Source organism: Athene noctua, unplaced genomic scaffold (assembly GCF_965140245.1).
Source record: "Athene noctua unplaced genomic scaffold, bAthNoc1.hap1.1 HAP1_HAP1_scaffold_31, whole genome shotgun sequence".
In the NCBI taxonomy this organism is placed as follows: domain Eukaryota; kingdom Metazoa; phylum Chordata; class Aves; order Strigiformes; family Strigidae; genus Athene; species Athene noctua.
The window spans coordinates 3,355,063-3,424,069 of record NW_027437536.1 but is presented as its reverse complement, the minus strand read 5'-3'; the positions used below and the strand labels follow the sequence as shown (position 1 = coordinate 3,424,069).

The 69,007-nt window shown below is 52.1% G+C and overlaps 3 protein-coding genes across 17 annotated transcripts; 2 read left to right on the top strand and 1 right to left on the bottom strand.

The window, feature by feature from the left end:
- Positions 1–18,986: 18,986 nt before the first annotated feature.
- On the top strand, positions 18,987–25,375 carry LOC141974089 (uncharacterized protein C19orf47-like). 7 transcript variants are annotated; one of them, XM_074933349.1, is made up of 7 exons: positions 18,987–19,049; positions 19,920–20,034; positions 20,443–20,564; positions 22,223–22,368; positions 22,635–22,802; positions 23,393–23,764; positions 23,924–24,669. In XM_074933349.1, exons 2-7 carry the CDS (start codon positions 19,964–19,966, stop codon positions 24,068–24,070), a joined length of 1,026 nt encoding a protein of 341 aa, XP_074789450.1. In that variant the 5' UTR covers positions 18,987–19,049; positions 19,920–19,963; the 3' UTR covers positions 24,071–24,669. The 7 variants fall into 7 exon arrangements, with proteins under 7 accessions (XP_074789450.1, XP_074789447.1, XP_074789445.1 ...); XM_074933344.1 differs by having other exon boundaries at positions 19,007–19,049; positions 20,303–20,568; XM_074933350.1 differs by having other exon boundaries at positions 19,009–19,049; positions 20,443–20,568; positions 22,732–22,802.
- A 177-nt stretch (positions 25,376–25,552) lies between these two features.
- Positions 25,553–29,093, top strand: LOC141974092 (protein Smaug homolog 2-like). 2 transcript variants are annotated; one of them, XM_074933352.1, is made up of 9 exons: positions 25,553–25,724; positions 26,127–26,348; positions 26,429–26,538; positions 26,646–26,732; positions 27,206–27,419; positions 27,529–27,614; positions 27,715–27,839; positions 28,111–28,191; positions 28,471–29,093. In XM_074933352.1, exons 1-8 carry the CDS (start codon positions 25,559–25,561, stop codon positions 28,154–28,156), a joined length of 1,056 nt encoding a protein of 351 aa, XP_074789453.1. In that variant the 5' UTR covers positions 25,553–25,558; the 3' UTR covers positions 28,157–28,191; positions 28,471–29,093. The 2 variants fall into 2 exon arrangements, with proteins under 2 accessions (XP_074789453.1, XP_074789454.1); XM_074933353.1 differs by having other exon boundaries at positions 26,429–26,548; positions 27,297–27,419.
- A 1,983-nt stretch (positions 29,094–31,076) lies between these two features.
- On the bottom strand, positions 31,077–61,695 carry LOC141974095 (transcription elongation factor SPT5-like). 8 transcript variants are annotated; one of them, XM_074933362.1, is made up of 7 exons: positions 61,576–61,695; positions 49,163–49,206; positions 41,781–41,929; positions 33,927–34,104; positions 33,114–33,317; positions 32,917–33,012; positions 31,077–32,734 (listed from the first exon to the last, which is right to left on the bottom strand). In XM_074933362.1, the coding sequence occupies exons 3-7, from the start codon at positions 41,912–41,914 to the stop codon at positions 32,591–32,593; spliced, it is 756 nt and encodes a 251-aa protein (XP_074789463.1). In that variant the 5' UTR covers positions 41,915–41,929; positions 49,163–49,206; positions 61,576–61,695; the 3' UTR covers positions 31,077–32,590. The 8 variants fall into 8 exon arrangements, with proteins under 8 accessions (XP_074789463.1, XP_074789468.1, XP_074789462.1 ...); XM_074933367.1 differs by having other exon boundaries at positions 33,927–34,093; XM_074933361.1 differs by lacking the exons at positions 49,163–49,206; positions 61,576–61,695 and adding exons at positions 42,158–42,525; positions 48,321–48,350.
- Between the last annotated feature and the right edge of the window lie 7,312 nt (positions 61,696–69,007).

Genomic DNA, 69,007 nt, shown 5'->3' with positions numbered 1-69,007 from the left:
TGTCCTTGAGATGACTCGGATAAAGGGTTAGGAGGACCAGGGCAAGGATCTGAAGGAACTGCTACAGAAAGCTGGAATGAGGGATGAGAAGGATCTTCCGCAAGGCATGCCAGTGGAGCCAGGTGCACATCTGCTCGCCTGGGAGGCGGCCGAACTCTCTCCGCATCTCTGGCAGCTCAGTCGGGGACAGAGATGGGGTGATCACCTCGGGCCCTCCCTCCTGTTCCCGTGCCGGGCCCGTCCCCATCCCCCCCTTTGCGAGCTGACTTTCTGGTGTATTTGGCTTTCTGTATCGGGGCGACTGATCCCGGCCCTGGCTGTCTCTCTGGCTCAGCTGCTGTGCTGGTGGAGGCGACCGAGCCTGGCTCTGCCTGTGCCCCCGGCCCAGCTGCTGTCCCAGTAAGTTCACTCTCAGACCCTGCAGCCCTTCCTCCCCCTTGAGGGCAGTCAGTGGCGTTCAAAAGGACACGGCAGGCATGGGCAAGTCCCCAGCGCGTCGCAGCGAGCTGTGTCTCCCAGGTTTTGCCAGGTTGCCGACACACCTTTTCTAAGCACTCCGCCAGTTTATCAGGGCTCTGCATTTGTTCGGGGGTGCAATTCCAAAGCCTTGGGGGTGCCCACTGACTCAGGTGCTTGCCCATCTCTTCCCACAGCCCTTGCCACTCACTGTTACCTGACCTCGGGGCAGGTTTCCGGGCACTGCTATTGTTGGAGAAATACCACCTGGCCAAAACCCAAATCAGGCAGCCACTCAGAGAGCATTGTGCCGCAACCACACTGGCCTGGATGCTCCCAGGACAGTTAAAGCTCTCCCCAGCCGAGAGGATCTCTTCCCCTGGCTCACCCACAGAGGGGGTGAGACCCCTCACAAAAGCCCAGGCAGCAAACAGGTACCGCCCCCCCCAGCGATACCAGCACATTATAAGCTGTCAGGAGCCAGTAGAGCAAAAAAAGACCCTTGACACATTTTCCACCACCAACAACCACCAGCACTGGGAACACACAGTGGATACAAGGATTAATCCAGCCCCACCACGCAAGGAAGTGGGCCAGCACTGCAAATATTTTCTTAGCAAACAATACAAAGAAACCCAGAAAGATTGCACCTAACAGATTGCTCCAACACACCCTGGTCAGGGTCTTGGTGCATGGACCTGACCTCAGCAGGGTCTGAATAACCCGGCTAGTGCCCTCTCCCCACTGCTGGGAAACCACCCTAGCCTAGCCGAGCCAGGACAAGGTACAAATCCTTCACACCCCAACGTCGGGCAGTGATCCCTTGGGCCAGCTGAACAGCCAAAACCAGCTGCTCCACGTTGTCTCATTAGATCTGCCACCCTACACTTTGCAGTGGCCAAAGACAAAACAGGCCATTGCTTGGCAGCAGCCTGGGGCTGCTTGGCACCGCAGCAGAAGCATGCTCCTAGCTCGGGCCATGGCCAGCCCCAGGCACAGAGAGAAGGAGGAAGAGGAGGAGGAGGACCACAGGCAGCGCCAAGCTTCATTATTGCAGCAAGATGCACAGGCTGTAGGTTAGCTTTCTAAGCCGGTAACAAAGCCTGCAGAGATGGAGAGGGACACACACCTTATCTGAGTCTCTCAGGAGCACGGTGAGGTCTGGAGAGCCATCAGTGAAGGGAATCATGTCGTTTTCACACCACTGCTGAGGCTGGCAGTGGGCTCCCATCTCCGGGTGCTTCTGAAAACAGAGGGCTGGCGAGGCGGCCTTCCAGTGCTTGGCAGAATAGCAAAGGACTCTGAGTGCCATTAGTGAAAGATCAGCTACAGGCACCCCAACTCCAGCTCAGACACCTACCGTGATTAAGTTCCAGGGTGATGACACATTTCCCTTTATTGCGACTCTTTCAAACTGCCTTTCTGACAGCCAACCCTTGTCAAGGATGGAGGCACTTTCAGGGGAAGGCCCTATTACTGTATGGGTTGTCTTTCTCTCCCAGCGTGTATTACAAGTGCAGAACCACAGTAAACACGGCTGGCTACCAACCTTCCCCTTTAAGATGATAAGGCACCAGTAGCTGATAGAGCATAGCTTTAGTAGTGTCCTGTTTAGCTGTGTTGGAGGAGACAATATTCATCCCTTCAGAATAATGTCTCATAACTTCCATTGCAGGTCCCTGTGGTCCCTCACATGGAAGCCACAAAAACGCACACCCTGCTAAATAATTGATTTCTTCCTTTAAAGAAAGTGGAGTGCCAGGTTTTTCTTCCCTGCCTTGGCATTGTCTCTACTTTCCTGAGGCCGTTGTTAATGATCATGAGGCCGCTCCCAACTTCGGGACGTTCTGGACAGCACCCACTTGCACTAGAACAAAGAGCGCAAACATTTGGATTCCTCAAATTTATCTTCTTCCCCTGAGACTTTTACCTGGCTATTGGGCCCCATTGTGGCAAATGCCGCAGCATCTCTGACACGGGAGAGCAGACTGCTCTGTGCGGTAGAGCTGGCACAGTCAGGGTGGTGAGGCTGGATGCCAGCCAGTTCCACCAGGAACACTGTGCTTGGTTCCGTGCCCTTGCCTAGACAGGGAAGACTTAAATTCTCAAATCCACCCATTGCTTGCCCAGTTAGTTCCCTTCTTCCAGTGAAGGTGCTGTAAGTAAGTGTGGTGTACTCAACTTCACTGCCTGCTCAGCCTTCCTCAGCCACCCCCGGACACAAGAGATCTTGGTTCGCTGTGCCCATCTAAGGCTTCACTTCAGACCTGAAGGCTGAAGCACTTGCCAAGGCCTTCCTTCTGCAGGCTTCAGGAGCAGCACTTTGACTGAACCGAGCTGAACAAAATATGCACGGAAGCCTTTAACTCTCAGCCGTGCTTTGGGAAACATCTCTTGAAAAATGTGTACCAGAACTGGCTGGGCCAAACTGCAGAATGCCCACACTGCAGCCGGAAACTCCTGAGAAGATAACACCAGCCTCCTAGTCCTTTGCCAAATCACCGGCGGCTGTGCTTGTGGAGGACATGTTTGTACGAGAAATTATGAAAAGTGCACAATGTGGTCTGAAAGAAATAAGCCCTCAAGGGTGCAGCTCTTGTTTTGGGAGAGAAGCTAAAAAAGAGTGGTAGTCTGTAGCATGTATCCTTACTTTTACGGTGTACCTTGGAATATGTGGAGGTTTTGGAAGCTGCTCATTCTTATATGAAGATAGATTCAAAACTTACCCTTCTTAAGTTGTTTATTATTCTTTCCAGTGCTGGGCGGAAAAAAAACAAAGGGAAAGAACATGAAATACCGTCATGTCTAAGCTGGAATCCTCACAGCCAAGGCACACTGGGGACACTCCAAACAGTGTCAAGTATTAAGAAGCAAAGAGGGGTTTCCCCCTTACTGTTTTAAGGTCTTTTTTTCCCCTCACAATACAGAACTAATTCCTACACCTAACCTCAGAGGATTTGAGGCTGAAACAGCACAGTCCAAGCACCTCAGCAGCACTGAATGAAAACGTGCATAGCCCTTACAGGTACGGAGAGTAACAGCACTCCTTCAGAGAGCCCCTCAGCCGTGCATTATGAACCCATATCCAAACGCACGCGTTCTGTGTGGAGAGGAGGGACCTACAGGGAGTAAACGCACTCTCAGGGTAGAGTAATACAACCCTCTTCTCTGCCGCTCCCTGCTCCTGGCATCAGGGTGAATGTCATCCTGCTCACCCATGATTGAGAGGCGGGGAGACAAAACCCCCCCACAAAACAATGGAGGAAAAAAAGGTAGCAGCTGAAGGGTTTCAGAGGGAACACCCTGATATAAAAAGCTATATAAAAGGGGAGAGGGGAGAGGAAAGAGAATCTGAAGATGGCAATTGAGTATCAGCCAGGAGCAGCCCATTTCAAGGAGGGGCAGAGGCACCCCTTCCCTGCTTTCCCAGCCCAGTGGAACATGCAGAGAGAACAGAAACACACGGTCTTACCAGGGCGATGCACACCCAGATGATTAGCCTGGTAACTTCCTAATCCTCGCTGTCTGCTGTTCACAGTAAGAAGCAAAGGGTTGCTCTGGACTCTAGAGTCATATTTGCCCTGCTTGCAGAGTCTCTTTGCATGTGGTAATGCCCACTGGAGCAACAGCGCCCTGGAACGGGAGAGTTACAGCATCTCCATTCCACACAACCCTCAGTCATACACTTAGATTCAAGTATATACTTAACAGCACGAATTAAAAGTCATCTCAGCACTTGCCATGAGTGGCAGCAGCACGGAGAGATTCAGCAGTAAAGAGCACAAACCAAACTGGGAAAGAAAAATGTCTTCAGTAGTGAAGGAAAACAAGTAATGCCACTAATGTGAAAATGGGGAAGGAGGGTAGGTCACACCAAGGGTCCGTGACGGTCCGGCAGGAACGCTAAGGCAGATGCTGCACGGAGCTGAAGGGCTGTGCCAATCCTGCTCACAGTGCCAGGACTGCCAGAGCAGAGGGTTACATCACTGACCATAAACCTGGAAGCAAGGGAATTGTTCCCCTGGAGCTTTTTCCCCGAGCCCTCTCTCTCCAGCCTTTGCTTAAGATTCCATCAGTAGCCGTCATTAGCTTGTCAGTGTATGACCTGCCACCCTCTTTGCCAGGATGCTGAGGTCATCAGGGCTCCATTCTTAGCTGCTCGCAGCTCTCTTTCCTACCCCAGGCCTCCCACTGATAGCATTGCTGGTTGTCCCACTGGTTCTCTCCCCTCGCCCTGGGATTTCTGTCCCTTTCTTGCCATCGTGAGAGGGATTCTGTCAGTCCTTATAATTAACAACCCCAACTCTCTCGACCATAACAGACTCTTGCTTTCACCATCCTAACTGTTCCCCTCCAGCACGTTCAGTGCACTCCAAAAGCCAGCTTTTGCCTCCACAGAACAGTGCCCTGTTTAGACGGCCCAGCTGATTCCTACTGGCTGCCTTAATTTTCCTGTTTTATCTGAAGCACACACTCTCCTTGTAAACTTTCTCTGATCAGAACCCTGTTGAGTTTCACAGGCTTCCAAACGTTACCTCAGTGTTCACAAAACGCTCTACGGTTCAATTACAAATGTGCTCCAGGAGCTGTATCATTCTATAGCACATTGATACAGGCACAGGCTACCAAGAAACCCAGCACTAAATCATTTAGCATGAGTCCAAAGACAACCTGAAAATTGCTATAAGTGGTTAGTCAAAATAGATCCTGAAACAGGAGGAAGGGAAAGAATGTTACAGTGGTCCCTTGCTGAACTCTCAAGCAAAGGAGAGAACTGAAGTTTAACTGTGAAGACAGTATGTGACATTCCTGTTTGTTGATTTTCTTTTAGGACAGTCAGGAGAGAAAGCTGAGGTTTCTTACCCTCTAATTGCGAATCATGACATCTCACTGCCTGAAGAGGAAAGCAAAGCCATCATTCTTTTTCTGACCGTGCCTAACAAAATCCTCAGAAAACGGTGCAGCAGCCCATAAAGGTTTCTCCCAGGGTCTGTCATGCTTAATACCTTCCATTAACTGAAGAAAGCAGTTTTTAACTTTCAAATTGAAAATTTCAGTTTAACTTCCAAGAAGTTAACTGTAGCTTTGTTCACAGAAAAGACATCTCCCTTCTCTTCAGAAGTCTACTGACTTTATGATCCATTTTCCCCCAGAAAGCTTTCAGAGGAAGTCATTCCAGAAAAAAACAAATACAATAGTGAGGTTTTTTTAAAAGATAGGAAAATAAAAGAAACAAAAGCAGGGTTTTGGTCCAAGTTGAGCTAAGTGTGATTTTATCTTTTTACATGGTACATATCCTGCACAAAAGCCATGAGACATGAAAAACCAGAGGGTGGGACAAATTTTAGCTTAAACCGTAACCCCATTATAATCAATCTGCGCTAGATAATTTTCCAACAGGGCAGCATAACACTTGCAATAGCTTCCATACAACCAGCAGCTAGATTTCTTGCTTTTTATTACTTTCCTTCATGCCTCTAGTATGAGAGTGGCTATCCTGACTGATGGGCTGAATCTCTCACCCAGTATCTCCCTTAGAAGCAGGTATTCCAGGCTGCAGTCAGGATGAAGTCATGCAGGATTTCTGATGTCACGAATGGAGATGAAACAATCCCACGTGATCTCTCTGAGGAAATAATTGATGCCCTTTGCAAGCACTGTACTCCTTGGCCACAACACCGGTGAGACACACTCTTGAACTTCTGCCTTTATCAGTGAATCACCTTGTGTCAAAGTGAACTTTCCAAATACCACTTTTTGAAAGCCTCGAGGGCAACTATGACATGATCTTAGAAATTTTAGTCCAATCTCCCCACGTTGACCTTTCTACCTGCTTCATGTTTTACCTTCTTCAGCCACAGCAGAGGTGATGTAGGAGCCCAGAGCTGGACCACTGGCCACACACGTTGCTGCCTGCAGCTCTGTGGGCACGAGGGTACAGTCCCTCTGTGGCACCAATGCACCCGGAGAATTGTCTGAGGTGGTTACTGCATTCCCCTCCTGACGGGCTCATGCTGAGTTTGGTTTCTTCAGCCACCTTTCTCTCTGCTCTGTTTAAATAGAGCCTTCTCCAGGCTGCGCGTTAATGGAACATAACATCTCAGTGCAGTATTTCATCCTCCAAAGGAAAGAGAGGCCGCTTCCACAGAGATCTGAAATCTTATTTTTAGCAAATTAGGAAAGTGTCCACTGTTTTCAGGGGCATTACTCACGACTGTAACAATATATTACTCAGCGCTGGTGCCTACTTGATCTAGAAATAAAAATGAAGAATACTGGACCATTAGAGGTCCTTATACTATTTGATTATCAAATACTAAGGCAGTTAATTTTTCAAAAGTACTATCGATGGCAATACCCATCTACCTCAGCCAGCTCCGGCCTCATCTCTGCAGTTTACCAGCCCAGCCGGCCTCAGCTGGGGGCAGGTGGAGATGGTTTCACTTGTGGGAATCATTAAAAACTTACAGCAGCTCCCCAAACCTAACGCTGTTCCATCAACCTGGGATTACTAGAGTGAAATATATTAATTTAATTGATTGAAACCTCCTGGACAAATGCTTTCCTTTTATATATGACACGTTCTCAGCTGAAAGAAAGGCCTCTTTCTCCCAGGTTAAGGAAACAGAAAATGGTGTTGTGGCCCTTCCTGACTAATAAAGCAGAGAGCGCTTGCCTTCAGCATTCCCGTATTTGTCAGTGAAGCTGCAGTGACACAGTCTAAACGGTGGGAGGGAGGATTTGGGGACGAGCCCGTTGGCAGGTGATTTGTTTCGTGATCTGGTCTGTGCCCCAACTCTCCATCTTTTGGAAGCGAGCAAGCAATTGGGGCATTGGGAGTGAAGCAGACGGCTTTCCTCTGACTTAGCTTATTTTGCAGCTGTTTGCCTTCTTTTGTGCCTTATTCTCTTTTCAGTTTATTCAGTGAGAGAAGTTAGAAATATTAATGCTGGAGGAGTCACGGCCCTGTAGATGTGGCTGTGTCGGTGGCTGACTAATTTCCTTTTGGCATCTTTATCTAAGCACTCAACTGCTGTGTACAACAAATTAAAACTGAAGGATCAGACTTCCTTGGCCGAGATTTTAACGCTGACATTTCAAAAGCAGGCTGCTTGTCCGAAAGCCTGGCAGAGCTCTTCCACGAGAGAAGCTCTGGGCTAACTTTCTGCCGTGTCAGGGGCAGACTAGAAGTATGTTGTTGTCTGGAGAAAATGCCTGACCCAAGGGAGTAAACCTGTTTGTTCTGAACATAGTTATAGGGAGTGTGAGTGACAGTAAATGGTTTGCATGTTAGAATTGTTTTTCTTATTCCTAGCTGACCTCTTGGGACTTCTGAACTGGCGATGGAACACAAACCTGTTGCAGCAGAATTTGAAGCAGCTGATGAAAGTTGATGGTGCTGAAGGGGTTAAGTAACAAGTTCATTTCTTTTAAAATAAATTTGGTATCATAATTTTGCTGAATCCCGTATTTTGTGTTATTCATACCTTTTCTGTTCCCCACGCATCTGCCTCAGCCTCACTGCACGCACGTGCAGATTAAATTGTAGGCAGAGATCTCAGCCTTCGGGATGCTAATGCCTTTCTCCCTGCCCGCAAAGAACGTTTCGCCTGAGTAGTGGTAAAACACATGGAAACGGCCCATTTCTGGAGACTAGGGTGTTTGGGGTTTTTGCCCTTCAGTGAATTTTTATATACAAATACATGAAGGCAAAGCTCTTTTTCTTTGAAGATTAGAACATTGTTACGTGGTGATTTTAAAGGTATTTTTAATACATGGATGTGGATGCAATCCTGCTCTGTGCTACTGATACTTTTTAAAGAAAATTACTTCTGAAAATTCTTAGCTGAGTCAAGTTATTTGCACTTCTCCTCCAACAAACTGTAGAAAAAGTTCCTCTCAGAATAAAGTGACTGTTTTGCTGACAGTGTTTTCTAAATTGCTGTCCTAGAATAAATTTTTAGTCACAGAAACTCCTTGAACCTTTAGATCTGAGGAGTGTGCTGGTTTTTTCTCTCGGCAGATCCCTTTTCTTACCCATTCCTGTCTTAGGAAACCTGTCTGGAAATGAACCACCAGCAACGAGCCCTGGGCGTGTGGGCACTGCAGTGGAGCCCTCACTGATGTTCAGAGGAACCCCCGTTAGAAATGACACCTCTGTGGCACTTGGTCTTACTTATTCTGGCCTTCTCGCCGTGTCTGAAGGGGTTTTTCCCCCCCACTGATCTTTTGATACAGGCCATCGCTGCATTTGTTTCTGCAGCATGAACCCCCTGTGAGCTGTGAAGTCGTTCTAAGCACACCGATGAATTTATCGTAAAGGTTGCAAGGGCTGACTGCTCTAGAGAGAGGGTGGTTGGGATGGGTTAAGGAATAAGTTGCAATTATTCTGTGGAACCTAGGAATTCCGTCCTCTGTGTTAGGTGTGCAGAGAACTGTGACCATCGATTACTGCTTATTTTATTTAAGGCAAAGCTTTGACTTTTCTGGACCTTATTATTCTCACTGGGTGAGTTTATTTCGTGTCACACTTAACTGCCTGTTGGTATCCTTGACTCACTGCGCACTGACTTAGCAGTTCACTGGCTCGTACTGGCAGCTGGTTCAGCTAACAAGTGCCAGTAGAAGGTTCTTTTCATACGCCTGTCCTTTGCCTGTGGTATAATGCCTTTGTACATAGACAGGATGTTCACAAAGGGGGAACAAACACCCGTTTGTGTCCGTGCACAGCTGTGAGGATGGGTGTGTGTGGTGGGGACAGGGAGAAGCGGGGGGTGAGATGCTCAGCATTGAAGAGTGCTTTGAGTCAGCTCGCAGGCTGACATGTGCTTGCCGAAGTCACCCCGGCCCTTGACTGCGCGTGAATGACGTCCCAGGAAAAAACCTCCAGCAATCCCGTGACAGTCGGTGTAACGTGAGTGTACAAGAAGTTTAACTCGGCAACGGGGAAAAAGCCATCCCCTTTTTCCTGTGATGCACCGTCTTGGTTCTGCTCTCGTTCCCCGTCGTTCTTCCCCGTCGCTGGTTTCTTTGTGCGCTTTGCAGTGCTTCAGAGGAATGAGCTCTGCCTCGGTGAGGGCGGTAATCCCGTGTCATTTGCTTTCCCCAGGGAGAGCAGCCCCTCGGGCAGTGAGCTGGCTTCAGCGAGCGCTTGGCGGCCGCCAGCTGCCCCAAACGCGGCAGGACCTGGGTGACAGCGGGGACACCCATCAGAGCGGGTTCACCCGAGGCCGGGACGAAGCTCCTGAGCCCCCGTAAGCACCCACCCGGGCCGTGCTGCCGCAGCACTCGCTCTCCAGCCCCTTCCCTTTCCGAGGCCGGGCGCAGCCGCGCGCCCGGGCCAGGCCCCGCAGAGCCGCGGAGTGTTCGCCCTCCCGCGGCTGGATGCGCCCCGGGCTGAAGTACCGCGGTACCGATCCTCGTGGAGCCGACCCTGCCCGCAAACGGAGCCGCCGTCGCGGCCGGGTTTGCCCCACACCCCCCTCGCCGCCCGCCCTCACCGCGAGAGGAAAATGCTTTTTTTGAGGCAGCGCTCGCATTTAGCCGGGTCCTCCAAGCGAGCGCAGCCCCAACCCAAGGCGAGGCACAAGCGGCTCCTCAGCTCCGTTCTGTGCCGCCGTGCCACGCTTCCTGCGGCTCCGAAAACCCGCCGGGAGCTGCCGACGTTCCCCCGGGGCAGGGGGGGACCGAGGTGCCCCCGCCCCGGTGCGGCCTCACCTTCCGCTTTTTCCTCCGCGGTGGCCGAAGGGTGCGAACAGCCCCTTGGGCTTGGCGCAGCGCTCCAGCGGCCGCCCCCTCCTGCGGCGAGCGGCTGGCGGCGATGAACGTGCCCGCCCGGCCGAGGGCAGCCCCGGCTCCTCGCCCCGTGTCAGCCCGGAGGGACCGCGCCGGCTCCAGTGCCCCCAGCGCTCCCAGTACTCCCCAGTGGCCCCCGGTGCTCCCAGTGCCCCCCTTATGCTCAGGCTGGTGTCCCCCAGTGGCCCCCCCAAGTTCTTCCAGTGGCCCCCGTCCCAGCCCTGCCACCACACGGCCCAGTGCTCCCAGTACCCCCGGTCTGACGGCCCGGTTCAGCTTCGCTGACGCTCCCAGTGCCCCCAGTGTGCTTCAACAGCTCCCGCCGTCCCCCACCCCGTGCCTCCCAGTACTCCCAGTAACACCCCCACAGACACACCCTGCAGCCTGCTCTGCCCGGTTTCACCAGCATTCCTCTAAATCCCCCCAGCATCCCCCATAAACCCAGCACAGTGCCCCCAGTATCCCCAGTAACCCCCAGCATCCCCCTGTACCCCCGCATGGCCTCAGCTCAATGCCCCCAGTTTCCCCAGTAACCCCAGCCCAGTGGCCCCAGCTTCCCCAGTAGCCTCAGCCCAGGGCACCCAGTTACCCCCAGTCCGTCGCTAATTACCACAGACCAAGGAAGCGCTAATTAGCGCGGGCGGGGAGCACCCCAGAAGCGAGGGAAGAGCCCCATGTCACCTAACGCCCGCACCCCCACCCCTCCCGAGAGCCGTTTTTGGAGGGTTTCTCCCCATCTCGGCTCCTGGGGGGGGCAGGATCGGGCCCGCACCCCCCAAGTCCGGGGGGGGTCCCCTAAGTCGGAGGAGGGCTCGATGCCCACCCCTCCCCGTCTAATGCGTTACAAATTATTAATAAAATTGCTAACGAGGTGGGAGGGCAGTCCTGCCAATCACGCAAAACCCTCCAGTTTTGGTTAAAAAAAAGAAAAACCTCCAATTTTGGTAAAATCCCCCCAAAACCCCCTCCAGTTTTGTTAGGAAAAAACTCGCAAACCTTGCCATATTTGGTAAAAGACCCCCACAACCTTCCAATTCTGGTAAAAAAATAAAACCCTCTAACAACGTCCAATTTTGGTTAAACACACACACACAGACAAACAACTCTCCAATTTTGGTGAAAAAACCACCAAACCCTCCAATTTTGGTAACACACACCCCTCGCCCCAAACCCCTTCAAATTCTGGTAGAAAATCCTGTCCCAACAACCCTCCAGTTTTGCTAAAAAAACCCTCCCAAAACATCCACAACCCTCCAATTTTGGAAAAAAAACCCCAACCAAATCCCTCAAATTTTCGTAAAACATCCCCACAACCAAACCTTCCCATTTTGGTTAAAAAACCCCAACAAGATCCTTCAATTTTGGTAAAAACCCAACTAAACCCTCCAGTTTTGGTAAAAACCCCAACAACTCCTCCAGTTTTGGTAAAAAACTCCAGGGAAAGAGGCGGCTGCCGCCCGGGCCCAGTTCGGCGCCGACTTCGTTAGCAGCGCCGCGTTTTTAATTGGGGGGCGGTGCGGGGGGTGAGGGCGGTTCCCATGGGGGAGCCCCCCGCCGGGATCTCACCATTTCCCAACCTTCATAAAACCCCCCAAATAATTGGAAAATTCCCATTTTTTATTCTACTAGTAAAGCAGCCGGAGGCCCCGCTGTACAGAACGCTCCCCGCAGCCCCCACCCCCCAAACCCCCGCACCCTGTCACCGCCGCGGAACGATCAGACGCTGTCGATGTCCCACAGGCAGGTTTAACTCAATTTTTATTTTTTTTTTCCCTCTGTGTGTGTGTGTTCGTTTCGTTGGGGATTTTTGCCATTTTCCAAGCGCTTTTCTGGCCAAATCGTGGCAGTGGCGGCTGCGGGGAGGGGCTGGGGATGTTGTATTTCCTCCCCCCCGCCGCCCACAGCCTTTAGTTTTGGATTTGAAATATAAAACGCGGCGGGTTGGTGTTTTTAATTAATATGAATATAACAGGAGGTGTGACCGTCAGAGCTTCACAGCTTTGCTGACAAAGGCATCACGAGAGTCAGTTGCTGAAGCTGCAGTTGTACAAAACCAGTCGTGACACAGGGGTTGATTTTCAGTTTGTGAAGATGATGGAATATTTGACAGTGACTGGCCACGGAGCAGCTCTCGGTGTCTTGCCCCACAGCGGGGTGAGCAGCTCCAAGTGTTCAGAGATGAAGAGAGAGAGGAGGGCACCCCGGAGTGAAACTTCCAGCAATCCTGGGACAGAAGTTCTGACCCAACAGATGAAAAGAAACACTTGCCATGAAGTTCTGACATTCAGTGACTCGAGACAATCACTGTAAGAATAAGAAAAAATGGAATTTCGCCCTTTTGTCGCTCACCCTGCAGGCAATACAACGCTCTGCTTTCCCAGGCGCATCTCCCAGATTTCTGGAGACTTTGGCCATTTAGCCCAGAGGAACTCTTTTGTGTTTTCTGTGCAACAGACCCCGTTGTATAGAACGAGCCCAGCAAGTACCAGATTACAGATCACTGGGTGATGTTGCCCACAGAAAATGTTGAGACCTCCCCGGGAAGGGTTAATCCACCAACAGCAGGCTGCAGCGTGGTTTTCTCGTTTTACCCCTTTATCTCAAAATTTTGGCATTCTTAATAAGACCTGTGGCCAGCTCAGGTTTTTCCAGTGATTTTTGTTTGGCCTTTCGTGAGGGACAAGGAGGGATTTGCTGTCACTGGATTCCAGCTGCCCTTCTGAGCCGAAGCCTCGCAGGCAGCGCAGGACCCGACGCTAAAACAGTTTGCTTGGAGTTCGTGGCCTAAATCTGCTAAATCCGTGCCTTGGCCAAATTCTGCAGGGTGCCGGGATAAAGTTGCTGCTGGGGGAACCGAGCTGCTGACGCGCAGCCTCAGTTTATCGCGTTGTGACTGAGGCTGTTTCGCTGCTGGACAAAACAAACCTGCCTGCACGGCCGTGGCGTGCCGGCCCGCTGGAATCTCCGCTTTAAGCGTCAAACTGCCTCGGGCTCCTGAACACACCGGGGCTGAGCCAGCGTTGCACTCGCCAAAACTGTCACGGACAGCCACGATTATGGCAAGGAAGCTGCTGTATTTTTAAGGACGCTAAAGCGAGGTTTGTTTTTCTGCTTCCAGATCATCACGCACGTGTTCTGCACTTACCTGGACTCCAGCTGCCGCCTCACCCCGAATATCCCGAGGGCAAAGCCTTTGCTTCCCAACACTTCGTTCAGAGCCCGGATAAACCAGGGACCGGCGCTCACGTTGAGCTGCCCTTGGCCTCCGGGCTCTCGTCAGCACCCTTGAAATCCCCGACGCCTTTGAACCTTTTCATTCCTGTAGAGAGTTTTGTGCAAGACTGGCTAGAAAAGAAGGGCCATAGCCGAACTAACTTGATAAGATTAGAAGAGATAACCTCAGGGACAGGGTGCCTGTGAGAACAAAGAAGCCTTGCAAGAATGTGCAGAACAGGATGTAGATAAGGATTTGAAGCTGATGTTTAACCACAGGAATGAAGTGCATAGCAACCACCGATAAGACTAAATAGCTAACTGACCAATGATGAGCTATAATTTTGTAATATGTATGAGCTTATTAACCACTGTATTTAACCACGATGATAGCTGACAATAAACGAGACTTGCTGATGGCCACCTGGTGTCTGCGTCTCCCTCCTCCGACAAATGGTGACCCCGACGTGATCCTGTCGCTGCAAAAGAAAACAGGGAAGCACGCACCACGGTCGGTGGAGTAGGGTTGGGGCCCGATGCAACCGGGTCGGTGTCAAACGACGGAGGGAAGGCACCCTCAGGAGCTACAAAGGTAGTCCTGGGCCATACGTGCTGCCGGAGCCGGAGAGTTGCAACAGCGCTGACGACATAATGGACAGGCAAGCAGCATATGATTTATTTATATCCCACTTAGAAAAGAGGGGAGTGAAGGAAATAGATTTAAAAAAGGAGCTTCCAGGGTTGTTAGCTTGGGGATATGCGAAAGGCTGTTTTTTGAACCCACATACCGTGCATGAACTTACAGAATGGCGCAAATTAGGAGATATATTATGGGAAGCAGTTTTGGAGGATGATAAGACAGCGAAAAAATTGGGAAAGGTATGGAGAGTAGTGCATAATACGTTGTTGAAACAGGAATCAGAGAAAAGAGCAGCTAAGGAAGCGGTTGAGGCATATAAGAAAAATGCGCAGTATGGGTCGGATGACGAGCCTCGAGCACCTGGCATTTCGCAAGTAGTGATACCTCTCCCTGGGGGGTCTGAGAGCCGCCCAGACATGAGTGGCTTGCCGCCCTCCGCACTTACTCTTGAGGAGATCTCGAAAAGATCTACCTTAACAAAGCCCGCTAATGCCGACGGAAATATCTCGGAGAGAAAGGCTCCCGCGACTCCATCAGAGCCAGAACCTGTCCCTGGGGCGCTTAGCGACCTGTGGGAGGAGATGGTAAAGCAAAGGAGAGAAGCGTGGAGTGCCCTGGCAAAGCATGGGCTAGAAAATGGAGAGGAGGCGGAGGTAGAGGCAGCGAAAGATTGGGCATTTCCCGTGATGTACACTCAGGGGGTGGATCAACAAGGACAGCCGGTGCAATTAGGAACGTATGCGCCACTAGATTGGAAACTGTTAGCACAATTACGGCAGACAGTGAGTCAATTTGGATTTAAGAGTGAGCCGTTAAGCAGATGTTAGATTATTTGTTTGATACACAACTGTTGCTTCCAAATGATTTGCGAAGTATTATAAAGCTGATACTCACACAGCATCAGCAGTTACTATTTAATGCGCACTGGCACGGACGTGTAAATGAGTCCCTAGCCGCTCAGAGGGGGCCAGGAGATCCACTGCATGGGGTTACGATGGAGGAATTGATGGGGGTAGGAAATTACCGGAGAACAGAGGCTCAAATGGTAATGGGCCCAGATAAGGTTCGGGAAGCGATGCGGTTAGTAAGGACTGCTATAGACCAAGTAAAGGATAGTTCAGGCATACCTATGTATATGGGAACTAAGCAAGGACGAGAGGAATCATTTGGGAACTTTATAGATAAAGCTGCTGCAGCAATAGAGAAAGCAGGAGTGCCGGATTATATGCGTGGGGCACTCCTTAAACAGTGTGCTTTGCAAAATAGTAATGAGACCACCAAAAAGGTATTAGCAACACTGGGTGCTAATTGGACCATAGAGGAAGCTCTAGAGAGGATGGCTTTGCAACCAACGGGTTCGCAAGTCTTTTTGGTTAATGCCCTTAAAGAGCTAGGGCTAGTACTACAAAAACAGGCAGAATCGACACAATCTCAAGTGCTTGCAGCTCTTGCTCCTCTCCGTGCTTCCACTGTGGCCCCAGCAACGTCCAGCGACCGCCGGGAAACTCCCAACGGAGCGCGAATGGCAGCCGCGCCCAGACACAAGTCGCTGCCGTGACATCAGCGCCACCTCCTGCCTTCAACCCGCCACAACAGGGAGTTTGGGGCTCGACTTGGCAGCAGTAGTAAAAGTTACCTTGATGACAACGCGACCCACGAAAATTCCTACTGGAATATATGGCCCGATAAAAATTAAAGAACAAGCTTATGGAGGACTGTTATTAGGACGATCTTCAGTTTCTATCTTGGGACTGTTTGTGTTACCTGGCGTGATTGATGCGGATTATAAAGGAGAACTACAAATTATGGCCTATACTCCTTTTCCACCCTTAACGATTGAAGCAGGACAGCGTATTGCGCAATTTATACCGCTTCCACAAATTAGCCGAGGAATACAACCGTTAGAACAGACCCCTCGTGGTGACCGAGGTTTTGGGTCCTCTGGCTTAACAATGCTCACAATGGACTTACATAGCAGACCCAAAAAGAAGATAAAGATAACTTATGCCGGACATACCATTAAACTTTGGGGCCTACTAGATACAGGAGCAGACACCAGCATTATTTCTCCAGAAAGATGGCCAAAGGACTGGCCTGCTAAAGATACATCGGATACAGTCACGGGAGTAGGAGGATTTACCTTAGCTCATGGCCATGGGTGTGAAGATTTTGAAGGGATGTGTTGTATGGATTTAGAGGATAACTCTCGCTCCATACACAAAGAAATCAAACAGCTAATGGAACACTCTCAAAAAATTCAAAAAGACATAGGGGTTTTTGGTTTAGAAGGACTAACAAGTTGGCTTGGCATAGAAGGATGGCTAAAAGGGATAATCCAGAGTTTGTTGTTACTTGTGATAATGGTTGTAATAGGACTGTTAATTTTTAGCTGTGCCTTTTCTTGTATAAAAGGGTTATTTATGAAGGTTGCAAACCAGGCCTGGCTTATGCAAAATAAAAACGGGGGAAATGTAGAGAGTTTTGTGCAAGACTGGCTAGAAAAGAAGGGCCATAGCCGAACTAACTTGATAAGATTAGAAGAGATAACCTCAGGGACAGGGTGCCTGTGAGAACAAAGAAGCCTTGCAAGAATGTGCAGAACAGGATGTAGATAAGGATTTGAAGCTGATGTTTAACCACAGGAATGAAGTGCATAGCAACCACCGATAAGACTAAATAGCTAACTGACCAATGATGAGCTATAATTTTGTAATATGTATGAGCTTATTAACCACTGTATTTAACCACGATGATAGCTGACAATAAACGAGACTTGCTGATGGCCACCTGGTGTCTGCGTCTCCCTCCTCCGACACATTCCCAGACGCTTCGGATGAAAACGTCTTTTGCACCGACCAGAGCAGCATCAACCCGCCCCACTACGAGCTGACCTACGAGCTGATCAGTCCCTGCTCCTCCTTACATCGGGACTCTAAACCATCACATCATACAAAGTCCACCGCAGTTCCCTTGACGTTTCAATGCTCTATTCTGTCAGTGATCAAAAATGCCCAGAAATCCCCACCAGGCAGCGAGTCCTTTCTTGTCTGTGGCTCTGCCCCTGATCACACGGTCTGTTGGGCCGTTTCAGGGCCATCAAGTCACCCGGCTTCAAACAACCCTCTTTTCTTGGCCTGTCTCCCGCAACCGTTCCTCGATGTTCCGTTTAACATTTCCCATTTCTGAGAAGTTAATCTTAGAACCTTTAAAAGCATTAAAGCCAGACGCTTGGATTGTCACCCATTTCTTGTGCCTGTCTCAGTTAAAATATTATAATCAGCTTAAGCATGCCTAAAGGAAAGGTGTCCACCCGTCCGTCCTCACCCAGGATTACCTGGGCGGGGTTTTTGGCCAGCCGTGCTCGGGCTGTGCAGGGGACGAACGAGCAGCACAGCATGGCTCTGTGACTTCAGACTAGCGGAGCACCTGCAGCCTCACAGCAGTTTACTGATTCCGAGTCTCTTCTGCGGAATCACGATGGCCATTGATTGCTTATTTCTAGGATCTCGTTCATGTATAAGAAATCATTAAAAAAGAGAGATTTTCATCTGTTTCCTACCAGTAACAGCCCCGCGGGACGCAGCTCCGAGGAGCGATGCCGAGAGGAACCGAGCAGCGTCGCTGCGTCGTTGGCTGACCCGGGCTGGCTGCGAAAAGGGGTAATTTCAGTTTCATTGCGGGGGGGGAGCGTTTGGCATTCCCGGCGGGGTTTGGGGTGAGATTATTTCAAACGTTTTGCTGCCGAAACGCCGCCGCGTCCAAGCCCCCGGCGGGTTTTCTCTTCCCGGCTCCTCGCCCCCGCGGATCCTGTTCAAAAGCCTTTTGCTGTTTCTGTTCCGCTCTCTGTGGGCGCGGAGCTGAGCTTAACTGACCTGGGGACTAAACCCCCGGCCCCGGGGGCTGGGCCGGCCCTGCCGAGGGCGTGCGGAGCCGCGAGGAAGGGGGCAGCGATCGGGGCGAGGGCAGGAGCCGCGCGGGGCCGGGAGGCCCCAGAGACCCAGCGGGAAAACTCCGGCCTCGGTTTGGGGTCTCGGGGTGTCGCCAGCCCCGGAGCTGCTTGGAGGTGCCGCTGGGCTTCATCCCGGCGTGACGCTGGCACAGAACAAACCCATTTCTCCTGACGTTCCCGGACAGGCGAATCCCCCCCGGGGGCAGCACAGCTGGGACTTTTGGGCTACGGAGAAGGGAACAGAGCCCAAACCCGGCCGGGGCAGAGACGTTCCCGGCCGGCTGACGGGATCGGGGTGTTCCCGTGCCCCAGCCTGTTTGGGGCAGGGAGGGGAAGGGTCTGCTCCTCCCTCCTCCGCCACTGGGGCCGGTACCCCCGGCAGTAGGGCGGGACACCCCAATTCTGGGGCGCAGAGCCCGCCACCCCTCGGGGACCCCACCCTCGCGCCTCAGGGCCCCCCCAGAAAGCGGGTGCTCAGCCCCAAGGTTCCGCTCCCCCCACACCCTGCCCTCTCTGGGGGAGGGCGTTAGCGCTGGGGCCGTTGGGTCTGGAGGGGCATTAAGCTCGCTCTGGCGTCACCCCCCCGGCCCGGCCGGATCGGGGGCTCAGGGCTGATGTTTAGCGCCGGGTTTAGCGCCAGGGGCAGGGGCAGCGGGATCTTCAGGGCTTGTTCAGGGCCAGGGCCATCTTTAGGCCCGGGTTCAGCGCCAGGGACATGTCTCGGGCCAGGTCTGGGCCCCGCGCAAGGCTGCGGCTGCCGGGGGTGCCCGCTGCGCCCCGTCCCCCCCCGTCCCGAGGGCCCCGGCGTCCGCGGCGGCGGCTGCCAACAGCCCGCGGGGGCCCCCCCGGTCCTCCGGCGCTCGAGGGGGCGCCCCTGCCCGTTCCCCTGCCCGCCCTCAGCTGGCGGCGCCGGGTGAGTCCTGGCGGGGCCGTCCCTTGCGGCGCTCCCCGAGGGGGGATTCCGGTGGGGCCGGGCCCGGCGGCGGGAGCGGAGAGGTGAGGGGCAGGGAGGGGGTGTGGGCCGAGGGGCAGGAGGGAGAGGAGAGGCCGTGGGGCGGGAGGAGCGGGCAGGGCTGCGGGCAGGGGGGCGGCAGCAGCCCCGGGCCTGCCTGCCGGCCCTCAGAGGGGCCGCCCCGCCGCTCTCTCCCCGCAGGCTGCTCCCGGCCCCGCCGCCCGGCCCCGCGGCCGCTGGCTCCTGCGCCACGGGCTCCGGCACGGTGGGGAAGGGACGTTTCCCTCTCTGCCCTGCCGCCCTCCTCCCCCTCCGCCGCCCAAAATGGCCCCGAGTTGCTCTCAGCCCCCCAGCTTGGGTATTTTCCTCCGGGAGACCGTCCCCTCCCCGCCCCCGCCAGCCCGGGAGCCGTTTTCCTCCCCATCCCGCTAACGGCACGGCGACAGCTGCGGAGGCCCGGAATGAGCCTCTCGGCCGGTGCCCGCCCAAAGCCAGGCGGCCGCCCACCCCCTCTTCCGTGGCCACCTCGTTTTCCCTTTTCTGGGGCTTTTTTTCAGCGACATCCGAACGGATGCAGTTTTTCCCGGAAGCCGGGGTGCCCCCAGGCCGGCCGTCGCGTTTGTGGATAACAGGCGAGGGGGCACCTTTACACCGCGTCACGGTGGGGAAAACGGCACCGAAAGATCCCCCTCCCGAGGGGGAAGGAAGGACTTAACTCGTTATCCCGCTCCTTAATTAGTGACATGAGTTGCTCGCCTGCGCTGAGCTTCCCCATCATTATCAGAGTTGTTTCTAGGAGGGTGGTGGTGTCCCAACCTGTGCTGTGGCTATCGTGGTGCCCCTCACTCTGGGCCTAATTAACAGAGCTCGTAACGAGGGTAGACCTCGTTAAGCCAGGTCTTTCCTCGCTGCAGGATCCAAAAGAACATGTTGGTGGATCTGAACAAGGAGATGATGAATGAAGTGGGCATCAGAGAGGTGGGAGACATCGTCACCATCCTCAGACATGCCAAAGTCGTGTGCAGGCAGGTACGGGGAAGTCTTGCCGGCTCGTTCAGCAGCAGAGTTTTGCCTCGAGCCTTCTTGTTCGCCTCCCCACAGCCTGAGGGGGGAGAACCCTTCCCCGTGGTTTTTTCCTCCGGGAAATGCGCAAGGCGGCCACCGAAGGGCTCTGCCCCAGCTCCCCCGACGTTCAAGCCGAGCTGCGCCGCAGCGCCGGTAGCGCTGAGTGCGGGGGGGAGGTTTCTGGGAGGTGAAATCCCCTTGCACGATTAACGTAATTCCCTTCCAAAGGAAGGGCTCAGAGGATGGCTGCCCTCCGCGCGCTCCCGGGGGAAGGACCCCTCCTGAATTCAGCTGACGAGATGGACGCTTGTCCCGCTCGCCCAAGCCCCCGCGGTCCCAGAGCTCGCCCTCACTGCGCTGCCCCCCTTGCAGCCGCCAGCCGGACGATCGCCGCCAGCCTGAGCAGAGACTCGCCTCCCGCCGCCCCGCTCCCGCAGCGGCCCCACGCCTCCTCGATCTCCGTCCCCGTCTCCAACGCACCGGCCGCCGCGAAGGCAGGTAGGGAGGGGCGACGGATCCCGGCGGGAGAAACGGCACAAGCTGCTTTTTGCTTTGTGTTTCCTGCTCAGGGGCCCCCCAGTCAAATTTTAACAGCCCCTTTGGGTCCGGCGGTGGGTTTGTGAGCCAAGCACGCAGCACCCTTGTCTCTGAAATGGAGAGACAGGGATTTGAGGGGTGGTCCCCTCAGCGGGCGAGGCCTCGGCTGCCTGGCTGCGCTCCAGCAAGGTGTCTGGGGGCAGAGTCCCTCAGTGGTCCCTACTGGGACCGGTAGGATTTAACAGCTTTGCTGCCCAAACAAAGAAATAGACTGGAACAGCAAATCTTTGTACTGTTAAGCAGGTATTCCTGGTTAGTGGCACTGGGATCGCCCCGGGGATTGTCCACCATGAGGCCTCCCAGAAATTAGTAAGGGGCATCGGTTTATATGCACACAGATCATGCATATTCATTAGCTTTCCTGGAAGGGATGTTTTATGATAATGAGTGCCCAGAATTCATTCACATAGTCCGAACATGTGTAGGGAAAACAGGGTGGGGGTCTTTGGTAGTCGAGGGAAGAAGTAAGTAGTCTTCTTCACGGTGTTTGAAGTCAAGTCCAGGTGTGTCCTTCCTAAATCAGCAGAATCACCCTCCCTAGAACAGGGTCTCTGTGTCTCTTTGTTCGAGCCCCCTTATCTTAGTTTGCCCATTCTAGGAGTTGCGCAGGTGTCCACTGAAGGCCTTGAGTCTGCTCTCAGGGATTTCCGTAGGGAGCCTAACGAGCGTCTCAACCTTACCTCAACAGACCTAAACCTAAACCTTACCTAAAGGGACCTCGGGAAGCAGCTGAGGAGAAACTTGACTTGAGAACCAAACGAAGCAAAGCACAAGCCAAGCTTTCATATATCACATCCCAGTTTAGTCTTAATAACTGTCAGAAATTCATTTGTTTGAGCCCTGTCAGTGGGGACACGGAGAGTGGGATCAAGTGCACCCGCAGCCAGTTTGGGGGTGACCTCAAGCTGAGCGGGGCAGGTTGATGCTCCAGAGAGAAGGGATCCCAGGCGAGCGGGGCCAGGGGAGGCTGTGAGGGGGACTGGGGGGGCTGGAGCACCTCCCGTACCAGCACAGGCTGAGAGAGCCGGGGTGGTTCAGCCTGGAGAGGAGGCGGCTCGGGCCAGAGCTTAAAGCAGCCTTTGCATGTTTGCAGGGGGCTGCAGGACAGGGCGGGGGGGCTTTTTATCAGAGGGTGCAGAGACAGGCCGAGGGAGAGCGGTGTGAAAGTGGAAGAGGGGAGTTTTCCATCAGAAACTCTTGCCGGGGAGGTTGGTGGGACACAGAACGGGCTGCCCGGAGCAGCTGTGGGTGCCCCCGCCCAGGCTGGACAGCAGAGGGAGCAGCCTGGTCGAGTGGGAGCCGTCCCTGCCCACGGTAGGGGGTGGGTGGTCTTTAAGGTCCCTTCCACCCAAAGGATTCTGTGATTTTGCGGCTGGGGGCAGCTAGAGGCGGGGGGAGGGTGTTTACAGAGCCCGGTGCTGGGGGAGCTCTGTTGGTGCCAGGCTCAGAGCTCACTCCAGCCCAGGATGGTGCCCAAGCGCTCGTAAAACCCTCCCACATCCCTGAGGCTCCTTGCGACGAGAGCTCTCGATTCGCTTTTCCTTCGTCCCCCCAGGATTATGCGACACGGCAGGAGAACGTCCAACGGTCCCGGTAAAACGCCGGCGGGTGACGGCGGAAATGGAAGGGAAATACATCATCAACGTGCCCGGGGCACCACGCCGAGGACGAAGAAAATCCCGCAACAGCAAGCGGCTAAAGGTACCAGCCTTTGGGGGGGTTGATGTTCATTTTCCCTTCCAGAAGCCCAGCTGAGCCCCAAATTAGCCTGTCGTTACGAATCCCGTGAGGATTTTCGCATCCAGAGAGCGACTGGGCAGCAGTTGTGTTATGCCAAGGAGATATTAACTGACCACAAGCTGTAAAGGCTCCACTCGCGCCCGTTTAAGCCTTAGGAAGGAGGGGACGGGTGGCCATCTGCACGCTTTTGACAAGTGAATTTTATTTTGCCGGTGCCCCAATGGTAGGACGGGGCTGAAAAGCCGCGAGCCCTCGGCGCTGACCCGGCACAGCTTCATTTTCCAGGGAAACCTCCAAAACCCCACGTTCTCCTGAAAACTGCAGGTCTGCAGAGGACATCTGTCTTCGACCGGCTGGGAGCCGAGGCGAAAGCGGACACGGCCACAGGAGGGAAGGTGAGAGGACGTGGGTTTTCAGCTGCGGCTCCGTGTAGCCGTCGCTCTCGGCAGCTGGGCCAAACCCCACCGGGATCCCGGCATCAGGGTCCTCTCCCCCAGGATTATATCGGGATTTGCAGCCTCCCGCTCGCCGCGGAAGGGCTGAAGGAGCCTTGAAATAACGGGGCAATGGTGGGGAACCCCTGGGAAGAGCAGGAGGGAGCCACCAAAGGCAAGTGGATCCCCAATCCCTGGGTGATCCTCATCTGCACTGCTATTTTGACCCCTTTAATGTGGGGGCGATACAGGAGGTTTTTTCTCTCCTCTGGAGGCAAAAAGCTCAGCACGGAAGTCTTGGGGGTGTAAAACAAGTTGCAGACTCAGCCCCTCGAGACAAATCCGAGGGAATATGATGTTATGGGTGATGCAGAGACCTGCTTTATAGCCTAGTCATTAATTGCCGCAGGCAGCATTTTGCATCGTTACATCCCAGGAGGGCTGGTATCCATCTGGTCTCCATCCCAGGGGCAGAATTCGGGGGGCAGAGGGGCAGGGGAGGGTAAATGGGGGTGCAGGTGCTGACGGGCTCCTCTCACCTTGTCTCCCAGCCCGCGGGGGTCTTCAGCAGACTGGGCGATGCCTTGGGGACCGATGGGGACAAAGCCACCGAGAGCGATGACGACTGCTCCGTGCTCCAGTACGCTGGCGTCCTAAAAAAACTCGCCAAACCTCCCCCTGAGGAAAGCTCTGAGCCGGGAGGGACCGTCAAGGCGAAAGCCACCAGTTCGGAAACCAAACCGGTCCCCGTCACCGTAGCCACCCATCGACCGGGTCGCAGGAACGCCGCCGGTAGCCGTACGGCAACAAAACCGTCACTGGCGGCGTCTAAAATCGGCGGCGGCAGCGTTGTGGCAGTGCCGGTCGAAGCGCGGGGTGGTGACGGCACCAGCACGAAGGATAAAAGCGAACCCGAATTTTGGGTGAGAGTCAGAAGGACTTGGGGTCCCTGGTGCCCCAGATCATGGGTGCTGGGGGGTCCCTGGTGCCCCAGGTAACAGGTACTTGGGGGGTGGACTCTTGGGTTCCCCCCAGCCAGAGGGGGCTCGGGGGGGCTGACGGAGCCGCCGGGGCCCTGGCAGGCAGCCGCACGCCGCACTACGGCTCGCAGACGCCGCTGCCCGACGGCAGCCGCACGCCCGCCCAGAGCGGCGCCTGGGACCCCAACAGCCCCAACACCCCCTCCGGGTAGGTCCGGGGGTCCCCCCGTTTACCGGTGTTGCCTTTAGGGTAAGAGCTCACTTGGTAAGAGAGAAATCCCCTTGCGTTCTGGCCGGTCCTCAGAGATCAGAGGGGCGAGGGGCGGCTGGACTTGTCCCTTAATAGGTGTGACATGAAATTGGTATTAATATACCAGTCGGGACTGGGACCCTGATCCGAGCCAGCCCCAGCGGGCACTCAGGAGAAACAGTCAGATTCACGGATAGCACGGTTTGTTTTCATGCAGCGTTGACAGGTTCCCTGAGGCTGCCTACGATAAACGCACAAGCTGCAGGTTGGCTCTAGAGCACTACAGCAACCGAGAAAACCCAACCCGGAACGATTGCAGTCCCACACACACAGTTCCCGCGGATGCACTGGGCGTAGCCCCCTCTGGGGGGGCGAGAGCACGAACCCGTGGGTCTGTCCCTCCGCTTTGGTGTCGGGTGGTCGTCCCTCCAAGTTGGGTGCAGGCTTGGGGGGCTATTTGTGGTGGTAGGTCGGGGTGAGCGGGTGGGGCTGGAGTCCAATCAACATTCTGTCAATACTGACCCAGTTTCGTGGTGCCAAGGGGCACGGCGGGCTTCTGTGGGAAAAGGAGGGAGGACGGGAAGCAAGATGGACTTGGTACAGTGGGTGCAGGAGAGAAGGGAGGGTGAGCACAGAGTTGGCAGGTTGCCACAAAAAAATCATGTTTCGAAGGAACCCAGCAGAACAGGAGATAAAAAAACTGAGTAAAAGCCTGGCTGGCTGGCCGGGCCCAAAGAGCTGTGGGGAAGGGAGTTAACTCCAGTTTACCACCAGTGGCGTCCCCCAGGGCTGGGTGTTGGGGCCGCTCCTGTTTAACACCTTCACTGATGAGCTGGACGAGGGGCTCGAGTGCCCCCGCGGTCAGTTTGCAGGTGACACCCAGCCGGGTGGGGGTGTTGGTCTCTCGAGGGTGGGGAGGCTCTGCAGAGAGACCTGGCCAGGCTGGAGCCATGGGCTGAGCCCAGCTGGGGGAGTTTCACCGAGGGCAAATGCCGGGGGCTGCCCTTGGGCCACAACAGCCCCAGCAGGGCTACAGCCTGGGGGAGGAGTGGCTGGAGAGCTGCCGGTCAGAGAGGGACTGGGGGGGTTGAGAATCAGTCGATCAATCCATCGGGGTTTAGCCCCGCGTTCCCCCCACCTCCCCACACGATTGCACAGGGACGCAGCCTCAGTCTCCTCCCTGTCCCCTTTCTTTTGCTGCAGGTGGCATCAGCCCGTGGCCGCAGGAGCCGGCCGAGGCAGGAGTAGCTCTCTCTGGCCCCCCGCCCCCTCCTGCGCCCTGGCAGCACCAACGTCAAGGCCAGCGACATGAAACAGTCACTTTTATCTTGGCGTCCGGGATCAAGAACAAGCTCTGCCTGTAGGAGAGCCAGCCCCTCTGCGAGGCTCTCAGACATACCCTGCCACCCCCCGGGACGGCCGCAGAGCCTTGGCTCTCCGGCTGCGCCAGTAAGGAGCGTTTGCCCGGTGCCAGCGGCGACCCCCCGATGGAGCCTTCGTGCCCCGATGCTGCTCGAGGGCCACCACCTCCTCTCGAGGGGCCCGAAGATGCAGCCACCGAGTCGGGGCCGTCCCGGTCCGCGGCGGCTCCTGAGGAGAACAGGCACCCGCCCTTGTGCCCCCCCACCAGCAGCAGCGGGCCGGGGGGAGCAGGTGAGTGGGGCCGGCGGGGGGGCGGGAAGGGCTCTGGGAGGAAATTGAGAGGACAGAGGGGGCGGGAAGGGGTCTGGGGGGGAATTGAGAGGACAGAGGGGGCGGGAAGGGGTCTGGGGGGGAATTGAGAGGACAGAGGGGGCGGGAAGGGGTCTGGGGGGGGGCACATTAAGGGCTGAGAAGGGACATTGAGGGTGAGGAGGGGTGGGAGGGGGGACAGGGAGGGGCCTGGGGGGGATGGGGGTTGAGGATGGGCAGGACGGGTTGTGGGGGAAATGGAGGGGACAGGCAGAACTTGGGGAGACATTAAGGGGACCCAGGTTGCCAGGAGGACTTGTCAGGGGGGTGTCCTGCAGAGGGGACCCTTGCCCACCACCTGACCCCCCCCTCCTCTCCCCCCAGCTCTGCCCTCCCAGCTGCACCCCAGCCCGCTGGAGCCCTCCCTCTCGCTGGTGCCCGGCAGTGCCCAGGGAGGGGGACCCGAATGGGTGCCCCCCCCACCACCTTTTGGGGACCACACCCCCCCGTCCTCCCAAAGCAGCATGGCTTCTTCAGGCAGTGAACAGACCAAGAAGCTGGCCGGCGGCCGCAACACCTGCAAGGAGGAGGGCAGCGGCATGAAAGGTGGGGTTTGGGGGGTCGTTTGGGGGTGGGGGGGCTCATAGGGACCTGTCACCCCATGTCACACTCCTGTCCCCCCCAAGATGTCCCCTCCTGGCTGGAGAGCCTGGGGCTGCAGGAATACACGGCGCTTTTCTCCCAAATGACATATGAGGAGATGATGTCGCTGACGGAGCATCACCTCGAGTCGCAGGTGACACAGGGTGTGTCCCCCCCCCTCCATGTCCCCCAATGAAAGGGGAGACACGGTCCCCCCCTCTCCGGTCACTGACCCTGCTTGTCCCCTCCTTGTCCCCGCAGAATGTCCCCAGGGGCGCGCGGCAGAGGATCCTCCTCAGCATCCAGAAGCTGCGGGAGCGGCCGAGCATCTTCAAGGCGCTGGAGAAAGTAGGACGGTGACAGGGTGGCCCTCGGGTCCCTTGGGGTGGCCCCAGGATGGCCCTCATGTCCCTTGGGGTGGCCTCGTGGAGGCCCTCAGGTCCTCAGAGGTGACCCCAGGGTGGCCCATGTCCCCTTCTGCAGCCCAAGGGATGGCACAGGGTGTCCCTGCTCTCCCTCATGTCCCCAGAGGTGGCACAGGGTGTCCCCAGTGTCCCAAAGCCCCACAGGTGGCAACGGGTGTCCCCGAGGGTGGCATAGAGTGTCTCCCATGTCCGTCATGTCCCCAGAGATGGGACAGGGTGTCCCCCACATCCCTGACACCCCTCCCCGTGTCCCCAGCAGTGGCACAAGATGTCCCTGGTCACCCCTCCCTGTGTCCCCAAGACTGGGGGTGGGGGGGTTGGGGTGTGTGTCCTTGATCTCCCCCTCAGTCCCCACGTTCCCCCCCTCTCCTTGACACTTCCCCCCACTGTCCACAGCGCATCCTATGGGGGGGCAGCCTGTGGCCGGTGCTTCAGGAGCTCCGACAGATCATAGTGACCCCCATTAAAGCCTTTCGCCCCCCCCCAGCCGCTCCCCACCCAGACGACACCTCCGACAGGGCCCCCCCGGGGGCCACCAACGCCAAAGACCCCACAGCCCCTGTCCCTGACGGGGACATCCCGGGGCAGTTCACCCGTGTCATGGGCAAAGGTGAGATACACCCCCCACACCACAATTCCTTTTTTTGGGGGGTCCCATGGCTCTGGGGAGGGGGGAATCAGGGTGTCTGGGTCCCTCCCTGACCCCCGACCCCCCCCAGTCTGCGCCCAGCTCCTGGAGTCACGGCCATACAAGAAGTACATCACCAGTTACCTCCAGCTCCTGGAGCAGTGCCTGAGCCACGAGGTATGGGAAGGGCTGTGGGGACTTTGGGGGGCCTGTAGGGCTTGGGGGGGGGGGCTATAGGGCTGTGTGACCCCCCCCATGTGCCCCCTTCCCCCCCCAGGCGTTCACAGAGACACAGAAGAAGAGGCTCCGCTGCTGCGGGGGAAAGGTCCAGTGGCTGCTCCGCACCTTCCCACTCGGTGCCGATCAACAGCTCGCCCCAGGCCCTGCTCGCCCTCCCCCAGGGTACGTCTTGGGGGGGGACACGGGCCCCCCCAAACCTTGGCGGGGGGGAAGACAAAACCTTGGTGTACCCCCTGAGTGGGGGGAGGAACCTGTGCTCCCCCCCTCCCCTCCGCACCCCCCATCCCACTAGGGCGGGGGAAGATGTTCTGGTCGTGGTGTGGGAGGTTTGGGGGGTTCAGAGTGCCTGGTCCCCTCCCTAGGAGGGTTGGGGGGGTCGGGTACAAATCTTGGGGCCCCCCCTTACCCCAGTTTCTGTTCCGCCCCCCCTCAGAGCGTCCCCTCCCCGGCACGGACCTGGAGATCAGCCCCACGCCTGAGTCGCTGTTCAGCATGGTGGAGCAAGTGCTGGGCGGTGAGGGGGGTTCGGGGGGGCAAAGGGACGTGAGAGGGGTCCGGGGACGTGGGGGGGGTCCAGGGACAGGGTGGGGGCACGGGGGGAGACAGAGCCATGGCAGGAGGGAGTATGGGGGGGACATACATGGGGACAGGGTGAATTTGGGGACACGGGGGAGGATGGGGAGCACGGGGGGGGGGGCGCTGGGGGGGGCAGGAAGGGATTTGGGGGAGGGGAGGGGTGTAAGGGGATGTGGCCCCCCCCAAGTACCCTCTGACACCCCCCATCCCCCCGCAGATGGCTCAGACAAGACCTCACCATCTGATGGCGCCGCCCCCCCTCCCCAAATAGGGGGGTCCCCCATGACCCCTCCCCCCATGACCCCTCCCCCACTCCACGGGGGGGTGTCACCCCCTCCATGACCAGTCTCGCTCGGTTCCTCCACCCCCCCCACCCCCAAAATAAGCGGCGGGGAGGGGCGGTGGGGATTAACACAGACACCCCCTGCCCCCCCTTTACCCCCTCTCCCCCATTTTTGTCGGTTTTCACCATTTTTAACAATCCCAAATCTTTGCGGTTTTGATGGGTTTTTCAGTTTTTATTCCTTTTCTCTTCATTACTGTATCAGTACCCCAAATGATATTAACGTATATTAATACGCATTAATAATATCATTATTATTTACAGCCCAAACTGAGGGACACGGCGATGCCCCCCCTTCCCTCCCCTCCCCCAGGGTGGGGATGCCCCAGGACCCCTCCCCCGTCGGTACAGCCCCCCGCCCCCCCTTTGTACCCGCAGCGCCGCGGCCCTTTGCGATAGAAAACGTTATTTTAGACACAAGTTGTTAGGAATAACTTTAGTTCCGGCTGTGGCTACTAACCCTGACTACGTTATTAAAGAGAAAACCAGAAACACCCCCCAAAGTGCCTGGTTTTTCCCCAAAACGGGGAGGGGGGACACGCCGCTCTGTCGCTGGAGGAGTCGGAGGCGTCGCTGGGGCTCTCGTCGTCCTCCGAGGCCTCGCTGGGGTCAGGCGGGGGCTGTGCGGGGTCCCCCCCTCGCTGCCCCCCCCCGGACTCTTCCTCCTCTTCCTCCCCCTCCTCCTCGTCGCTGTTGCTGCCCAAAATCTCCCCCTGGTCACGAGCGGCCCGGGCGGTGTCACTGCCCCCCCCGGAGGTCCCCCCAGCCACCTTCCTCCTCATCTTCGGCCTCATCCTCTTCCTCGCTGAGGGCCGAGCCCCCCCACCCCGCTCGCTGCTGCTCCCGGAGCCTTCGGCCCCCTCCTCCTCCTCCTCGCTGCCCTCTCCCCCTTCGCTCTCGCTGCCTTCCTCACGCTCTTCGGCTGGAGGAGGAGGAAGAGGAGGAGGGGAAGAGATTATGGGGGAGGGCGTTGGGGGGGCCCCACACATTCTGCCCCCCCGGGTCCCCCTGTTTGGCTGATTAGGGATATCGATTAACCTCCGACAGCAGAGTGGAAAGAGCCGGCGTCTTCTGCTGCAAATAACTCCAGAGTGTGGGGAATAATACAGAGCCCACGGAGTGAGACAAGGGAGAGCAGTGCAACCAGGAGAGCACAGGGCAACGCCTCAGAGCATCCCTGCCCGAGAGAGAGCACAGGGGTTAAGGCAGATCCCTCAGCCCTTGCCCCCGCTGCCAGCCCCCAGCCCCGCGGGCAGCCCCGGTTCCAGCGAGGGTTTGCAGAGCCTGGCCCGGGCAGGGGGAAATCCTACGCGGTGCCTCCGCCCGGAGCTGAGGCCTCCAGAGGCGCTGGGAGCGGGCCCGGCCTTCTAGCCCCAAAATCAGCCCGGCAGGAGAGCCGGCGCCTTTGTTTGGAGCGGGAATATCTGGTTTGGCTCTCACAGGAGATTGCCCCCGAGCCTGGCCAGGGCTCAGGGGAGAAGCTCAGGGGTTTCCCTGCTCATCTCTTGGATCACGCGCAGGGTCTCACGGGTACGGCAGCGGCACGAGCCCGCGGGACGTCTGCCCAGCCCCCGTCCCCACCCGCCACGGCACCGGGCGCTCCCAGCATCAGCGCCAGCCCAGGGCAACGCGCGCGGCCGGTAACTCCACGGTGCCGGGGGCCCCCGGCAGCCGGGAACAGCGTGGCCGCCCCGACGGCAGCGTGGTCGCCGGGAGCGGCGTGGAGCAGAACCTGCCTGGCTGAGCGAACACCTCGTCCCACGCCGAGGTACAGCCGTGGGGGGGCTCCTGGGCGTGGGTGCTCGGGGACACCGGGTGCTTGGGGCCTTTGCATCCCCCCGGTGCTTCGGGGCCCTGGATGCTCGGGGTCCCTGGTGCCCCCATACCATGAGTACCCAGAATCCCGGGGTGCTCCAGGTCCCTGGGTTGCCCATAAACCCCAGAAAGTCGATCTGCTCTCCTCTCACAGACATCCACACCTGTGATTCACCGAGAGATAGTTAATGGTGTTAATAATTTTTTATTGTTGGTGGTTGGTTGTTTATCTGGGAGCCTCTGTAACGGTGCCGCTCACCCCCCCCATCCTTCTCCCCGCAGGACGCTCCGGTGACGCGGCGCGACCCCAAGCGGCCAAGCGCCATCCCTGTCCCCAAGGATGGGCCCCAGGGGACAGACGGGGACTCCCCCACTGTGCCTGGCACACTCCTCCCGGCACAGAGCCAGGAACACCCACATCCCTGCTGAGCCACCGCGGCAACCCTGGCAAACCCCCCGGCAGAGAAGAGCTGCCCAGAGACCCTCCTCTTCCTCACCTTCAGCCACCCCGACCAGCAACACCCGGCTCCACGCCGGGAGAGAAGAGCGGAGCCAGGGATGCCCCAGGATGTGCTGTGCCACACGCTCTCGGCACCGGTTTTCGCAGTGATGCCCCAGTAAATGGTTTGCCGACAGCCAAGCGTTTCCTCTGACTCTTTGCCGGGGTGGGTTTGGCACCGCCGGGACTCGAGGGGCGCCCGGCTTCCCTCCCGCTGCCGGCACGGCATTCAGCAAAGGCCCGGCGCTCTCCATCGCCGCGGCGCAGAGGGCCCCCTGCCTCGAGAACAGCCCCGCAAACTCCACAAAAACTCGGGCTGCCGCGGTTGGAGGGGGCTGTGCTCTTCCTCCTCATCCTCCTCCAGGCCCGCGGGGTGTCCCAGGGGTCCCTCTGTCACCTGTGTAGCGAGGTGACACGGGGGGGGGGGGGGCACACACCGGGAGGAGGGGCTTGGGGACACCCAGAGGGGCTTGGGGACAGTTGGGGAGGGTCGAGGATAGCAAGGGGCATCCGCGGAGCCCCGGGGACAGTCCAGAACTTCTGGGGACACCTGGGGACTCCCAGGGAGCTCTGGGCATGGTCAGGGACACCCCGAGAACCCCAGGGACCTTTAGGGACCCCCAGGGATGTCTGAGGATGCTCAGGGACGCCCAGAGAGCCCCAGAGACACTCGGGGACAGGCAGGGAGTGCTGGCGGGGCCGAGGGGGGCCAGGGACAGCCAGAGGGCCCCGGGAACAGACCCGGAGGCCTAGAGGTGGCCGAGGATGGCCAGCGACAGCCGGGGAGCTCTGGGAACACCCAGCGCCAGTCAGAGACCGCCGGCGCCTCCCGGGGAGGGCGGGGGACCCCCGAGGACAGACAGGCCCAGGCGCGGGGCGCCCAGAGAAGCCCGGGGACAGGTGGGCACCGCTGGGGACACCCGCGGAGCCCCGTGCCCCCCCTTCCCGCCCGCCCGTCCCCTCAGGCCCAGGTTCAGCCCCCTCGCGGCCCCACCTGCTGCCGCCGCAGCCGCTCCCGCAGCACCGCCTCGGTACCGCCGGTGCCGCTGGCGGCCCGGCCCGGCCCGGCCCGGCGGGCTCCCAGGGCGCCGCGGAACTCACAGGCCGCCGCCATCTTCCCGCACCGCGCGCCACAGGGCGCACGCGCGGCCGCCGCAGCCAATCCCCTCCCTCCGCTTCCAGCCAATGAGCGGCGGCGGGGCGGGAGGAACGGGGCGGGACCAAGACTGGAGGGGCGGTCACTGACGGCCGGACACCAATGGCGGCGCGGCTGCTGGCCAATGGCGGCGGAGCGGAGGCGGGCCCGGCCGCGGCAGAGCCAATGGAAGGAGGCGGCGGAAGCGGAGGCGGGGTGTAAGGGCAGAGCATGAGCGCGGCCGGCGCTGAAGCCGCTTCACTCTCCCCCCGCCCCGCAGTGGGGTCCCGGCTCAGCACCCCCCACCCCCGGGGGTCCCGCTGCAACCCTCTCTCGGCCCCGGGGGGGCATTTAACCGCCCTTTCCCCAGCCCTGGGGGGCGGGGCCCTGGTTCATCCCCCCGGCTGCACCCACAGGCCTTTATTGACAACTAAACCTCGTTCCAACCGCCGACACTGAGCAGGGGAAAGGGGTGTGGAGAAAGAGAACGGGGGGACACAAAGAGAACGGGGGCAGCAGGGGGCGGGGGGCACAGGTGGGCCCCCTCAATCTTCCATCAGTTTGCCGAGGAAGTTGAGCCTGAAGATCCTGTACCTGTCCTCGAAATCCATGTGGACAATCCCGTACTCTCGGTCCCTGCAGAGCAGGGTCCCGGTGGCTTCACGGTGCATCCCCAGGATCACCTTGACCTGAGGCAGAGGAGGGGTGCAGATGGGGGGAGAGTGAGCCTTGAGGAGGGTGGTGGGGGGTCCCAGTAGAGCTGGGGTAGCACCTGAGGGGATCTAGAAGGTCCCCAAAGGAGCGGGGGGGGGGGGGGGGGGGTTGGAGTGGTGCAGGCCCAGGATAAATGGGGGAGCTGGGGGGGCCCTACCTTGTTGCTCTTGGTGGGGGTGACGGGCTCCAGGTGCTCGCTGGAGATGCTCACCACCTCCTCGCTGTCCCTCAGGTAGACAGCGCACATCCCACCCTACAGAAACAGAAAAAGAGAGGGGGGAAATCAGCATCACCGTGTGTGTTACCCCCTCCCTGCACCAAAAGCACCCCCGAACCGGGGCGGGGGGGTCTCACCGTGACGCAGCGGATGACGCCAATCTGTCCCGCTGCCTGACTGTCCGGGTAGGTGTCACGGACCTTCACCAGGATGTCGGTGGTCACCCAGTCGCTGGAGCTCTGCTCGATCCCCGAGCCGGGGGTGTGGGGGTTGTACCACCGCAGGGTGGGGGCTGTAGGGGTCATGGATCTGTTGACCACCGGGCTGGGGCTGGGGCTGTCCTGGGGAGAGAGAGAAGGCAGTGTTGGGGTGTTTAGGGGCGCTACAAGCAGGGTTTTGGGGTCGTAGCGGGGCTATGAGAGGGTTTGGGTGTCGTAGGCAGTTTAGAGGGGAGTAGGGGGCTACAAGGGGGGTTTGTGGAGTTGTAGTGATTTTAGGGGGGCTCTGAGGGGATTTTGAGGGGGATGCTCAGTCGTGGCCTGTGGATGCAGGTCAGGGATTGGGGATGCTCGGGGAGATTCCCCCTATTTTGCTGATTAGGGATACCAATTAAACTCAGTCACCAGAGTGAAAAGAGCAGGAGTATTTTGCTGGGGAAAACCAAATAATGTAACAGTGCAATACAGAAAACGTGCAGTAAGAAAAGACAGAAGAGTGCAGCTAAAGCAACGAGAGGAAAATATAGGGAAATGTGTCAGATCCCCGTTTCTCGAGGGAGAATAACCAGACAGCTGAGTGATGTCTGGTTAACCCGGAGCAGGGGCATCCATCAGCTGCTTCTTCAGCTGACGGAATGCTCTGAGCGCCTCTCCGTGCCGAGTGAGGGTTTCCGATTTGATTTTAATAGCTCACAGCGGGATTTTTTGTACCAGGAGTCCGTAGTTACATACCCACAGGCGACACCTCCGGGTCGTTCCTAGGATCGCGCAGAGCTCTTTAGCTGGCTGTGCCCGAGGGCTCCGACAGGGGCCTCTGGCCTTGCAGTCCCCAGGGTCCCTTGCCCAGCCGTGACCTCGGCTCCAGGGCAGGTTACTCGCTGCTGAGCTGCTGGAGCTTTCTGTGGAGAGACTCGATAGCCATTAAGACCCCAAATTTAATAAACTAATAGTCCATGTTATGCACATTTCTTTAGTCTCTGTGGCTGTTAAGGAATCATCTACATACTGCAGGACCCCCGATTCCATGCGGCCGCTCCCATTGCTCCAGGTCTTTAGCTACTTGGTTTCCAAGAAGAGTGGGGCTATTTTAAACCCCTGGGGCAGCACAGTCCATGTTAATTGCATCTTCCTCCTGGACTCCATCTTTCCTCATTCAAATGCAAACAATCACTGACTTTGGAGCTCAAAGGCAAGCAGAAGAAGGGGTCTTTTAGGGCCAGCACGGTAAACCAAGGCAGTTCCGGTACTCATCTAATTAACAGTGCATATGGGTTTGCTACAGCAGGATGCAGATCTCCTCCCCTCCTCTTGCTATATACTCCCTGTGCTCTGTCTAACAAGGTCTCCACGTTCCAACTCTCTGGCACTTTCAGCTTTTACAACTTCTTTCGAATGCCCCGTGCTGACTGCCCTATAAATAACGACACTAACTGTTGTATTCCCACCCCTGACCCTGGATCTAAGGGGTGTGTCGCCTCACGGTACCCGCAGCTTACCCAGGAATTCTGAGGGAGTATCTTTAGGTCCCTGCCGAAGGGCATATAGGGCCGAGCAGTTCATTGCTTTCGGTACAGCCCGCTCCATGCCCCTGACACTCCAATCTCCATCTGCATCCACAACCTCATATGGGCTCCTGTGTTGGGGTTCCAGCACGGGTGTTTTATTAGAAACTGGAAATGCTTGGTCACCCCAACAGTCGCTTCGATACCCCTTCGCTGCACTTTTCCAAGGTGCCAGATGGAAGGAAGTGAACGGGACTTTTATCCTGGCAGGGCCCATCCAGCCCTAGGGCTTCTCTCAGAGGAGCCGGCACCGCCGCTCGCTTCTCCCGTCTCTGTCCGCGACACGGGGCTGTGAGGGGGGAGCCTGGCTCTGGCTCCTCCAAACTTTCACCCTCCTCCTGCCGGCTTCCTACCGGCGGTTTATAGTACTCTGGGAAATCTTTATTTTGGCCCCTTTTTCTTTCCCTTCCTTCATATTTTCTCTGTCCGGTGCCAGTACCAGTGGGTCTCGTGGGGGTGCCAGGCCACGGTCTATTTGATATTCAGGATGGTCTCGGAGGGTGAGAAACATGTCTGCATAGGAGACTTCATCCCAGTTCCTTCCCTCCTCAAAACAGCATCAATTGCAGCAGGGTGTTATCACTCAAGGTCCCATTCAGGGGCCATTTGCCATTTTCCCCGCCGTCACGTTTGTCGATAACAGGTGAGGGGGCACTTTTACACCGTGTCACGGTGGGGAAAACGGCACTGAAAGATCCCCCTCCCGAGGGGGAAGGAAGGACTTAACTCGTTATCCCGCTCCTTAATTAGTGACATGAGTTGCTCGCCTGCGCTGAGCTTCCCCATCATTATCAGAGTTGTTTCTAGGAGGGTGGTGGTGTCCCAACCTGTGCTGTGGCTATCGTGGTGCACCTCACTCTGGGCCTAATTAATCAGAGCTCATAACGAGGGGAGACCTCGTTAAGCCAGGTCTTTCCTCGCTGCAGGATCCAAAAGAACATGTTGGTGGATCTGAACAAGGAGATGATGAATGAAGTGGGCATCACAGTGGTGGGAGACTGTAAAAGAAACAAGCCTTAGAAAACTGTTTTCTCTCAGGATATTATTAATAGCAGGAATAATTAATTAATAAAGAGATAGTGGTTTAGAGGTTTAATTAATAGAGCACAGGTGCTCTAGGAACAATACTGACAGTTTAAGCAGCTTAGAAAAGCTAAGCAACGAAAAGCTAGACATAGATTAAGAATATGTCAAATAGAACATTTTGAGTCTTTTCTCAGAAGTCTAAAAGTGAACGATGATGAAGACTGTTCAGAAGATGAGGAACCACAATGAGCGGGACGTGAGCAGCGGTGTCCGAAGAGGAACTGGAACGGAACGATGGGAACTCGGCGAAACTGTGGAATACGGTGGACTTCTGAAATGGATGATGAACTGAGAGCTGAAAGTTCCTGGAAAATACCGAGGCTCTTGGTATTGTATGTTGTATCGTATCTAGAGAGGGCGCTTTTTGTGAGCTGTGGCCACTCCCTGAGGCGATGGCCCAGCTCTGAGCTGTTAATAAAGCCAGCCCAGAGGTACCCGCAGTCTGGGGAAACCCTTTAACAGAACTGGCCACCCCGATGGGACTCTGGGACACAAGAGAGCAAGAGTCAGGTATTCCTCTGGACAAAGCCGTTGCCCATACTCAAATTGCCGGCCAAGGAATAAGAGGTGAGTTCACCTAAGAGACTTGGGCACGGGTAATTCCAGAGAGAATTATACTGGGAAACTCTCGTGCTGAAATTTGCAAAGAGAGAGATAAAAGAGATGTACAGAAGATGGGGACAGTACTCAGCGTTGAAAGGGGGACGCCCCTTGCTGAGGTTTCAGAAAACTGAGGAAAGATACCTTTGGCACAAACCTCACAGAAAAGGAAACTGATGGAGGAGGGCCAATGGATGTATGGCCTCCGAAAGGAACAGTCAAACCCCATCAGTAAAAATTTCTAAGAATAATTTTGGAGGATTCTGAGAGTCAAGATACGGATTATTGGTATAGTTGGTATAATAGAGGTCAGCAAAGAAAGAAAAGCTCTTGGATAAAAACTAAAGGGAGTTGACTTCCTTCAGCTCCTGAAGCTGAAGCAACTGAATTCCCTTTTAGAAGTGCTGGCGTGTGCCCAAGGCGTTTGGATTCCAGCCCAAAGCCTGGAGCGGGCCCTGGGGCAGGCGCCGCCGTCTCTCCAGTAACAGCAGCGATGGGACACGAACCTTGGAAGCAAGGTGCTTGAGTCACCTGGCAAGCAAAAATGCCTCGCTTACGGGCTGATGCTGGAAAACGTGCTCCACTGTTATTGGGAGTTGTCACTGATTACACCCCTAACTGGAATGATATGCAAACTTTATGATGAGAACAATTTCAAGCAGAGAAAAGAGAAAAGATTTTCCAAAAAGGCAAGAGAATAACTAATTGGACAAAGGTTTTGGAATGCAACGAGCACCCAAGTGATTACTGGGGCCGGCTGAAGGCTACTTTAATTATGGGGGTATGACCCGTGACCATTTCCAAGAGCCACCAGCTATTAGTGTTTGTGTAGAAATTGATGCCAGGCTGGCCAGGGAAAACGTTAACTAAAATCCTTAGCATTGCTGCTTTTGTTTTTGATGGGAGAGATGAAAGCAAAAGCAGCAAGAAGAAAGGTTAAAACTTGAGAAAAAGGCAGAGCAAAAAGAGAAAGAAAGAGAAATTGTGTTGCTGGCTGCAGCAGTTACCCAAACCTATAACCCAAGGGGGAGAGGTCAGGGGTTTCCCCGAGGCAGAATCAGGGGAAGGGGCGCGCGAGGCAGAATTCCTCTTCTCTCTCCATATGCTAATGGTTCAGATGCTTCTGCCGTGGGAACTGGGGACACATGCAGAGAGAGTGCCCGCCGAGACCCGTGTCTGCACAAGAGCATCTGCCCCTGCCAGACCTCCTCGACCTCATCACAGCGAAGAAAATGATAGTCATCTTCTCTGGGAACTGCAGGAACAACGGGCCCCTGTGGAATCAAGGTAGATGAGCACGGTCAGATTTCTGCAGAGGTAAAAACTGCTTTGGGGTAAATCTGTGATCTCTTCCAGTTCCCCTACTGGCCCTTCGGGCCTGTACTGAATTTTGAAGTTCCCCACATTTCAAATGATAGTACGGGCAGTAGCAGGGGAACAGATAAAATATTTATCTACCCCTTTGACGAGACCTTTTGCAGGAATTTGGTCTGTTTATCTCCTTGGCTCCAACAGAGATTCAGCTGATTTTAATGGGCTCAGAAATAATTGAACTGGGAGGTCAAAACCCACATGATGTGAATGAGACACGATTTGAATTGGCTGCAGTTCCCAGAGAACTCTGAAGTAAGTGGGATGGTTAACACTGGCTGAGCCAGTTGTGATAAAAACAGGAGGAGGGAATCCTCCTTCCATTTGGCAATATCCCATTATAAATGAGGCCATTCCCAGTAGAGAAAAACCAACTGTACATTTTTTCAGAAAAAAGAATTTTGAGGGAATGTCGTAGTCCTTATAATACTCCAGTTTTACCCGTTAGTAAACATAAAGTAGATAAAGATGGAGATGCTGAATATAGATTTGCTCAAGATCTCTGAGCTGCAAATGAACATGTAATTGCTTCACACCCTGTGGTACCAGATCCGAGTCTGATTTAACACAGATCCTGGGCACAGTATTTCACAGGGCTTGATCTTACAGGAGCTTTCTTTAGCATCCCAATCGCGGAAGAAAGCCAGTCACTCTTTGCCTTCCCATGGCAAGGGAAGCAGTTAACTTGGACTAGGTTACCACAAGGATTTACTAGTTCTCCAACAGTATTTTCTCAAATTTTGAAAAATTATTTACAAGATTTGTTTTTTTCAAATAAGTCTCTTTTGATACAGTATGTTGATGACTTGTTATGGGCAAGTAAAACTACGGATGACTGTATTAGAGACACTGAATATCTGTGTATCCGACTTGTTAACAAGGGGCACGGTGCATCTCTGTCCAAATGGCAGTTTTGCAAACAGCAAGTGAAATATCTGGGATTCATCCTAAAGCCAGGACTTCCTGATTATTCAAAACCTTTTACATTGTATTGGGATGAAAATAAAGGAACTGCGAGAGGGGTGGTAGTACAAACTTTAGGACCACATGAACGACCTGTTCCCTAATTTTCTTCTACATTAGACGCAGTGACTAAAGGAACTCCTTTTTGCATTAGAGCAATAGCAGCAGCAGCTGTAATGGTAGGAAAAAAAACCCAGGACAATTGTCCTAGGACAACCACTAACTGTCTGTGTACCCCATGAAGTAGAGATATTATTAAAGCAATATGGGAGAAAGGTTTATCTCCTCAAAGGGTGCAGAGAGAAGAGATAATTCTATTATTGGCTGATAATTTGAAATTGGAAAGGTGCAATGCATTGAACCCTGCCGCCCTAATGCCTTTACCCTCCGATGGAGAAAAAGATAATCATGACTGTGTTCAACTATTAAGTGAAACCAGCAAACCGCAAGACGATTTGAAGGTTCAGCCTTTGGATAACCCTGATCCGAACCTCTTCAGGGACGGCTCCTCCTGTTACGGAGAAGGTCGGAGATGTACCGGTCTTGCAGTGACTACGGAAACGTGGTGACTGTTGGTGGGACCTTTGCCTGCACCTTTAGGTGCACGGGGGGCAGAAATAATTGCTCTTACAGAAGCTGCAAAATATGGACTTTAAATATGATTTTGGTATCTGCCATGCCCCTGGGACTTTATGGAAAGAACGGGGTTTCCTAACATCTGCAGGGAAGTCTGTGCCTCACAGAAAGCAGCTCAAGGCATTATCAGAGGCGATACAATTACCCTCGGAGATTTCTGTCATCTATATAAAAGCACATACTCAGAGGCAAGATACGATTTCTAAAGGGAATTCTTTAGCTGACCAAGCAGCCAGAGCCGCAGCACGACAGGCTGTGTCCATCATGTCGTGATCACAACGTGAGGTGGTATCCAAACTTCTGGATATAGATAAGCTCTATGAAGACCTCCCTGATGAAGAAAAGGAGCGGTGGATCTGGCTTGGAGCCCAGCCCCAAGGAGAACAATGGATGCTCAGTAACAAGCCGCTTCTCCCCAAAAGGTATTTATTACCGATTACGCGATGGCATCACGAAAAAACTCATGGGGGGCCGGAGAGCTTAGCGCTCCGGAATCAACGACTCTGGGCTGCCCTGGGAATTTATGCAGCAGCCAAAAGAATCTGTGAAGGATGTAAACTTTGTAAACAATACGCTTCTGTACGAATTAAGGCTCCCAGTGGAAAAAGACCTCCAGACACCTTTCCTTTTCCCAAGGTCCAAACTGATTATACTAAAATGCAGAGAAAAAAGAGAAAAAAAAAAAAAAAAAAAAAAATGGTACTTGGACATGTTAGTGAGAACTGATCAGCTAACAGGATAGGTAAAAGCTTGCCCTACCAGGAAAAATGATTCAAAAACAGTAGTAAAAAATTTCACTGAAGGAAGTAATTCCTAAATGGGGAGTTCCTGAAGTCACTGATTCTGATCATGGGGGTCATTTCACAGCTGATATTTTAATCCCAATTTATAATTTTTTAGGAATTTTTAGTCTATTTCATAGTCCCCATCACCTTGAATCATCCAGCCAAGCAGAACAAATAAACAGAACCTTAAAAGAAAAATTATTTAAGGTCTGTAAACAGACTGGCCTAAAGTGGCCTGATGCTTTAAACTTAGTGTTTCACAATGGTCTGTGTGATTGTTTTGTTTGTTACATTGGTTGTTGTTCTTTTATAATGCAGAAGATAGAAAGAGTGATGTGGAATTATAAATAAGAAGGATCGCAGGAGTACGATGGAAAAACAAAAGGAGGGAATTTGTAAAAGGAATAAGCTTTAGAAATCTCTTTTCTCTTCGGATATTATTAATAGCAGGAATACTAATAAATAGATATTGTTTTATACAGCACAGGTGCTCTGGGAACAATCCTGAAGATAAGTCATCGTGATGACCCAAGACTGCATCAGCGAGCAGCAACGTCAGAAGACGAATCGGAGCGGAACGAGAAGAACTAGTCGGAACTCTGGAATATAACGGACTTTTGAAATTGATGATGAATTGGTATTGCATTCCATGTTATGAAGAATCATATAAATGTAAGCTGCTTTGTGTCAGCTGTTGCCACTCACTGAGGTGATGGCCCAGCTCTGAGTTGTTAATAAAGCAGCCTAGAGATACCCACAGTCTGGTAAAATCCTTTAACAGCACTACAACCCTGTCTCTCAGTAATCAAAACACTGCTTCAAGTAATTTCCCGATTAAAGAGTAAGTTATCACTTCTCATTTTCAATCAAAATGGCAAGTCATAACTGTACAGACAACTTTTAACCTAAAACTGTGTTTTTAAAAATTTTGCTTAAACCCAGACCACTGTTGGGAGAGTTATTATGTCTGAATCACACATCTAACATAAGCAGCTGATACTGTGCTGGCTTTTTTTTTTTTTTTTTTGTAAGTATTTCCTTCACAATTTCCCTCCTCTTCTGTTAAAGAGGTACTTGATTAAATCTGTGAGTTTTCTGGTACAAGCTGGATACTACAGAAGTAGAGGAACAATGAGCTAAAGGATGCTTCTGAGCTAAATCCTTCAACATCCCAGTACAGCCAAGTGACTTCAGGGCACACGCAGCTGGTGGTGTTGAGAGGGCAACAACTGTTTTTGCTGCAGAAGCAAACAGAGTTTAAATCATATCTTGAACGGAGGCAATACTTGCACTTTTCAATTGACCTTAAAAATTACAACTTCATACCAATACTAAATTGATGATATCATCAAGCGAGTTACATATGGATTCCACGTTACATATTATAATTTGTACTATATTTTAAAGATGCTCTATTGACTTCGTTCTCCGCCCGGCTGTAACAGGACTGTTAACATACTCCTGTTCCGTCCTCATCAATACAGGAATAAAAGAACCCTTCAAGAAGCCGTTGACAGCTAACATGTATTGCACAAGCTGATTTGGTTTTAAGCATAAAAACTTAGAAAATACCGTTCACAAACCTGTTGCCATAATCGATTTTGGCAGTCACTTTCTTTTTCAGTTCTTTGAGCTCAGCTTGGGGTAGGGTCCCAGAGAGTACTGGAGATCTCCACTCAGTAAGGTCACAGATCATGTGCCGTACACTGCAAAACATTTCTCTGTTATCTTGCTGTTTGGAGGAAAAAGATGGGTAGAAGTTAGTTTTGAAGTCTACTGCGCATCTTGTAAATACATATAATAAATTGCAAGTATAAAATAGGAATTCAAAAGGGTAAGAGTCTGTAAGTAGCTCTAAATCAGGAGCCTAACTTTCTAGAGCCTAGAGCACTGAATACAAAGAATCTTACACTCTTCATTAAAGTATCTAAGTAAGTATACATGCTTGTGTTTATGTTACCTTAAAGCCAGGATCAAGCTGCATTCAGAACAGGCGTTCAAGGGAAAGCTATCCTTTCCTTGGTTCACAGAGGAACTTCATTCAATGACCTCTATATTGAGTAGAGCACGACTAAAAATGGGGCATTTTAACAGCAAAATCCCAACCATCCAGGGATCCTGGAAGAGATCGTGCACTGGCCAGAAGGTAGAGATTTTGGAGCGTTGCCTGAGGAGGTGGCTCGTGCCCAAGAGGCACCGCCATATAACGAGTTACCAGAGATGAGAGGCGTTATGCTCTCTTTACTGATGGATCCTGTCGTGTGGTAGGAAGCCATCGGAAGGGGAAAGCTGCTGTGTGGAGTCCCACAAGACAAATCGTTGAGGCCACTGAAGGAGAAGGAGAGTCAAGTCAGTTTGCAGAAGTAAAAGCGATCCAACTTGCCCTAAAGATTGCTGAACGGGAGAAGTGGCCAGTACTGTATCTCTACACGGACTCCTGGATGGTGGCTAACGCCCTGTGGGGGTGGCTACAGGGGTGGAAGAAGACCAATTGGCAGCGCAGAGGTAAACCCATCTAGGCTGCTGCATTGTGGCAGGACATCGCTGCCTGAGTGGAAAACGTGGCTCTAAAGGTACCTCATGTAGATGCTCATGTGCCCAGAAGCCGTGCCGCTGAAGAACATCAAAACAATGAGCAAGCAGACAAAGCTGCCAAAATTGAAGTAGCTCGGCTGGACCTGGACTGGGAGCGTAAGGGTGAGCTGTTTGTAGCTCGATGGGCCCATGAAACATCAGGGCCTCTTGGCAGAGATGCAACGTACAGATGGGCTCGTGATCGAGGGGTGGACCTGACCATGGAGGCCATCTCACAGGTCACTCACGAATGTGAAACATGTGCTGCAATCAAGCGAGCCACACGAGTAAAGTCTCCCTGGAACAGAGGGCGATGGCTGAGTTTTCAATACGGTGAGGCCTGGCGGATTGACTCTATTGGACCGCTGCCACGAACACGCCAAGGCAAGCGCTACAGACTCACCGTGTGTGGTGGTGCCATTCTTACCCCTCCCTGCCCTCCTTGTTGGGCTGCTTGGTGCCAGGCGTGATTCCATCCACATTCCCCCGAGCCATACACCAGTCTGTGGAGATAAGGACTGATAACCTTGAGGAGCCTGGCTCCTGCCCCTCCCAATTGCTTGGAAAAGGTTATAATGGCCCATCATCTCCTGATGGCCTGGCACACCTGTGCCTGGGATGGGGTCAGATGGAACAATAACAGGGGTGCATGTTATTCAAATTCTTGTGCAACTGCTGGAAGGCACCAGATAGTATTTGAAAAGTCAATTATCTTGGATCCTATAAACTGCGACCACCAGAGAGACCCTTTGAGCTCTCCTGGATCGCAGCGGGCTGTGACCAGCATCTCCCCTGAGCTGGGAGCCTCTCAGGTACCAAAACCCTTAAGGTGTCGTCTGCTCCAGACGGAAGGCCAGGGCGAAGTCCCCCCGCTTGAGTCTCAATTATCGCCCGCTGAGGAATGCCAAGGCATTGGGAGTATTTGCTCTAAACTCGAGAGGGAAATTTTCCTTGAGCCAGCTTCTATTTCACCTGTTTATTGGTGTGTGCGTGTGTGGGTACGTACCCTTACCCTTGTTCCTGTGTGCTTGTCCCTTTTGTCTTCATTTTACCGAATCCAAACCCCTTTGTTTCTGTATGTATATGTCTGGTTTGTGTATGCGCATGTACATATGTGTATAAATTAAGGTACCGTTAAGTAACTTAGAGTGAATATTGTCATTTTAGAACCTGAATAAGTCACTTTTCTTTCTGAGTTATTTTGTATTGACAAATAGTTGTTAGTTATTAATAAATCTAGATTATTTTTCTAAATCATTACCGTGTCAATACTTTCATCCGTGACACCATGGTAGAAGCAACTACGGGTTGGCTTGAAACGTACCCTGTAAATCATGCCACCGCCCGAAATACCATCTTAGGTCTTGAAAGGCAAATTTCATGGCGGCATGGTACTCCTGAAAGAATCGAATCAGACAACGGGACCCATTTTTGAAATAATCTTATAAACTCCTGGGCAAAGAAACACGGCATTGAGTGGGTGTATCACATCCCTTATTACCCACAAGCATCTGGAAAGATTGAGAGATCTAATGGACTGTTGAAGACTATGTTGAGAGCATTGGACAATGGGGGATGGAAGCACTGGGATATAAATTTAGCAGAAGCCACTTGGCTAATGAACACCAGAGGATCTGTTACCCGTCCTGGTCCTGCCCAAACAAACCCCCTTCATACTGTGGGAGGAGATAAGGTCCCCGTAGTACACACAGGGAGATGGCTGGGGAAGGCAGTGTGGATCGCTCCTCCCTTGGGAAAAGGCAAGCCCACTCGCGGGATTGTCTTTGCTCAGGAACTGGATGTACTTGGTGGGTAATGCGGGAGGATGGGACTACTCAGTGTGTGCCTCAAGGACATTTAACCTTGGGGGGAAAGTAATCTGTGGGATGAGTTGTATGTTGCAGGAAGTGATGGAGGAAGTAGGAACGACAAAGAGTGAACCAGATACGTGCAATGACGACCCAAACCTAGCCGGTGCTGGAGTCCAACAGTCAAGCATACTTCTGTCCTGAACATCCATCTTGACAGATGGAAGCCAAGTCACTGAACATCTGAAGGAGTGAAGAAAGCTTATGGAACGGATAAATGAATATTATGTGGGACCTGGGCATAACGTAAATGGTATGGAATAAGGGGTGGAGACTGTATTGGGTCTGGGCGAGCTGGAATTGTTTTCCCCTACAGCAGCCCCACGGTGCTGTGGTTTGTGCTGGGAGCTGCAGGGAGTTGGCAGCACCCTGGTGTGGTGGCTGCTGCTGAGCAGTGCTCACACAGCACCAAGGCTCTTTCGGACATTTCCCCCCCAGTGGGACGGGGTGGGCGAGATCTCGGGAGGGGACACAGCCAGGACAGCTGACCCCGACTGACCCAAGGGATATTCCAGACCCTGTGACATCTGCTCAGCATAAAGCTGGGAGAAAGGAGGAAGGGGGGGTCACCCTTGTTCCTCCGAGGCACCCACTCCGCGTATGGGAGCCCCGCTTCCTGAGAAGGCCCCACAGCGCCTCTCCGTGGCAAGGAGAGAATAAATCTGTTTGATTTTGCTTCCGCACGCGGACCTTTGCTTCACTTTGCTTCTATTAAAACTGCTTTTATTTCACCCACAAGGGTTAGTTTATCTTCTTTCCCCTCTTTGCCCTGTTGAGAAAACAAGGGGAAGAAGGGGAGGGGGGGGGGGGGAAGTGATAGAGCGACTTGGTGGATACCTGGCGTTTAGCCAGAGTCAAACCATCACAGGCTCCAGTTCTGCAACACTCCATCTGTAACACATTACAGCCTCCTTTCCCCGCCTAGCATAATACTTTAAAATTCCTCAGCGTGCAAAGCCGAGCGCATCACTATCTTAGGAGTCCCAGGTAACATCTGAAGGAAGTGAAAAGCCAGGAAAGCACCAAAGCTTATATGGGAAGTTAAACACCTTAACTGGTTACAAAGGCTGGGACTGTGCATATCAAATAGTGCCAGCAGCACACGCAAGCTTTCCTTGGGAACATTCAGCTAAACTAGGACACGGGGAGATAAAGTTCCAGACTTACAATGGAAGAAACCTCTTTTCCAGAGGGTTTTCTATAGGCGTGCCCATACACACATGCGTTGAGACAAAAGATCAAAGCTTTAACCACAAAACAGAGTTTGACACGTTGGTTTAAACCGTGGACAGTGCATATACACATCACTTGTAGCACAAACAAAACGATGCCAAACTGAAGTCGCACAACAACAGCCTTTCTATTTCTATGGTGAAAGATAATGTCGAGACAAAGACAACGCAGAGGCCCTGGATGCTTTGATCTTACCCAGAAGTGCTCTCTCCTACTGTCTTCATAACCCGCAAAATCCAAGCCGTTAGTTCAATACCCTCTTAAAAAGAATGCATCTTCCTAAACACCCTACATCAGTGAATTATTCAGGCTACACGCAGCTGTCTTTCATTCAGACTGTACCTAGGCCTCGATTGACTGAGAACAACTGGATTAATTAAAGAATGAAAATAAAATTCTCCACTCTATCTAGAAGACAGCAAAAAACTGCAGAAGGTGCAGGAAAAGAATATAGTGACTCAAAAGAGTCAGGGAAAAAATATCTAACTGAAACTTAAAGACTTCAGTCTGTGCAGATTGCCTAAAAGCTGACTTGATTCTAGTGTGAGAACCTTCACAGAGAGAAAATACCCATTATTCAAAGCTCGACAATGTGGCAGAGAAAGACACAACAGGCACATGTGGCTGGAAGCTACATTTGACAATTCTGACAGAACTCCGTAAGGCAGAAAACAATGCCTGGATAACGGCTTTCAGCAAGGAGTTCAGTCCACAAGACTTACTGAAGACAGAATTGAGAAATTACTGAAATTTCATCTGCATAAAAGAAAGGGATCCCATATCAAAGGCCGCTTTTAATATACCAGGCAGAAGTCGTAAGAGACTCAAGGGCTGGAAGATAAAAGTTGGGAGAACTCAAATTAGAACTAAAGCAGGGGGCAGGGAGTGGAGGAAGTTCATCTAGGGAATTATCAGTCGAGAGAGTAAGAAAAGTTATAGAGAAAAATGTTAAGTTACTAACTCTTCTGACCCATTTGCATTAATACAGAGAAAGTTGTGCTTTAGCTCAACTAGATGATGATGCAGCTAAGGACAGTACTAGCCAGCAGCACTGCTGATGACAGCACCTCTGAACTTGGTGAGTTACCCATTCAAAATATTCCAAACATACACCCAAGCATTCACAAAAAATGGATTTCCTGAAGAGAGGAGAAGCCTGAAGAAACTCTTAGACTTCAGGAGTTACCACCAAGCTACCGATGCAGATACAGCTGGTGGCTCCCCCTCCTCACCAACACATGACATCTTACTGATTCAATCCATCAGCGTGACTTTTATCGCAGGTGTCTCTCCAGCAGGACTACACCAAGTCCAGCAAGTTTAAGGAGATTTCTCACCTTCCCTTGCAGAGGGGAGACCATTCCTTTCCCCCTTCCTCCACCTGAGCAGCAAATACCTGAAACCCTCCCTGGCTCATCTGGAAACTCTATTCCCACCCGAGCCCGGGAGCACTGCCTCTCCTCCATGAGCTACACAGGCCATCTCTCCAGGGTCAGAGTCCTGAACCTGGGCTCTGGCACCCCTCAAACTGAAACTGCTGCAGTGACAGCCTGCCTCCCCTCTCCCACAGGGAGGACACAAAACGCTCAAGGGGAAACCAGTAAAGGCCCACAGGAATGAATTCTGCATTTCGAGGAGAACCGAAGCACCAGTGCAGCACCGACTATTGCCTGAGCACAGCTGTGGCGGTTTGACCTTGGCTAAACGCCAGGTACCCACCAAGCCCCTCTGTCACTTCCCCCCCTTTCCCCCTGTTTTTCTCAACAGGGCAACGAGGGCAAAGAAAATAAGAGAGACCAACCCTTGCGGGTAAAACAAAAGCATTTTTAATAGAAGCACAGCGAAGCAAAGGTCCGCATGTGGAAGCAAAAAACCCAAACAGATTTATTCTCTCCTTGTCACGGAGAGGCGCTGTGGGGCCTTCTCAGGAAGCGGGGCTCCCATACGCGGAGTGGGTGCCTCGGAGGAACAAGGTGACCCCCCCCTTCCTCCTTTCTCCCAGCTTTATGCTGAGCAGACGTCACAGGGTCTGGAATATCCCTTGGGTCAGTCGGGGTCAGCTGTCCTGGCTGTGTCCCCTCCCGAGATCTCGCCCACCCCGTCCCACTGGGGGGGAAATGTCCGAAAGAGCCTTGGTGCTGTGTAAGCACCGCTCAGCAGCAGCCACCACACCAGGGTGCTGCCAACACCCTGCAGCTCCCAGCACAAACCACAGCACCGTGGGGCTGCTGTAGGGGAAAACAATTCCAGCTCAGCCAGAGCCAGTACAACAGCTCAGAAGGAGCCAAGGGCCACCCAAGCCTCTATAAACATAACTAGACATCTCCGGTTTTGTAACAGACAGCAACACAGGGGAGCAGTATGCTCCGCAATACAGCTGGTGTCTTACCGCTACCCAACATGAATGAGTAAGCTGAGGAAACTCTACAAACCCAGAGCAATCCTTACACTTAAGTCATGTTGCCTTCCAGAAGTGTAACCACCCTGTTGCTGAATCCTGTAGCCAGAGCTCCAGTAGGACACTACAAGATGCACACTTGTCCTTTCTGCACTCATTGAAAACAAAAGTTCTGGACTTATCCAAAATTTCCAGGAACCACTTTCAGGTTCTTGCTTTTCTTCCTCCCCCCTTTTAAACGGATGATGGACACAGCCAGTTCCTTCGTCCTGCACAGGAGAATCTTGATGAAAACACCTTTTTCAGCTTTCGGCTGCTGCCACACAAAAGCCAGCAAGAACGTAGCCCAGTTATATCCGCATCGGGATTTTAACAAAAACAATCCACACTGCGCTCGGCTCCATCTGAAGAGTCCTGACGCATCAGTCCCCTGCTGCTTCAGGCTTTTCCCCTGCCACTGCAGCAGGTCTCTGTTGCACCGAGCCTAAGTTTGTAAAGGTGTCTTCTACTAGGCACTTGGACAGCAGTGAGCTTAATCTCACAGCTACATTTTAATAGCCGTTTCTATGGCTATAAAAACCAAGTTCAACACAATAAAACGGCTATCACACTACTGTGGAAACTGTAAAAAACCAGCCCCTGAAAGACACTACCCATTGCAACAGAGAACTGATGCTGCAGAGCAAAAAGCCTAAAGCGAGGGGAAAATGGGGTGAGGGGAAGAAGTTTTTATCTCCTACGGTTCTTCTCCTCAGCATTTCTACAAGAGAAAACAAAATCAAAATCCTCCATTGCCTTCTCAGGAAAGCTTATGGGGTGGGGAAGAGAGAAGAAGGAGTTTTAGGCTTTTTACACATCAAACCTTGCTCAATTTATTTTTACTTGCCATTACCTTATTTGTCTTTCAGTCCTTCAAGCTGTCTCCAACGGCAAGAACTGCAGAGAAAGAGCACAGATCCAGAGTCAAATAATCCCCAAGGAACTTGTTCTGCTTTCTGACAAATAATAGCCAGAGAGAAGAATCACCTGCTAAGAGCCACGTTTGATCCACCAACACTTTCTCTGCTTCACAACAGCCAGGCGATTGCAGAAATTGGAAATACGTGACATCTTTCCTCAAGCTGTATCATATTCCAGAATGAATGGAAAAACCTAACCATGGAAGCGGGTCAAGCAGCACTGAATGCATTAGAAGAGCGGCATTTTGCAAAACCAGGGGGAAAACTGTTTACCCAAAGTAGCGAGAAATCACACGCGTCGTGCCGCTTTCAGAGGAGTGACAGAGCTGGCTCGGCAGCGAGCCTTAACAAAGAGTCACTGCCCGGCTCGCTCCGGGTGCCGAGAGCCCGTCTCTCGCCATCGGCCCCTTCCCCAACCAAGGGGGTTCCCTGTCAGCCAGTTACTGCTAACCTGGTGCTACAAGAAAAAAGTATTTGAACTCTCTTTTTTGCCTGTTATCTGCCCAGCATCATTCCAACTATTGCCGGAGAAGAGGTGAAGCACGTGGTGCTGGTAGCCCAGGATAGCCCGAGCCAAGGGAGGAGGCAAGAGCCAGCAGGTCAGTGCTCCCTCTGCACTGCCCCACTGGAAGCAACACCTTAAGAACCACCACGCCCCTCTAATGATTTCTCAAATGTTTGTACTTGGCAAGTTCCAGCTGCTACCACAAGTTTCTGCTAAACTGGGCAGAGTATCTGTCCTCCACAAGCACTTTTACCTTAAAACATTTGTTTTCCCACAGTAATGGAGTACTCTACTCATTCAATGCTTTCAAGACCTCCACCTCCAAACAAAACTACTATAAAACCCCAAACTGATAGTTAGCGCATTGTACGCTCATTTCCCGTCCCCATGTCCACGAAACAGCTTGTTTTTAATACATGCTCATCCCATTCCAAAACCTGCCAGCTGAGGACAGAGCGTGGGGAGGGGGCAAGTATTTGTGCCATTTTCCTGTAGGCACCCAACTTACTCCTCTCGATGAGGAGCCTTTGGTCTTCTGAAGAAAAAACAACTTAATCTTTAAAAATCTTTCATTAGTGTCCCAAGAGCAAAACCACGTTGCTGCATGGAAAAGTAACAACAAAAATGCCTGCCGTGTGCAGACGCAGTAAGGAGGGAAACACAGTGGTAGAGCCCAAGGCTTCACTAATGTTCACCAATATTTTACTTTCTATTAAGTTTACTCAGCCATTTCTCAAGGCCATCACCACCCTACCCATCTTAGCAACACTGGAGCTGGTATTCAATTATCCTATTGCCCCTCCGCAAAACGATTCTGTATTTTCTATACTCCTTATGCAAATGTTACGGAAGCACCACAACACCATTATACAAACAACACATGAACTCCTCACCTTAGAGTTTATACCTCAATGCAAGAACAGCTCCCAGATCAGCACGCTGCGTTAAAAGATGGTATCACGCCCGGACTGTACAAGCATACACAGTTACCCCAGTATCTGAGATATTCAAGACCTAATCCTGTTAAAACTTCTCCCAGTGTTCAGCCAAGAACAGGTCACCTTCGCGTGCTGCAGCCGCGGAAACCCGCAACTGTTTCATTCAGCCCAAACTGTACTTTCTCTATTTACAGCACAAACCTGAACAACTTCAATCCCTCGGTTATCACAGTTCAGTAAATAAACAGAGGCCTCTTCTGCAGCAGACGCGACTGATAAAAATCTGTTCATAAATCATTTCAAGAATACATTCAACTAGAAAATCAAACGCAAGCTGAACCCACACAAAACTTCTAAAAATGCAAAAAGGACCATCACTGAGTAATTCTCTCCTCATGAAAACGGGCTTATCCAGCTGTACCTAGTCCATGCTTTCTTTTTTAGGAATAAGAATTCCCACCCCACAGAGCCTGAAGCGAGCCATTCCAGCACTCCTTGAAGACTCACTTGCTTCTCAAAGAAGGTTTTTTCCCCCAAATAAAACCCTGCTAACGGAACACTCTTCCCATTATGCGGGCAGCACACGCTGACTAAATGAGTGACGCCCCATGGACGCTGCAGGCAAGATTACAAGGCAGCACTGGTTTAAGGAAGGCTTTGTTCCAGTCCCGTGAAGCCCTGCACTGTGCTACCTGCATCAGCATCCCAGCAGCGTGACTCAGCGGGAGAGAGCAGATCGGACTAAACCGAGTCCAGAGTCCAGTTCCCATAGTCAGCCTTTTAGAGACACGCCCAGACCTTCTCTATGAGCCAGCACTAAGGAAATTCCCTCCTCTGTCAGCACCTTACCAGTCCTGGGACTCTTTAGGGCAGTAACGCTTAGCCTTAAAGCCAACGCAGATGTCCCCATTACCCAGGTCAAGGTCTAATGCTTTCTTCAATCCTTTTAGACTCTTAGTTACAGTGAAACACTCAAGAACAACACGAACAAAAAACCAAAGCAGAATATAATCAATACCAAAACAGTATTTGGCTCTCCATCACAAGTTTGGGGTTGCTGTTGCGTCCCGTTTGACTCACACACTACCGAAACTACTCCCCAAGAAATACTTCTGCACCACAAAAACACCTGTTCTCATCTCCAGCCACTCCACTTGTGAGCAACAACAACTGCTTTCTCATCAGAAGAGCTCAAGAACTGAAAACTCTGGGAAAGGGATCTGTATCCACTGCTTCAATCCCTTCCAGTGCTGTGTCACAGGTCACTAAATTCATTTTAAAAAGGAGACGATGCCAGCTGCTGCGTTCGTGAGCAAGTCCCAGTCTCACAGGAGTTCCCAGTTGCTCTTCTGCACACTGCTGCCGAGCGCCGGGGAAGTGGTTGTCTTCACACCCAGCCGTTAGTGAGCAGCATCAGAAGAGACACCAACAAATGTGCAGAACAGAACTGACCAAGCTGACAGAGGGGTCAGAAGACAGATTGGCAACAACTGCTCCGACAGGCTGCCGAGGAAGGAACCTGTTAGATACTGCCATACCAAAGACATACCTTCTACCGAGTAACTCTGATTGGAAATGGAAGCCCAAATACCTCCAACATTAAACTGGAAAAGCCACAAACCACTTCTTTTTCAAACCAACTTACTAAAAAAACTGTCAGTAAAACCACTGTTATACCACTTCCCTTTACACAGGAAACTTCAGAGATCAACCCACAGGAAAAAAAAAAAAAAAACAAAACAAAACCAAAACCAAAAAATCCACCAAAACCAAACACAAACCACAACACAAGACATACCAACCTCAGATGGAAGAAAAGAAGTCTCTCAAGTCTGCTTCCCCTAAGAGTCTTGGTCAAAGAGGCATCAGCAAGGCTGCAGATTGATGGAGACACAACTTCACACCTACTAGTCACAGTAAGAAAAAGAATAACAGGCAACAGTCAGACAGTCCAACAGCACGAGGTGGATGAGGGTCCGTATCTACCGCACGTGTCCTCTCTTAGTGAAAGGATTCAGCCTCCACATACCGCAAATGAGCAAAGAGAGTTTACGGTTCCTTACTGGAGGAGGAGAGGACAACAGAGCTCGTATATTTGCCATTTGCCCCAGCTGTAAGTCTCCAAAGATAAACACGATTTCCCATCAATGTGAAGGGTGAAACAGGGGTGGCCAGGTGAGTAGGCAAGAAGGAATTCCAGCAGGGACAACAAGACAAGGTGATGCCTGCAAAAAACTGGTGGGCATTTGTGTCTAAGGACAAAATAGGAGAAATAAAGGAAACAGCTTGGAAAACATTAAAAATTAAGAAGCATATGACAGATTACAAAACATGCAAAGAAAAATAAACAGGTAGCAAGAAAGCTTTCATGTACAACCGCAGACACTTTTGGATCATAACCAGGTTTTGCTGAAAAAGATACAGAGCAACAGATGTTGCTACAGGCAGAGCCCGCAGCCACCAGGCCATCCAGCAGCCAAGTTCACCAGGCAACATCGCCATCGCCTCGCGTTAGACAGAGCACACCACAGGCTCACTACAAGCATTATGTTCTATATATTCAAGCTCCAAGCGAGCCATAGGTTGGCCGACACAAAACAGCAAAGGTGTTAACGTGCTCCCACGCAGCCCCAAAGCAGCAGGAAAACAACAAAGAAACCAAGAGGGCAATCTTTTCCAAGCCAGGCTGCACTGCAAGGCAGAGGCAAGGACGGAGCGACTCCCAGCTCGCCGTACGACGGCAGTCTCCACAGCACTTCAGGGGGGAGGAAGCATGGGCTTAGTCGTGCCTGCAGCTGGTCCCTCCTTCAGAGTCACGGACCAACAGGAGGCCCAGGCAAGGCAACCGAGCTGGCGAACAAACCCTCTTTTAGTTCTTTCCCTTGCCTAATAAACAATAATAATTAAAAGGAAAACTCCACCCCCTGCCACCTGGATGCTACTTTTTAGTCACATGCTCCTATTTTTGGAGAATAACATGACATACAGTCAACAGGAACTGTAAAGGTTCCCCCAGACCCTTAGCTATAACTTTCCCGACCCAAGTGCCACACTTAACCGCATCTCTACTCAGCCATTACAGCTGCAGTGCATCCCCTCCTTTAGAGGACAGTATTTACAGGCAATTCCAAGTCACCGCCTCAGTAAGCCACGGCCGTTTCGGGGTCATGATTTGTTCACTGAAGCCATATGCACAGCAGATTTGTTTGAAAGCAAGCATCCTTTTTAATTGTTCACCATCTGCGCCAAGGCCTGGAAACTCAAATTATCATCAGCTCTACTTCCCTCTGGCTCAGCACGGAGATGTTTCCCGTTCCGGGGCCCACTACAGGAACACCTTTTACATTACCAGTTGCTTTCACTTCACTTCATCGCAGCCTTCGCTACAGACAATACCAAACACACGCTAGGCGGAAGCAGAAGCCCCTCCTCAATAAAAGCACCCAACTACTTTCACTGAACCATTCCCTATGGCCAACATTTTTTCCTGCACACCAGCTGGCACTGTTAAGAGGATGCTAAAGGCTAAAGCATCAGCTGGAGGCAGGCAGGCATGCCACTGGAGACACAGGTAACAGCAGAGCTTTCCATGATCCTGGATCCCGTCCCCTCCCAACAACTCCCGTCAGCCTTACGCAGGTACCACCAGTGCCACGGTTTGCCATCTTACGTCTTCTGAAATCTTTTATTTTTTTTCATTCCACCTATGGAAACCAGGAGAGCCCTCCTCTATTAACACAGCGCAGTTGAAAGTCCTCGAGTGAGGTTTCGGTACGGCCCGGCATCATCAGCTCCTTGCCTGGGATCGGTTACCTCCTCCTGGGACCCACGGGCTACTCAGCTACGTTCCCTAAACTGATGTGATTTTATTGCATTCCACCTCAAATTGAGTGATGTCAGTACTTCCCTGTCTTGTTCAGAGCAGAAGGAGAAGGCAGAGCAAACACAAACACCAAGGGCCGGACTTCCAAAAGGTACGTGGGTGCTCGAAGAGGCTCTTGGGCACTTCGCGCTCCACACGCTCGCACCAATCCCAGCGCCCACCGGCACTGGCAGACATGCATTTTCAGGGCTGCTCGGGAGCTGCGCCCCCAGCAAGCTCTGCCAACAACAGTGAGGAAATCTCCACGTCCAGCCACGAGGTTCCTCCACGAGGAAGACAACTCTCCACGATGCCACCAACGATGCCCTCCACACACGGGGCTCCTCAGGCACTCCTGCTTTACTACAGTACGCTCCCAAAGCCCTGCACCTAGCTCAGCTTGGGAGCTGCTCACACAGGTTTTTAACCTCAATATTGATTAACTCCTGGAGTAGAAACACGGAACTGACACAGCTACTGCAACAGGAGAGAGGTACAGAACTAAATGCCTTAAGAAACCAAGTGCCTACAAACAGACACACCCATTACGGACACTTTTCCTTCCAATCGCCTTCATAAATTACACAGCAAATCCTGGATCACTTGCTGGGGTTTTCGACTGGGTAACAGAAAGGCATTTTGGTACTCCAACACCCTTCGCTAAAATTAGCCACCACAAACCTCCAAACACATCTTATAGAAAGGTCTGTGCTAAAATAATACAAACAGCACTTAAATAAAGCAGCAGGGCTAAGAAGTATCACTTAAAAAACACAAAATTCAAGTATCAACTATGGCCAACAGTTACTTCAGTTATTCATCCCTCGGTTTTGTTATTTAGATGGTTACACGATTACACATAACAGTTCTCCATGTAATTATTTCAGGTTAGTTGCAAAGCTCTATGGAGCACAAAAGTATTTCCAGAGAGATTTCATATTTTGCTGGTGAAACTGAAATTCAGCAACTGCTGCTTCTTGTGTTACAATTCCTTACATCAGAAATCAGATTTAATGCACAAATTACATAAACACGGGAAGATAAATATGCTATAAATATAAAAATGCTTTCACAACTACAGCCCGAAAACATAGATAAAGGTTCATAATTACAAAAATTATCTGGTTTTGAACATTCTTTTGGTTTAGATAGGGCATGATCTCAACTCCACCACCACCCCAAGCTAAAGGGGGGAAACATTCCAGGAAGTCATTAAGGAGTTCATTAAAGCATTATTCAGAAAATGACGATTGTCAGAAGAGCCCTGGGATCTTCCACAGGCCAGAAAATGGAATTTAAAATGTTTTTAAGTTTACAGAAGAGATACGCTAACTTCTCAGGGGTCCATCTCCCAGACAAAGAAGGCCCATACAGAGCAGCCCATGTTTTTCACACAGATGGTGAGTAGCTGCCACGGAATTTTGCGTGACAGTTTCACACCTGAAGCAAGGAGAAGAGCAGAGCTAAGACTGACAGCTTTCATAGAGCAAATACTTTAAAACTGGGTGAGCACCCGTTCCTCAGTTGAGCTTCAACTCATTAATGTAAGTCAGCTTTCAGCTATTTATCTGAAGTTGGACACATCTACACCTATTTAACAAGATGCATTGGACTTCAGTCCTGAAGGACCACCAAAGGATCAGACAAAGCGTACCCTGCGTGTTCTCCACAGCCAATACTGGACAAACTCCAGAACGCAGATATTCCAAAGAAAAAATTGTTGCAATGCTTACGCCTGTAGTTGAAAGCTGACAGAAAGGCTTCCTGGAGAAGCACCAGTCTAAGGTGCAGCCAGTTTACTTTCCCCTTTCCTGAAAGCTCTGCCTACGTAGAAAGGAAAATGCAGTTCTAATACAAAGTCTAAATTTAACAACGCATCAGCGCACCTAAATCGAGCCTTTGTGGCAATAAGAGACAAAGAGGAAAACTACAAAACCCACTAAGGTACTACTAGAAATTCAGGCGGAAATTCAGAAGTGTTTTTCCCCCGGAACTAAGACTAAACCAAAACCATTACATCAGGACCTTGGCCTACTGTCACTACCATACGTGTGCACGATAGAGTGTAAATCCTTGTCTTGTGAAAATTTCCCCTCCCCCTTTATTTTCTAGGAACAAGAGTGTTAATTAACAGCTGAAAAATCCCTAAACTGACTGAAAATTACCTGCAGAGGTAAATATCTGCAGAGAAAACTATCTGCAGAGATAAAGAAATACTCTGTATTACACCATAGGCAATCACCTGCCTACAGGAAGCGTGTGCTCTGGGAGGAAGGGGAAAAAAAAAGGATTTCTGGTAAATCCCTACAGAAATAATTTCTCAGAACAATCCTGGTTTGTAATGTTGTCACTGACCTGGACAAAAAAAGCAAACAGGAGTACACGCTTGCTTCTGCTTATCCGGTATCTTTACCCCTCTCCAATCTGCTGCTTGTCACAACCGTTTATTGGCAGAGAGCAATAGCGGCTGCTGAGTAAACTGAGCGAAATCAAGCACATGCCTGCAGTCAAATTCAGGTCGTCCATTCAGGAAGAAGTGTGCTTCATCTACCAGTCCCTTAGCCCTGCTTCAGGGGATGCCAGGAACGGGGAAGCATCCCCTCACCAAGCAGGGAATTAAAAGTATACCAACAAAAGTATATAAATATAATCTTTAAAGTATGTTAAAAAGTATATAAAATACATTAATATATACTTTTTATAAATAAATGCATATAAAAATAAAACACTAATCTGGGCATACAGTAGGGTATGTCGTCTCTAGGAGACTGAATCTGCTCGTGCTTTCTCAAAACGGTAACACACCGATAACTGCATCGGCAAATATTGCATGGGCATTTTTACTCCATCAGTCAGGGATGTGTCAGCGCACGGTCCTGCTGTCAGTAGCCATCCTGCCCTGCCAGACAGCCCAAAACCTCTCTCACAAGACAGCATCACTAAAATGCCTCAAAAATTCCTTTTTCCCCAAGACATTTTCTTCCCTGCTTTAAGGCACAAACATGCAGGCACAGGATCACCAACTCTCTTAGCAAACAAGAGTCTCCACATGCCACACCACCCCCCGCAGCTGTGGAGTATAAATCTGGCATTCCACAAAAGCCTCAAATCTGTCCTGAACCACCGTGGTCCTGCCTCGAGCAGCAGAAGCGAAGCAGCACCGCTTGGCCGTCGGAGTTCCTGTGCTTTCAACAGCACCGCTCCTCCCAAATTCCTGTCCCCAAAGAGCCATTACAAGGGCAGAACTCAGTCTCCAAACTTATGTATCATGACCTAAGTATCACCGCTTGGTCCACCAACCCGTTAGAGCCCCTCCCTAGTAATAAAAAAAATACATATATCTCTGCGTACCCGGTTTGAAGACACCTCTGTACACGCCTTTTGAAAAGCCGGATGGCTGGGATCAGTCTTAGAGAGGCACTAAAACACCCAAACCTCGAAATGTGAAACAGGATGGACTTTGGCCAAAGCACCGAAAATCGGGCTGGTTATCATCTGCCCTGTCTCAACATGCAACAAAAACGCACTGGGAACAAGCAAAAACACAGCAACTCCCAACTGCTGTGGCTCACAGTAGAACTGGTTTAGTTTGTAGGCGGGGGTTTTTGCTTGGCTTCTTACTGCTTTTTGTCTTTTTCATGAATGCAGGTGCAGCCACACACCCTACACAGCACAGAGCGCATCTGAGCGGCTGTCAGGACACTGGCTAAGCACCGAGACCCACAGGTACCGTCTCAAGTACTTTGCAGCACCGTGCCCACTCGGGGGCAGCGTGAGCGCACCCTGATACGCCACCGAAGTGCAGAAACTGTACGTATACAGTCGGAGAAGCAGCGACTAGTTTCACAGTGCTAGTGGCCTGGACATACACGTTATCCCTGACCCCACACAGGGCATTAGGAAGCACCTGCCCAGGCATCCCATGCTGTCCTGAAGCAGCAACACTCAACCAACAGATATCCAGCCCTTTCTCCATCAAGGCTTTGAATTTAGAAGCTGTCCAAAGGCAGGAGCACCCTGCCTGCCAGGCAGAGCCCGCACGGGCTTACTGATCACGCACGGGCACGACCATCCACGTTCTGCAGTGACTCATTAAGAGCAGCAGAGCAAAGTCGAGTCAGCAGCCTGAAAATTAACAGGATCTCACACAGAGCACGAGCCCTGTGGCAGGGAAGTTCTCCTGCAGCTCACCATGCACAGACACAGATGGCACTAGTTTTCTATTTCACCATTTACCAAAAAAAACGGATTAAACCATCACACTAGTGGTCTAATGACTCCATGTCTGCATACACCGTTGAACACAAAGGCATTTTAAACATGGCATTTGCAGTAACTGCAGTAGCACCGGTCCCACCTCTCACTGGAGGTTCAAGTGCAAAGGAGAAGGGCCAAACCACAGCAAAAGCCAAGAGGATCAGAAGTTACTAGAGCAACTTCAGCTGTCCCCGAAGCGCTACTCAGGCTCACAGGCCTCCTAAAGCAACTCACTACGTCTCCTCTCCACTGGCACAAGGAAGAACACCAATACTACGAGTTTCGTGTCACGCAGAAAGCAGGAAATGGGAGGCTGAGCAGCCACACTCCGCAGCCGCTTGGGACACCGCGGGTACAGAGCGGACAGAAGCAGCTCCTGGGGCTCTCCGAAAGCCCCCGAGGTCCCTGCTGAGGAAGCCATACACCCACGTGGCCATCTCCCCCCACCACAGCCCTCCTCACCGGCTCGGGGCGAGAGACGGAATAGAGCGCCAGGCGCTGAGACGAAGGAGAAGGATACGCGGCACCAGGAGCGGCAAAAGGCTACTTCAGCTCAGCTGAGGGGTTCCTGTTGCGGACGGTTCCCCAGATGTTACTCCAGTAACGGCAGCATCCCAGTACATCCACCCCCGTTCCTCATCCAACCTCCCCGCGCGCCGAGGCCTCAATTCTCTCAGGAAGCGGAGCTGAGTCACGCTCACCACTGCTTGCTCAGACAGTGCCCCTGCACTACGCAGCAGCGCTCCTCGCTTTAAGGCAGTAAGTTCAGTTTACCCACATGCTGGACACCCACCACCATCGACAAACCCCACCGTGCAGGGCGGAACGGGTCGAGCAGGAGGAGAGATTCTTAACACACCTGCATCCTACCACAGTTTCGGTAGAGCTGCGTCACAGTAATTTCGTCCTGCTGCATCACAGCCAGCAAATCCTTGGGACTGGAGATGTGAAGCAAGTCGAGCTGTGCACAGGCACACACTAGTCAGGAGCTGGGGAAAAAAAGGGTCTATTTACATATTACATATACACCTGTGCATATTTTATATACACACATTTTGTACACATACACACACAAGTACCTCTACATGCACACAGTTCTGAGCTCCCGCCACTGCGACACAAGTAACAGAAGCGACAGTAGGTACTTCCCTGTTATTTCTGCTCCAGTGAAGCACTCACACCAAGTATACTCCATCTATGTATCACTGAGACGGCAGTTCAAGCCATGATCCTCTTTGGGAACAGGCACATGTTCCTGTTCACTGTCAGACAATACTGACCCAACACCAGACTCCAGGACTGGTCCTGGCAAATACTCAGGAAGGGAAAACATTCATACGTTAGGATGTTCAGCTTAATTTAACAGTGCCTCCTCCATCTCTGTTTGGGACTGTGTAACTGCTGCATCACTTCTCCACAACCTCAAAGTTTCATAAGCAGCCAAAACTAAAACAGCACAAGCCTCGCAGTGCACAGAAGCGCCCGTTTTCAACAACACAAAGACATGTAAAACACGTGTAACCAAGCTGAATATTCATCTTCCTCGGGAGGAAACCAGCAACACCGAAAAGAAGCTATCCCTCCCAAAACAGCCTCTAACAGCACAGCACCGCCCGTGAATCCCAACGCTCAACTAGCTCGAAACCAGATTTTATCCCCTTGCAGCACTACAACTACTTTCTCCTCTCACTCCTGCAGCTCAGCAGAGAAATACCCTGAGTTGGCTGAGGAGCATCCCTCTCGCCCAACTTTTGGGAAAAAGACAAACCACCATAGAAAAACAAAGCTATTAATAAAGCAGGACAAACTTCTCTCCAGAGCAGTGGACACAAACAAAAAATACCAGTTGAGCACCTAGTCCTGAACTTTCTGAAACCGGGAAACCCTTTCTTTCCTTAAATTACATTTCAGTCCAGTTCTCTTACTGCACAGACAGTTCCCCGCACCAGGTATACCAATAAAAGTGGATCTTAAAACCCTCAGCTTACCGCACACTTCTTACGCGTTCACCCTCCCAAAATCACTCCCAAGACATCGATTCCTGGAAAGCCGGGGCCAGGCAATCGCCCCCACTACAGCGGCACAAACGAGTTCCTGCAAAAGAGGAACTAGCTTTTGAGTGCCACTGCTCCGTAACGCCAGCACATCCTAGGCGGCAACTGGGTCACCCCAGTCCTTCAGAAATACCCTTCCCAGCCCACACCACCAAGCAGGCTGTTGGGAAGACCGAAGGAGCGACTGCCAGCTGTAGCGCTTCTGCTTGCCGGTCGTGTATCCTGCATCCTCAGCGCTGACACTGCTCGCAGGTCTCACGCACCGGACCCAGCCGCCTGTCACTGACAAGCCATGCTCTCACGTTCTAGGGATGCGCGCCCAGGATTTACAGTTCCTTCCTAAAAGCCACCTGGGCTCTACTCACACCCAGAGACGCCCTGCTTCCTGCTCACGCTGCTTCCACAAGGCTTAGCTGGGGGTCAATAGGAAAAGCAAGCTGCTCCTCACAGCCAGCAGAGCCCAAGAACCGCGGCGGACACAAATCAGTAATAACAGAGTGTTCTTCTCCGTACCCCCTAAACAAAGCTTCCGATCAAGATGAAACCCTTCCAAGGCCAGACGGGCCCCTCGGCACAGCCCCGCCCGCAGCCACCCGAGGCCGGGGCCGTTTCACTCCCGCGGGGATGTTCTCACCGCCGCCGCGGAACAACCCCCCCTGTCTGCGAGGGACGGAAGAAGCAGAGCGCGAAACGGCTCCGCGGACAGCAGCGCGCGGGGGAAAGCCCTCACCTGCCCGAAAATCGCACTCCCTGCAACAGGAAGAGCCTCTTCCCTCGGCAGCCTCACAGCCTTCCTCTGCCGAGGATGAGGGAGCCGCGGGCATCGCCTCCCTCCGCCCCTGCGCAGCTCCCGCCGCGGATCCGGCGCTGGAAGCGGATCCTGTTCAGCTGCCGCCGGGGGGGAGCAGAGACCGCCGGCAAAATAACTGCGAGGCCTCTTCTCTTCGGGCAGAGCGGCCGTCGGGAAGACAACCAGAAGCAGGAGGAAGAGGAGAGGCAGCTTCTGGAGCGAGGCTGACTCGAGCGCGGGCTGCCCGGCGTCTCCAGACGACTTGTCACCTCGCCCTCGGCAAAGCCCCGCCGGGCGGGGGCTGCAGCCGGCGGGGCGAGCCCGGGGACACCGGCCCCCGGGGGAACGGGGGAGGCCCGCGGCAGCGCCACAGGCGGGAGCGGGGCCGGGAGGGTCCTCACCTCCGCCGCGTTTCTCCTCCCTTCCGGCGGGAACCCGGCGGGTCACGGCGCTGGGGAAGGGGGAGGCGGCCGGGCCGGGCGGGGGGGCGAGAGCCCCGCCGCCGCGCCGCCGTTTTCCAGCCGCGGGGCGGGAGGAGCTGCCGGCGGAGCCCTGCGGTGCGGGCGGAGCCAGCGGCCTGGAGCCCCGGCCGGCCGCCGCGGGGGAGGCGGGGGCTGAGGGGCGGCCGGCCCCGGCGGGAGCAGCGGGGGCCGCCCCCGCTGCAGCGGCCGCCCGGGCCCGGGGGGCGGAGGCGGCCGGGGGGCGCCCCGCGAGGGAAGGGGCCGGAGCCCCCAGCCACCCCCTCGTCCTGCCGCTCGTCCCCGGCGCTCCGGAGGGGAAACGCCGGCCGGCTCCCGCCTGGCTGCCGCACCGAGGAGCGCGGGCCGGGGCGGGGGCTCCCTGGCAGCCTCCCGAACGCTGCTCCCCGATCCCCGCTCCGCCTGGCCTGGCTCTGCCCCGGAGCTCCTTCGGCTGCGCAGAACCGGCTCTCTGGAAAGCCGGCGGGAGCTCCCCTCAGTGCCGCCTTGCCAGGCAGACCCAGCAGGAGGACCCCGCTCTCCCTCGGGACGCTCCTGCCCAAGGAATCGCCGCTTGCTTGGTTGGTTTTACCCCCGGCCCCGAGCCCTTCAGCCACCTGGCCCTCAAGGATGTCTGTCCGCGTCCTTCCCGGAGATGCGGCACTCAAACGAGGCCTCTGCTAAGGTTTAAGGGCAGCCGGCTCTCCGCGTGTGGGAACTGCCGTGCCGAGGAGCGCACCGTTCCGAGGAAATCCTCCCTCGGCCGTGAGGGTTAGAAAGCTTCCGATGTCTAAACCCAAACCCTAGCCCAAGCTTAACATCATCACCGGGCTGATCCGAGTGTGGGACAGGCGGTTGTGGGGGAAAGGAGCTTCCCGACCCCAACCCTCATACTCCTCCTAATTCACAGTGCAGAGATATCCCAGTGCTGGTTGTCTAGAGCTAGGGGAAATGGGGGTGGGATAGGACTGTTACATCGAGAAAAGAAAAGACTTTTCTTTTCCCCCAGCAAACAGAATATACGTTATCCACACCTCCTGAAAAATATTCTTCATTAAACTGTAAAATGTTCGGGCTGACACGTTTCACGTACCTCAGGCACAGTGTGTTTCTTCACACTGTGCATGTATGCTTTTCATTTACAAAGAGGAAACTGAAAAATGCTCCTTTCCTTTCAGACAGTTTTGTCATCTTGTCATCTCTTTGGATTCTCACCTTATTTTTTCAGTGCATCCCATCACTGAATCGGAGGCACTGCTCTTGGAGCAGAGAAACATTCCTTTTCATAACATGAACTCCGAGAAACCCAAAGGCAGTATTTGGCCATGAATGAATTGGAAATTCTTGTCACAGAGACTAGGAGTATCTTCTGAAGAGGATGAATGGAGACAGAACTGTTACCTCGCATGAAATACATTTGCAATAAATAAGAGATACTCCATCAAATGTACAGATGCAATCCAGTTATATTTCATACTTACTGCGTATGACCACAAAAGAGGAATGTGGGTTCCATCTCACTTAAATATCACTGCTTTCTGTAATATTTTTTTTTTCGTTGTCAGGCCCTGTTGGTAAATTCAGCATTTTCAGTCAAAACATATCCGTAGTTATTCTACGGACACAAAGCAAATCCCTCTTGGAAATATTCCTCCCAGGAGGTGATGTGGAGGGCTTATAAATTATATAATAAATAACTGGTTTGCTTTTCTATTAAAGATATTCTGTTAGAAATGTTATTGCTTCCGTTTCCGATACTCATCATCTCTTTTTTCTGTACAATTTTCATTTGGGGTGAGTGACCTCTATGCTCTAGCTCATTTCTTTGAGGAATGGCTACCTATGTTCCATCTTTGGGTATACACGAAGGAAAAGATTTTTCTATCTGAAGGAAAGACACTTTAAAAAATTACTACTTTTTTACAGTGTGTTGCTCTTAATCAAAATGGAAATAAAATTAAGTTTATGAATTTGTGTTGCAAAAATTACTTCAGCCTTGGGCTTACATGTACCCGATACACGCATCATCATCTTGGGGGTCTGTCACAGACCAGCGTGGACAATTTTCAGAGAGAATTAAGAAGCCAAAACTGAATTTCCTTGGACGTTCCTCTTGGCTTCAGCCAGCCAAGGCATGGCTTTTAGAAACCTGGACTGAAGTCTGGCAAGAGCTAGAGGGAAGTTTTGTTCCCTTCCAGGCTTTGCCCAGGTGTTTCTGAAGTATGCTCAGCAATCTTTAATCTTCCTCTAACTTTTATTTTGATCACCTACAGGTGTGTTTAAGCCTTTCCTCCAGTAGGATGACATTTGGGATAACAGCATGCTGGATGCAGGACTCCAGTTGCCAGCAGAGGTATTCAAAGGCAACATCTGAATTTATAGAGCTGCTGTGACGTTTACTGCATTCATTGCACTGGTGTAGTATCTTTCCGAGGGGTTAAAGAGAGCGCCTCTCCTTCCCTTCTGCTGACTCTTCATCGGCATTTACTTCCTCTTGCATATGAATTTTTATATTTACAGATTATGGGACTATTAGGAATATAAAGGCTGATTAATTACTTTTGAGTTCAGAAAGGAGATAAAGATTCTCAGTTCAGAGAGGAGATAAAACTATTAATTTATTACATAATATTTTTTAATTAAACTGTTTATGTTTTAGTCTAAAAAATGTGGCTTTGTCGCATGTAATGAAAGTGGTTGTTTCCTAAGTTATGTTCCTTTGGAAATACTTCAGAGTGTTCTTGCTGTGTTATAATGAAAGTGATACAAGAACAAGACAGCTTCCCTGAGCTTGATGTTTAAATGCAAATGTGTGAACATCTCCCAGTTACTCTGTGTAAATACCCAAGGGTTGTCCAAGTGATGTGTTTTAGGAAGGGTATGATTATCATGGACACAGCCTAGCTTTTACCTTGGTATATCATCTGGTGCTCTAGAATAAAAAAAAAAATAAATAATTCCGAGTTTTACAGTACTACAATAAATTTAAGTGGCTTCATTTCTGCAAAAGGGGGAAATCTGTTTTCTGCTCGTGCCAGAGCATGAGATTTTACGTTCTTCAGAGAAAAAGAGCAACGAGATTTTACGAGGAGTCAGTCTCTATCCCTGTGTGCTCTGCACAAATAGAATTTACATCAGTGGTACGTCTTGTGCTGTCAGAAGCATCGCAGGCATCACCTTCAGTAGTGTGTTTGTTTGATTGACAGTGTGCATCTTGGACAGGGGCGGATAACTAGTTAACTTTGGACCAAGGGTTGCCTTGCTAACGAGAACTTTCTCTGGAGGGTGGTGAAGCAGTGAAGCGCTGCATTTACCCTACTGTCACCCTCCTGAGGGAGGAGGGTTATTCCTGCAGGACTGAGGCAGCTGAAGTACCCAGGAAATCATTTTAGCGACTTCAGTTTTATCCACCTTCACTGCCGCCCAGAATTTCACCCAGTCTAGGCATACTTTTTTATTTCCATCTGAAGTACTTGGCAGCATGAGCAAAGCACGCTCAGTCCCGTGAGTGATATGTTGTAAACTCCGGAGCACAAAAAACTCCATTTGTGGTCAGTTCCTCACGGGAGCTGGACTTTAACCCTTACTGAATGGCAACGGACTCACACCCATGCACACGTGCTCAGGAGTGTCACTACAAATTTTATAGTCAAGCCCAAAGCAGTTGAGGGAAAGGGTAGTACAAATGGCTCCAAAATATAAACTAACTTATAGTTTACTATTGTTTAGTGACAACCTGGTCCTCTGCAACAGCTTTAAATAACCAACACTGTAAGGTTCCATGTGTTTGGGTTTTTTTTTTTTCTGTTTACTGTTTACTGGTACATTTTTCATACATTTGATATTTACACTCACAATGAGATTATGAACTGCATTTACGTACTCTTTGGCAAACTCAACGGTAACTGAGAACACAAAATGCTGTAGGTAACAAGTTAGGGAAGAACCCTTCCCGGAGACCAGTTGTTTTACTCTGTAAACAACAGATCTGTGATTTTATGTTCAAGTCTCAGAATAAAAAGTAGGACCGTTTTCCAAGCAGAGTGAGAAAGATATTTTCTGGGACTATGTTCTGGTAAAATCCTTATTTATGGTAAGGTAGATATGTAAGCTGTAACAATCAGACAGAAGAGAACAAGCTCGAGATGAAAACATACATTATTCCCGTGAATAATGCGTAGCACTTACACAGCACTTAACGTTTTGAAAGCACTGGACAAATATTAACTCTCTCCAGGGGCACAGAAAGCTGTCCTTACCTCCATTTACAACTGAGAGGCAGCTGAGCTAAGGCCAGCTTTTTAAATTGTGCCGGGCATTCAAGAACTGAGAAACTCGGAGTATCACTTGTGTCACCTCTTGATGATGTGATTTTCCGAAGGCCGAGAGCGACACACGAGCCGGGGCAGGGTTAGATGTTAGGATCCCTCAGCCTGCAGACAGCGTTACCTCTCATCTTTTGACGAGCGGTATGAGATGGCAACAAGAATGACAATGAAAGGACATGATGTGCGGGCACCTGCTGTACGGTGTGAGAAACGAGTTACTGACACGTGAAGTCGCTGAAGCAAGAATGAAGATGGTTTTGTGGGAACAAAGAACCGGGCCGGATTCACAGAAATGGCCTGCACGTATAAAAAACGTGTTAATTTTTAAAGAAGAAGTAACAACGTCCTATCCCCTTTTTATCTAAATTGTATAGCCATTTGAGCCTGGCCAGGAACGGGTTAGAAAGGGACAGGAGGATGCCAGGACGCTTTGGCTTTGGATAGAGTCCTGCTGGTCGCCCGCTGGCAGGGCAGACGATGGGATGGTGGCTGCACACTTTCCAGCCCTGTTGGCGTGACAGCTCCGGTTCCATCTGGGAAAAAACCAAACGTTTCCATTGACCCTTGTACCTCACAATTCCTGAAAGTAGCTCAAAACAGCTTCTCCAGAATGAGGTATTGTTCATTCACCTGGGAACACAGAGCAAGCCAAGAACTCAGCCACTTGGTTTTGATCTTCTATAAAGGTTAGCCTTTCTTTCCAAGAGTTTTTTCTATATGGGCACAGTCAAAAAGTTTAAAAACAAAGCGTGTCTATCCAAATAAACCCCCCATGGTTACTAGCTCACACTATTTTAACTTTGACTTACCACATAATTTTTTAGCAATTCTGATACAGTCTCCTTTTGGCTATTAACAGTGAACATTAACTGGTAAATATGAAATAGTTTGTGACCAGGTCCACCAGGACAATTTTGAAATTTACTTAGACATAAATAGGCCTCTAAAACGAGCTGCATTTTCTTCCAGCCATGTAAGATCCAGGCTCCTGGAGAAGCGGAGACAGGTGCTGCCTGCGTTTGGCGTGGGTCTCAGGTGGGAGGCAGGTTCCGTTTTCCACTTTGAGCACGGAGCTATTTCGCAATTACCCTGCAGCTGGCTAGCAAACCTCCAACAGGGCTTTGCTGCGCCTAGAAAAAAGAGAAGGGCTGATGGAATTCTCAGTGCCTTCCTTCTGTCTGACTTTGAGAAGCAGCTCAAAATTCTCTCCTGTCATGCTGGAAAAATGTCACTTTGTTATTTTCATGAGGATTCTGCACTGAGATGAGTCAAATACAGTAAAGCTGGTTTCTGTGTTCCTGAGCTTGCTCTGGATGTGCCCAAACGTCCAACTTGCAAACTGTTGGTGTGAAGCTGTTCGGAAATAGAAAGCTGTGAGCACTGTTCCTCCCTCTCTAATCAGAAGTTGTTTGTGTCACCCACAGTAACTACTCACACACATGCACTGATGGTGGTTGAAAGGGAAATACAGAAGTCCTTGTCCGGAAATGAGGAATTCCTCCTCCTCACCAGAAGCCTCTGCCTGACAAAGCGGTAATAGAGAGAGAAATACTGATGAAATGAACCATTTTCCAGACCATTGGGAATGTTCGTCCTCTATTTGTATATGGCTATGTACATGTATCTATAAAATACGTGTATTTCCATAAACTGCAGTAAAATATTAATATTCTGGGCAGGAATCCAATTTCATCTTTAAGCAGCATTTGCAGGGGATTGTTAAATCCTATAACGGAAGCTTTGTCTAGGCACTTTTCTCACTGGCCAACTTAATTGTTTTTTTCTTTGATTGTTTTTAATGTATTTCCTGGAACAGAAAGTCCCAATAGTTGTTTACAACCTTTTCTGGAAACTATGTCCGTTTTATAACATTCAGAACTGATAATAATTTTTCTAAACCAAGCCGTATATTCCTGGAATCTGAATGTTCTCAGAGAGAACTATTAGCAGTAAATTCTCTCAGAGTGTTATACAAAAAGTTATTAGGCTGCTTGGTTTTTTCCAAGGGAAACATTATCAAGTGTATTACTGGGAAAGGAGCAAAGCTTTCTTTCAGTGACTGTGAGATGTTTCCACCTGATGATTTTTATGATGCGTTACGATCAATAAAACAACTCAGTGTATTTCACAGTGGAAAATCCAGATTATGACCATTATCAAATCCACCACTGCTAGGACAGTCTCAGCATCCAGGCAGAGACCATGACACGGCTTAAAGTGCCAGCAGTGGTCACCAAAAGAAAGGGTCGGAAGTTCTGGGCAGCACTTTTAGAGCTGCCGCCTTTGTTCTCTCAACCCCGGCTCTCTGAAATCCGTGGAAAGACTCACGTTGGCTTTGGTGGGCTTTGAGTCTAGATCAGCTCTTGAGCGAACAGGTTTCAGACTTTAGATCTCTCGATCCCAAGCACTAAACCAACCCTGACAAAATGTTTCTGGTTTGAACAAGGTGGCAGGGGCTGTTCCTGTGGCCTATGGTGTTGTTTTCATCTGGCTTTGAATGCTGCACTTCAATAAGGAAGTACTTTGTCCTTCCACTTTCAGGTGCCTACCTTTGAATCACCTCAAAGGCATGGAAAGAATGCTAAG

What these genes read in the sequence shown, in the direction of transcription:
- LOC141974089 (XM_074933344.1), top strand. Translation starts at nt 19,964, where the DNA reads ATGAAGTGGGCATCAGAGAGGTGGGAGACATCGTCACCATCCTCAGAC. An exon ending in ACCGGCCGCCGCGAAGGCAG is followed by an intron (nt 20,569 to 22,222) that starts GTAGGGAGGGGC and finishes TCGTCCCCCCAG; the next exon opens with GATTATGCGACACGGCAGGA. An exon ending in GCAACAGCAAGCGGCTAAAG is followed by an intron (nt 22,369 to 22,634) that starts GTACCAGCCTTT and finishes CCCCAATGGTAG; the next exon opens with GACGGGGCTGAAAAGCCGCG.
- LOC141974095 (XM_074933359.1), bottom strand. Translation starts at nt 48,428, where the DNA reads ATGAGTGCAGAAAGGACAAGTGTGCATCTTGTAGTGTCCTACTGGAGC. An exon ending in AAAATCGATTATGGCAACAG is followed by an intron (nt 34,105 to 41,780) that starts GTTTGTGAACGG and finishes ATGGCTATCGAG; the next exon opens with TCTCTCCACAGAAAGCTCCA. An exon ending in GCGTCATCCGCTGCGTCACG is followed by an intron (nt 33,013 to 33,113) that starts GTGAGACCCCCC and finishes CTGTTTCTGTAG; the next exon opens with GGTGGGATGTGCGCTGTCTA.
- LOC141974092 (XM_074933352.1), top strand. Translation starts at nt 25,559, where the DNA reads ATGGAGCCTTCGTGCCCCGATGCTGCTCGAGGGCCACCACCTCCTCTC. An exon ending in GGAGGGCAGCGGCATGAAAG is followed by an intron (nt 26,349 to 26,428) that starts GTGGGGTTTGGG and finishes GTCCCCCCCAAG; the next exon opens with ATGTCCCCTCCTGGCTGGAG. An exon ending in AGCAGTGCCTGAGCCACGAG is followed by an intron (nt 27,615 to 27,714) that starts GTATGGGAAGGG and finishes TTCCCCCCCCAG; the next exon opens with GCGTTCACAGAGACACAGAA.